We start from the raw sequence: 65,512 nt of genomic DNA, 5'->3' as shown, positions 1-65,512 counted from the left end.
TTTTTGTCCTATGTTTTCTTTTATAATGAACTTCAAGCAAAATATTTCTTATATTTCAAAAAGGACATTTAGGTTAGCCAGTGCTGTATTTTCCAGACAACAAAGGCAGTTTTAAAGTCAACATCTAAAAATGAAATTGTATTTTTAAATATATGAATTAGAATTCCTTTAAGTTAAACATGTCTCCTTAGCAACTGTATATACTCAGACAAAAAACAAACCCATTGCAGCTGCTTGTCTCTGTAGTTGTTTGTGTTTGGTGATTTGTTTATATTGCTTTTTCATGTTGCTCTAAGGGTATTAAGAGTCCACGTAAATCAGCAATGTTAGAAGTCAGAAGTAAATTTCTTTAGAAGTGATAGAATTTGTTTCATGGAAGAGGACCCAAAATAAGCATCAGCTAACCTTGTATTATGTACTATACTATTTAAATGTTTCAGCGTTGTGCTGGAAGTATTTGACATCTGTTCAACGGGACCACTTTCTAAACCTTTTTGTAATCCCCAGCATCTGTCCAGGTGTGTGAGACATTTCTAATTTGATGACAGATACCAGTTCATCTTTTTTGAAAAAAAAAGAATGAGTAATCAGCAAGCTGAGAAATAACTCAGAAAAAATAGTTTTGATCTCTGTTGTTGAACTTGCATTGAGGCTATCATTTTTATATTTTGGGGGGAAAAAAAAAGATTGCTATGGTTTTGAACACACTTGAAACTTTAAATGCAAAACTGAAAAAGTTAACACTGAAATGATCACATTTTGGAATTTTCTTGTACTTCTACTGAATCCAAGTTAGGCACTGCCATGAAAAGGATGCTTTTAGCTGGAAACCTGTGTTGACAGAGCAGGAAGCTTTTTTATAGGGACTCACTTGTGAGGTATTACGTGGTTGTTCCATCAGTGGTACAGCTTCTATTGCTGACTTCAAGGTTGCTCAAACAGAGCTGGTGTGTTTAAAGGAAAAAGGTTTTTATTGTAAGAGCCCTTGGATGTGCAGTGTAAATCTGTAACAATATTTAGTGCTACTGGATAGTAATGATCTAAATGACTATTTTCTGCTGTAAATTTCCCTCATGTGGCTCCAACTATATGTGTACATAGACTATTACCTTTGCACTGAACTGACTATATTTCATAAAATGAAGAGCAAAAACAAGTATTGTACTAAAGATGACCATACCTTGTGGCTCCTATTGTGGAAAAACTTTTGCAGAACAAAAGGTATAGCTTCAGTGTTATAAATTTGATTTTTATATTTTTTATTAACATGCATGGAAGACTATGGATAATATTTTTTAAAAATGAACTTGGTTTTTGTACATTTTTTCAATGTTTAAAACTATATGATTTAACATTACCTCTGAATGCCAGTGATCAGTAAATTTTTAAAGGAAATACCTCAATTCGAGCATTCTTCTCTTGTTACTTGTCTGATAGGTTAAAATGGACTATAGGGTGCGATGAAGTGAGCATATGATATAGGTGCTTAAACTGTGCTATAGAAGGTGTATGATGATTTACTGAAAGGGACCTAGATGATACACTACAAGTGTTGAGTGCAGTTACACAATCATGGCTCATTCTGCCCAACTGGACATTTTCCTCATGAATGGCTTGTAAATTAAATTTTCAGCGTGAAGCCGAATTAAAGAATAAAACAAAAAATACTTGGTTTCCTCTGAATTTTTTTCTTTTTTTTTTTTTTTTAACAACAGGGTTTACAATAAGGGAAAGGATACAAACGATAATTGTGAGTAAGACTGTGTCTGTATATGTTTAGGCATGCTTTGTTGATGTGTGTTCTCTGTATCAGGGTGTGTAGGAAAACAGTATTTGTTTACCTGACAGCTGGGAGGATGAAATGCAAGAGTTCAAAGTGGGAGGGAGGGGTGAAAAAAAAAAAGAGAAAAAACAATATCCATCTGTGACAGCAGTATTGTCTCCAGTCCTGTTTTGTGTGCTTAAAGAAAATTGATATATCAAAAAGCATTCAAAAAAGGCACTCCAGAATTCCAGAAGAGTAAGACTGTCTAAATTAGATTGAATTCACTCTGGCTACATTTTTTTTATCCAGAAAACAGACAAGAAGGGATCCAACACTCCAGACACCTGTATATATGAAAAATTTATAATGGAGGGTGGAAAAAAGGCATCCTCTCAGGTCCAGTGGGTGTAAGCTGAATCATTAATATGAACAGTATCAAGAATAAAAATGAAACACTGGGGAAGCTCACCAGGGAAATAACAGACATTCAGGATGATACGAAGATTTCAAGGGAAGACTTGTTAGTGTTTTACTTGTTATTCTCATATTTCAAGTGATGGAGTTGTGGTTAACCTCAGCTGGCAGCTAAGTACTATGTATCTGCTTGCTCACTGTTGCCCCACCCCTGGGGAAGAGGAGGAGAACTGGGGGGGGGGGAAAAAAGGAAAACCTTGAGATTGACATATGAACAGTTTAATAGTTGAAATAAAAATAATAATTAAAAAGGTAACAACAAAGAGAGGGATAAAACCCAAGAGAAACTAGTTGTGCACAACATAATGACTTACCACCCTCGGACCAATGCCCAGCCCCTCACTGAGCAGTGATCAGCTTCTCCCAGCAACTGCCCCCAGTTTATATACTGGGCATGATGTTTGTGGTGAAGAATATCCCTTTGGACAGTTCTGGTCAGCTACCCTGGACATGCTCCCATCCAGCTAATTGTGCATCTCCTCATTGGCAGGTGCACAATGAGGATGGGATGAGATAGAATTCATCCCACAAATGGGTTTGCCTTTGCCCAAGGCAGCAGTAACCCAGATTGCTTTCCCTAGTGTATTTTTTACATGCATTACAGGAACTTTATCCGCTTCCACATGGAAGTACATAGGCCAGCCAAATCGGCAGATCCCCTGGTCTTGATTAACCAGGTGGCCTTTGCTAGATGTGTATCCCAGTGTTGGAAGATCCCACCTTGTTCTGCCTCTTCCTCATGTTCTTGTGGTGACCTGACTTTGTTCTCCTTTACTAAACAAGGTGACTTTTGCATCCATGTCTCCTCGTGTCCAGGGGCAGCCGATATCAGCGTGGGTTGGTTCTCAGGGCCAGTGCCTGTCACTGGGGTCGGAGTACCTGCAGTGCTTGTTCTCTTGTCATCAGATCCAGAGACCTCCCCTTGAGGGTACTGAATAAAGTTGAAGAGGACCCAATAGGCCTGGCCCAGACCGCAGCATGTTGCAATCATCTGTGTCCCTCTGGAATAGCCAGGGCACCAGCATACTTTTTCCAGATGCTTTACCAGTTTTTCCACCATCTACACTTGTTCAAGGGTGAAGTTCCAATACATTGGAGGTGCCCACTGTCCTGGGCACCTGGATGGATTCCAGGCTCCCACCAAAGCCTTTCTATCACTCCCCTCCACAACTGGACAGTAACAAAGGGTTTGTGAATTGAGATAAGAACGGGAGAGATCACGCATGGAATACTGTCATGCGTCAATACAAAACAGGCCAGAATTACTGATATTAATTATCACTAACAAAGAGCAGTATAATAAGAGGTAAAATAAAACCTTAAAAACACCTTCCCCCTCCCCTCCCTCCCTCCCTTCCTCCCAGCTCTACCTTCTGCCCCAGTGGTGCAGGGAAACAGGGAATGAGCAGGATGGTCAGTTCAGCACTGACATTTCTCCCACTGTTCAGGAAGAGGAGCCCTTCCTTTGCTCTGCCATGAGGTCCCTCCCATGGGAGACAGTTCTCCATGAACTTCTCCAGCATGAGAAGTCCATCTCATGAGCAACAATCCTCCCAAAAGTGCTGCAACGCAGGGTGCAGTCCTTCCAGGACAGGCTGCTCCAGCATGGACTCCTCTCTCCATGGACCTCCCCTGGAGTCATATCCTCCTCTCAGGCATCCATCTGCTCCAGCATCGGACTTCTCCATGGGCTGCAGGTGGATCTCTGCCTCCTTGTGGATCTCCATGGGCTGCAAGGCACAGCTGGCTCACCATGGTCTGCACCATGGGCTGCAGAAGAATCTCAGCTCTGGTGCCTGGAGCACCTCCTCCCCTTCCTGCTCCACTGACCTTGGTGTCTGCAGAGTTGTTCCTCTCACATGTCCTCACCCCACTCTTCTCTGGTTGCAATTAAAACTACCCAAAACCTCTTTTTTTGATTGTTTTTCTTAAATATGTTATCACAGAGGCGCTACCATTTGTACTTGGCCCTGCCTTGATCAGCAGCATGTCCAGCTTTGGGACTACCAGGGAGTGGCTCTGCTGGACATGGAGGAAGCTTCTGACAGCTTCTCACAGAAGCCACCTCTGCACCCCCCTCCTGCTACCAAAGCTTGGCCATGCAAATCCAATACATCCCCACACCCTGCCACTGAGGAAGTATCCAGTCCCAGGGCAGGTCTCTGGCTAGGATTCTTAAATAGCTGTTTGACCTTAGACCAGACCTGGAACACATGCAGGAAACACAGTAGTAGCAACTGGTTTGAACAAGCAATTCAAAATTTTCAAAAGGTGTCTCCTCCATGGATCGGTTCTCCAAGGAGAAAAGGTAAAAAGCATAATTATTAAGCTGTCTGTAGATGCCTCCCAAAGTCCAGAGCTGACAGTGGTGCTGAGTACAAACACCAGGTTATTTCCATGGCCAGCCATTCCATCACATCATAAACTGGAGTTAAAAGTACAACAAAATTATAACCTTGGCTCTGCCCCCATGGTTGATAAACAGCACAATAGGGATTATTTGGAATGGGAATTCCTGCAAGTAAGGTAATACATAATGCAACTTTAGGAAAAAGCACACCAACTCTGAGAGCAAATAAACACTGTGACCAGCAACTATGAAACTAATATAATGAATACTTGTATTTGTTCTAATGCATTCTAGTCAGAGTTGTCATTATTGCTGGGCCCCATATCAGATGCCAAAAAGAAGTGCTGTAAATTAACCCTAGCCAGTAACTAAGTACCATGCAGCCCTTTCTTCTCCCCCGGTGGGATGGAGAGGAGAATCAGGAAAAGGGAAAACCTATGGATTAGGATAAGTAAAGTTGGTTTTTTATTATTATTATTATTAATATTATTATTGTAAAGAAAACTGATACAAGAGCAAGAGGAATAAAACCCAAGAAACACAACTGATACACGATACAGTTGCTCACCACATGCTGACTGATGCCAGACCCTGTTCCTAAGTAGTGACCAGCCCCCCTCAGTAACCCCCCCAGTTTATATACTGAGCATGACATCCTGTGCTATGGAATATCCCCTTGGACAGGTTGGGTCAGCTGCCCCTGCTATGCTACCTCCTCCCAGCACCTCCTCACTGGCAGACCACAGGATGCTGGAAGTGCTTGACTTGGGGTAAACACTGCTGAGCAACAACCAAGTCATCAGTGTGCTACCAACATTATTCTCATGCTAAACCCAAAACACAGCTCTGTACCAGCTGCTAGCAAGAAAATTAACTCTATCCCATCTGAAACCTAGAAAGGCTTGAATGCCCTTCACCTACCCAAGTGTCTGTTTTCTCTCATCTGTGTTGCCAGGAACTCCTGGTTGTGCCACTGTGCTGCAGTTAGCTCTAACTCGTGCTTCTGCCTCTTCTGCCTGACCGCCTGCTGCCCAAGCCTCTCAGCTGAGGCGTACCTGAGGTACGTACTCGCATCATCACTTCCTTCTGGTTGATCCACACACACATAGAGAAGCAAGGACCACAAGAAATGCTCCTCTTTCAGTCGAAGCACAGGGCCAGGAAGGGCCTTCCTGGCTCCCTTGAGAGACAATGTTTGGAAGCTCAGGCCTACGAGAGCAGAGTGTGACTGACGGTAATAATGATGAAAATGATAATAATGATGGTTATCACAGAGTCATTCAGCTGGAACAGGCCTCTGAGATCATTGAGTCCAACCTACGACATCAGCTAGACCATGGCACAGAGGGTTAGGTCCACTCTTTCCTTAAACACCTCATAGGAATCCATCATCAACTCCATCTCGCTGGGCAGCCCATTCCAGCATCGAATCACCCTTCCGGTGAGGAAACTCCTTCCGAAGTACAACCTAAGTTCCCACGCGCGGCTTAAGACCTCGTCTCATCTGCGAGGTGGGAGCAGAGGCGGGCCCCGCACCGACAGGCTCCCCAGGCCCATTTCTCCACATTAAACACCCGCGGCTCCCATGGCCGCCCCACACGGGCTGCCCGCCTTCACAGCGCCCCCTGCCGGCCGCTCCGTCCCCCCGGGCCGCGCGCGGCTCCCGGCGCCGGTGCCGGGCGGGGGCGGGGGGGCGGTGCCTCCGCGCCGCCGGAAGTGACGCGCGGGCCGGCGGGGCGGGCGGCGCGCGGGGGATGCGCGAGCGGCGGCGGCGGATCGCGAGCGGGGCTGCGGCGGCGGGCGGGGGCGGCCGCCGCCATCGGCACTGTCACCATGCTGAGCCGCAGCTCCTTCACCAGCCTGGTGGTGGGCGTGTTCGCCCTGTACGTGGCGCACACCTGCTGGGTCATGTACGGCATCGTCTACACGCGGCCCTGCCCGGCGGCGGCGGACGGCGCGGCCGGGGGATGCGTCTGGCCCTACTTGGCTCGGAGGCCCAAGCTTCAGGTGAGCGCGGCGGGCACGGCCCGCGGGCCCTCGGTACACCGAGTCCCCTCGGTACACCGAGTCCCCTCGGTACACCGAGTCCCCTCGGTACACCGAGTCACCTCGGTACACCGAGTCCCCTCGGTACACCGAGTCCCCTCGGTACACCGAGTCCCCTCGGTACACCGAGTCACCTCGGTACACCGAGTCACCTCGGCACCGCCCCTGACCCCGTCCCTGCCTCCTCCCGGTACTGCCGGCCTTGGGGAGAGCTCCCTTGGGTAGGGCTCGGGGTCGTGGTTTTTATTGATTTCGTATGTCTGCTGTCACACACGTACTGCTTAGAGCAGCGTTGCGGAAGAAATGCTGGGCCTGTCTAGTCTCTGTTTAGACGGAGAAGTCTTCATTAATTCATATGAATACCTGAGGATGCGTGCCAGGGGGATGGTGCCAGACTTCTAAGTGCTGCCTGGCGGCAGGATGAGGAGTAATGGCCATAAACTGAAACACAAGAACTCCCACTTCGCTGTGAGGAAGAACTTCATTATGTTGAGGGTTGCGGAGCACTGGAGCAGACTGCCCAGGGAGATGGTGGAATCTCCCCGTCCGGAGACGTTCCAAACCCCTCTAAACGCGTTCCTGTGTTACCTGCTCTAGGTCACCCTGCCTTGGCAGGGGCGTCGGACAAGGTGACCTCTAGAGGTCCTTTCCAGCCCTGACAGAGACCCTTTCCTTTACTGACAGTGTCTCTGGTTCTGTGAAATGGCTCCACTTCTTCAACTTCCAGAATAGGTCATCCCATTAAACTGTACAATACATTAAACTGTATTTAGTGGCTGTGTTTCTGCCAGCAAAAGGAGCTGACTTTTTTTTTTTCTTTCCTTGTTTATACAGCCTTTCTGTAACTGGGGGAATTAGTGAAACTGAAAGACAGACCTGGACTCTAAACATAGAAATGCATAAATTTATTTCCATACTCTTAATTTCTCTGTGCTGTGTTTTGGTTTCAGTTAAGTGTGTACACTACCACACGGTCAAGCATTGGTGCTGAGAGCAATATAGATCTCGTTTTGAATGTGGAGGATTTTGATATCGAGTCCAAATTTGAAAGGTAAGGATCTGGACTGGTAGTATCCAAGATATCAGAGTTCTTTGTTGAATTCTGAAGTGCTCATCCTTACTAGGAGTTACATGGATGGAAGTATGTATGAAGCCAAGGTAGATTTCACTATTGGTTAGCTTGGATCAGCGTGCTCTTCTCAGCCATATAGGCAAACGTTTTGTAGAACCGTGCCTTACTTATAACAGTAAAAATTACTTTTCATTGAGAAAATCTGAAGACAATTGTGTTTGGAAATGCTTCATACTTGCCTCTAATCACATAGGTAGGACACTGGCTGCATGCTTTGTTTTGTTCTTAATTGCTGTGGCATTAGACCTGGAACAGGCCTTAGATGTCAAATCATATTCTCCTTTCTTGTGTTTTAGCAACATGCTCTTCCATAACTATTTCTCTGCTAAAAATCACATAAGAAAACCTTATTTTAACCTTCTTTTCCAAGAGTCTAGGGTTTGGGGATCTTCTCAAGGGATATTGGTGCCAAGACTGTGCCCTTAGATAAATTTTTTAGTAGAAAAAATATGCACTCTGCATATGCCTCTGAACAATAAAAATTACTGGAACTACTTGTTTTGTTCTTCAGATTTGCTATGTAACTTTTTGTTTGTTTGTTTAAAATAATTGCCCCATTCTTGACTCTCTTATCACAGTCTCCAAGGTTATTTCACTCCCTTCATTTTCTGTGACTAAAGAACTTGTTGGTTACAGTTTCAGTCATATTGAACTTCATCTCTGACAGACCTTATAAGAATTGTTTTACTGACAGGGTCTGCTAAGCTATTGAAAGTATTCAGAGCAGAATAAGCTGAGGAAGACTACAGGAATAGAGGAGGCATTATGCAAGGGCACAAGTAGGATGATTTCTTGGCTAGTACAAGGGGAGTGACTTCATGGTTTGGGGCTTCAGTTTAGAGTTCTGTGCTTGGCATGACATAGCCGAGAAGATATTTTATTAATGTAAAGTGCATGGCAAAACTTTGTGATTTTCTTTTTTAAATTGTACCATGTATGTGATCTGTGATGCATCTTCAGTACATGAAGACTGGTTTTTTACAAGTGCTGTCATAATTTTGGCCCTGTGACCTATCAGTAGAGGAAAGCAACAAAAGAATTGATGATGCAGTCCTAGGGCAATAAAGTAGGGAGTGGACAGACGTTAAACTATCTTAATATAATAGTAAATCTTTGGAAATGCATATATTGTGATGCAAATAAAAATTACCCCATCCAGCTATGGAAAATGTTAGCCAGAAGTATTTGTGTCTAGTAATAGCTAAATATTTCAGCATGTGCTATGTCATCTCATAATATATTTATTTTGTATTTTAGGACAGTGAATGTCTCTGTACCAAAGAAAACCCGAAATAATGGCACATTATATGCATTTGTATTTCTTCACCATGCTGGCATTTTGCCTTGGCATGATGGCAAGCAGGTGCATATAGTAAGCCCTCTGACCACGTACATGGTCCCCAAACCAGAGGAGATTAATTTGCTCACTGGTGAATCAGCCACACAGGTAGGTGTGTGTTCCATCTATGGAAGAACATCTGCAAAATAAGTAATTTATTTTACAGACATTTCTGGTGTTAGTATCTGCTGTGCTTGCATTGTTAAACTAAGAATGATACAACAGAAAAAAAAAAAAAGTCAAAGTCCTCTTCTTAATTATCTTGCTAATAGCACACCACTTAGCAGAGCAGAGGTAGAGCTCTTTAAAATGCTGGCTAGTTATTTAAACAGTTCCCTAGCTAACAATAATTGCTTCAAGGATTCATTGCTTTTGGTAGAAATTACTCTGTAACAGCATGGCGCTGCTTTCTATAGTGAATTGAATTCATATGAAATAATATGCTTTGCTGTTGTAAGGTAGCAGAATAAGATATGAAGACAAACAGATAATGTTTGGTTGATCGTACTTTTTACTGTTTTGAAGTAATATCTGATTATCGTATAGTTCTGATTTCAAAGTGATTTCTTCTTACTAGTGTCCACAATCCCAAGGTATAAAGGTTAATTCATGAACAAAGCTGTGAATGGACACTGAAGTTTTTCAGTGTCAGATTGTGGTGGGCCTTTAAATTCCATTCTGTTATATTTGAGCAAAATACTCGATCTGGTCAAAATTAATGTAAATAGTTTCTTAGCGGGCTTCTGGTTTATGATATAGTTAATGACTCCCTGGATTCTTTGAGTTAGATTATTACCTTGTTCAAAAATGTGTGTTGATTAGCAGTATGTATTTTTATTCTTTTTTTTAAGCAAATTGAAGCAGAAAAACAGACCAATGCCCTGGATGAGCCGGTCTCTCACTGGAGGTCAAGACTAACCTTAAATGTCATGGTGGAAGATTTTGTGTTTGATGGGTCATCGCTCCCTGCTGATGTTCACCGTTACATGAAAATGTAAGTTGATGACTTAATTTTGTCAGATATGTTATTTATAAACTTATGTCACATTTCTTCAAAAGTCTTCCTTGACCTTCTTCAGTATTTTATGTTTAAATGGGCACCTAGAGACAAGAGCAGATGCTCTTAATGCTTGCATTTTGGTAGTGACAAATTGCTGCTAAGATACTATGTACTAGGAAGCCTCATTGGAGATACCTGGTTCCTGGGCAGCTCAGAGTTTACAATACTTTTTCTATGTGGAGTTGACATAGTAAGGCAAAGCAGAACTACAAATACACAGGTAAAATGCTATAACAGGCCTCAAACCTGTTTGTTCTCCAATTGTCCTCCTGGCCTTCAGAGCAATTCCCATCCTTTGACTCTTTCCAGTTTTCCTTCATCTGCAAGTTACCTGTCCAAACTGGAAGTGCTGAAGAGGTACAGCTGATCTCCTAGGATATCTTTTTTTCTCCCTTTATGATTCCCTTTATTTTATTTTGACAGTGTGACAATGTTATGTCATTTTCCTCAAGAAAACACTAACAAACAGGGATGGGTTTTTGGGCCTCTAGGTGCAGGCAGTAGCTTCTGCTCGCAGCTTGCTTCAATTGCTTCCAGTATCAAGTATATAAGTAATGCTGTATAGGCTTGTGCTGCTGTATGTTGATGCCTTTCTTCATAAGTACCCTCTTCAATCCAGAAGTAGTTGGTTAACCAGCAGACCTCAGGGTTCTGGGACAGCTTTCCAGCCAGAATAGATAGACCCATAACAAGAAGGAGTTGTTGGACTTGGGTTGGTGGATGAGGAAGTTTTTTCTGGTTGATTGGCATCAGTGCTGTTTTGTTACGGCATTAGACAGGAAAAGAGTTTGCACATGAAAAAACTGCTGCAATTTCACTAACAATAGTTTTAATCATAGTTATTACATAAAAATCTAAATCACTTCAGTTAAATAACCAAGCACTATTTCTGAACCTCAGTTTCTGTGACCTTTTGTGTGTTACTATTGCACATTGTGTGTTTAGTATGCAGTCTTTCTTAGCATGCAACAGCTTTAATCAACAACTAAAGTTCAGCTTTCAGGCTTTAAAAATATCCATGATGCAACTCCATAAATTTTTGCAAAGAGCATCACAGTGTAGATAACTGCCTTTCTAGTGAAGACTTTAGGAATTTGTCTCTGTTAGGGTAGTGGGCTAAATACTTTTCCAAGGTGCTGACAAAGCAACTGCATGTAGATCATAATTTGCTAAACAACTTTACAGTAACCAATTTGATAGAGGGCTTGAAGGCTAGGAAGTTTTTATTGGATTCGTGCAGGTTGGTGAAGTAGTATAGCAATCCAAATGAGAGATTCTATGGATGGCAGAGAAGATTTCTGCTCCTTGTACAGTCCCTGTAGTAGTATCCTTCTCATTTGTGCATCTGCCATCACATTCATGGTTCCATGTGGGTGAAAGCATGAGACTGATGTCCTGCCAGGCAGAGATGAATGTGGGAGATGGTGGAGGGGTGTCATGTCTCAGTAGAAGGGGGTATTTGAGACAAAGGATACAAATATATGGCAGTAAACTTCAGCATGTTTCTCTTCCACAGACTTTTACATTTCCCTTGGTCATGCAAAAGCTTCAGTATAATCACAACCAATTTCATTTGTATTTTTATTTCTTTATTCTGTCTTTCTGCAGAAGAATGAAAACAAATATGAATTTTTCAATACCTGTGTCTTTTAATGAAAGATTGATTCTAGACTAGTGGCTAATTTCTTGCTATGTGTTAAAAGAAAATGTGCCAGAAAAGATGGTGGGAAATTTCCACATGGGTAGATTTGAAAGTGATGAATGAGTGCATTTTTATACTTTGAATAAAAGTAGTTTTCTTTTTAGATCACTACAGTTATAAAATCCATGTTTAAACATCCTAGGGTTCAGCTGGGGAAGACAGTGCATTACCTTCCAATATTATTTATTGATCAGCTAAGCAACAGAGTGAAAGATTTGATGGTGAGTAATAGAATACCTTTAATTACATTTAACAGGTTTAACAATAATCTTAAATGTTGTTTAAATTAAGATTTTCTCATAGGTTGTTGTAATGAAGAAGTATAAATACACAAAAGGACTCAGTGACCATTTAACTTAATGTGACCTAATGTGGTAATTGCAAAAGCTGGGTATGGGTTTTGAGACTTCTCTCTGGCAGAAGTATCTGTCAGTCACTGTCTTCTATTCCATCAAAGATGTTTGAATTCCATTGCTTCTAGCTTTTAGGTGGATTTGGAGGACATCACTGTAGCAGCAGTAGTGGCTGGACCAGTCTCTTCAGTAGTTTGATTCCTTATTATGATGTGTTAGCATTCCAGAGTAGATTCTCATGCCTGTTAGGCATATTGACAATATCCACAGCTGATGGTGGAGGTACATTGAGATAAGTCAGTAGCTATTCTCTTATGTCCTCAAAATTCAAATGTGGGTAAGTTTCTTGATGCTGCTGTCTGTCACGTTAGACTAACTTGAGCACCTGAAAGTTTGGTGTCACCATACATCCAATGATTTTGTGCATTCAAATAAATCAGTACTTTGAAACTTCAGTGATGGAATTACAGGAGGATGAAGCTGGATGAGATTTCTGGAGATTGCTAGTCCATTGTCTCTTCTCAGAGTAGGATCTTGTGGAGTGAGTTTTTCAAGACCTTTTCCGGTTCAGATTTAGTTATATCCAAGGATGGAGAGGCCCCAGCCTATATGGGCAACCTGCTTTAGTATTTAGTTACTCTAGCAGTTAAAAAAATAAATAAATAAAAAATATAATTTTCTGTATTCAGTTTTTGCCCAACTCTTCTCTTCTAGGAAATCATGCAGTTTCTTTGCTACAGGTTGCACATGGCAGTCCCATTATCTAAATCATATTGCTCTTACCAGCTCTTAGTTAAGCCTTGCAGTTCTTTTCAGTTGCACTGGCTTGAATTTGGGAGTGTCTCAAAACTGTTAAATGAGCATGTCTGAATTATGCATCTTCTAGTTGGAAGCCTTTGTAGATTCAGACTTCCCATAAACCTTCAAAATGGTCTCTCCAATTCATTACTTTAGCTCAGACAAAGGGTTTTATTTCTTGGTGTTCAGGAGAATCTTTACAAATTTGTGTCCCACCCCAGATTTGTACAGCAAAGTAAACTCCTGAGCATTTGTTACAAGTCTTGACAGCAGATTGTTTTTTCCTGTATTTTTTTAGATACATATTTGTAATGTTTGTATTAGTGGTCATTGTCTTTTGTTTTAAATTTTATCACAGCTCATCCAGTCCAATTCATTCATGTGAAATTACTTTTAACTGGTCAAGTCATATACCCTGTTTGCAAATAAATTCCCATGTTACTAATGACCTTCCTGCAGTTGTCATGCATGCCACAGTTAATGTTTAACTCACTGCCTTAGAAAGTCATTAAAGATGTTGGGAAGTGCTACGAAGACTATTCCACTAAAACCTGCGACCTTCCCCTTCACACTGGCTTATGTGATGTCTCAGTAGTGATTGGCCAAACTGCTCTCAAGCCCTGCAGAAAGAGTGGTCTTGAAGTAAGCATTCTGTGAGAGACTAAGTGGTAAGTGAAGAGCAGGAAAGAATAAGGAGAGAAGGTGGTACAGCTTTTGTGGAGCCAGGTTAATATTTTACTGTAAACAGGGGCACAGACAGTATCCATTTTCTATGCCTGACCTAAAAGCATGGAGCTGAAGATGCATTTTTCCAGCTTGTGCTGGGCTGTATAGATTGTCAGCTGACTCATTTTCTTCAAGATGTAGGTCTTCTGTGGTGAGTACTGCAGTCTAGAGATTGTGTTCCTCATGTTCTTACATGTGCTTAAATGCTGAGGTTTTGGGATTGCACAGAATTTAATAAGGAGATAATTTTAAAATTCATACTACTGAACTTATATGCCGTGTTTGCACACTGTTTTGTAGTATTGATTAAGTAGAGTGCTAGAAGTAATGATGCTATACTGCAGGAGTTGGTTGTATTGCAGGGATTTGGTCATTTCTAGCTTTCAAAGACCTAGCAACCATCACACTCACATTGCAATTGTGAGGCATCCACCTGCGGGTTTTAAGCTGTTTGTTAAGAAAGAATTCATTCTTCTAATTTTACCTTTATTTTAGTTTGCTTTTGGTGTTGGAGAATTCCCATCTCTGTCTTCTATTGCAATCCAATTTCCTCCCTACAGTACCTCTAATTCCTCCATAGTAATTCTTTGTCTGTGAAGAGTGCATTTGCCACATGCTGCTTACCCAGGCATTTGCAAAATTTTTGTTTTTTGTCCATCCTTCACAGATAAAATTTCTTTTCTCTTTCTGCCGTAAATGTTAACACTGTCTTTGGTAGACTGAGAAACTGAAATGAGACTGATTGAATTACAGGAATCCTTTGAAAAGGAGAAGCAGTCTGGAAGCTGTTTATATAGTTTTTGGTAAATGGCTGTAGAATCTTACCAGTGTTCTGTACAGTCAGCTGTAACCACACTTGATTTTTGTTCTATTCAGTTCAGAGATCCCTGACACTGTTCTAGTTTCTCAAGCTTTTCTTTCTGCTGTATTCATAAAACTTTCTCAGCTTCTGTTCTCCCTCATGTACCTACATGTTCTGCCCCTGTCTGAAAAGCTTACAGGGTCTTGGGAATGCGGTGAAATTGAGATTTGTTTGTACTCAGTGTGGGAAAGAGTGAATGGGAGAATGAACATAGCCCTCAGTTCACATCTGAGTGGTAGGTGGGGAGCCTAAAACCATGTTCAGTGTTACAAGAATCAGAAGAAGCCCATTCACCTCAGTTACGTGTCAGCTAACTGATTACTGTAGAAACAGATGCAGTGTAGAGTAGCAGGTCTGAGATGGGAATTATGATTGGGAGTAATTAGGAGCCTGGAGCAACAGATACTGAACATGAGTACTTGAGATTGGCAAGCACTCATTGTGCTGTCATCCTGAGCTATCCTTGGAAATGTAAAACAGACTGCCTGAACTTGTTCTGAGGTATCTGCTGAGTATTCTACCATCTTAGAGGACAAGGGGGGTTTTGTGGTTTCTTTTAAACCTATTTGAGAGATGTCATGCAGAAGGAGCTGAGGCAATTTAAGACTTTTTTTCCCAGCTTAAGTAACATGTAGATGATAAAATAGCAGAGATTTATTTTGTAGGATGCACAAAGAAAGTTTTTGTGAAACCCCAGATCCTAAAGTTATCTCACTTAGCTTTAGCTGTGGTGTTTTCATGAGTGTTAGCTAGTGGCATCATCTTGCTTCCTCACTCCTTCAATATCTCTGAAAATCAGCCTCAATGAAGTAAATTTCTGACTGTGACCTTTGGGATACAATTTGTTTGTTGGTTGGGTTTTTTGGGGTTTTTGTATAATATTCTAGTTTAGGTAATCTTAGCATATACATTCAGAGAAGAACTGTCAAAAGAGTTATCTTAAGCACACGTTTCCCACTTCATGCTGCTATCTCAGAGCCATTTGTATACAGGAACAGTGAGGTTGCTGTAGAAACTTGAACAGAATAAACTGCTAATTTAACATTTCCTGGAAAAAAATGAAAAGACTTCTAGCATGATATAGAAGTCTAAGATCTTACTCCTTTTAAAAAACAAACTGAGTTCAAAAAATTGTGTGATTACATTATAGTGTGATGCAATCACTTTCTTTATTTAAAAAAAAAATGAATGGAAATACTTATTGCCATTTTTCTGCTATTAAAAAATGAAACATCTTTTTGAAATGCAGGTTATAAATCGTTCAACAACAGAGCTACCTCTTACAGTGTCGTATGACAAAATATCTCTTGGAAAACTCCGATTTTGGATCCACATGCAGGATGCTGTGTACTCCCTCCAGCAATTTGGTATGCTTACCTTTAATGACTGCAGGCCAAGAAACCACAACCAACCCCTTAATTTGTTTCTTTTATGCACATAGATGACACTTTTTTTTTTCTTGATAGCTGGTGAAGTGATTTAATGCTACAAATCTTGTGTTGATTCACGTTAAGCTAAAGATAAAAATATATGTTGACATGTGGTAGGGAACAAGAGTACAGAGGTGAATTAACCATTTTAAAAATTTATTTTATGTGCATAGTATTCTGTAAAAGCATTGGAGGACATAATCAAGAAGAGCATTTTCGCCACGGGTTTCCCTTATCATCCATGGAATAGAAAGTTGGATCAGTGGTACATAGGCTTTGATATAAGGTATACACAGCTGCTCACTGTAGCCATAGATCTGCAGTGAAAGATAAGCAGGCCATACTGAGTAAAATCCAACTGCTTCTCCTTAGCTCAGGCTAATCTATATTAAAGCTAGAAGTATGTCTGCTGAACATAACTGTCATGAAAGAGTCAAGTAATTGTTTGTTCAGTTTGTGTGGAGCATTTGTCCACCATCACCTCTCCACAATTTTTTGTGAGCCTCCTCAGAATTGAAATTTTCATATTCCATGCCTCAGTTGTCGTGTGGTAGACACAGATATCAAGACCTCTCATCCTGAGAGTACCTTCTCTGCCTGGTAAAAAAGCCTATGTAAGATGCTACTTGTTCCCCCCAAGTATGTAGATAGTGAAACATAAGGGTTGAAATTTTCCTATTGGAGTAATTCCTGGAGAAGTCAGATTAGTAGCAAAACTCCAAAATCACTTGAGAATGGCCAGGTTCTTGCTGTGATGGCAAAGTAAGTTGGTGCTGAACTCAAGCACTATTGCCATAAATGCAGCATTTGTATTTTCTAAGAACTGTGGACTTCAGTCATAGTGTTGCATCTATGGCCATGTTTCTCACTGACTTTTGTTGTCCTTTACTGTGTAGTCCTTTCCTTAATTTTCAGCTTTTGATATGAAGCTTACTCTTTCTGTGTATCAAGCTACACAGTTGTAAGTTCAGAGATCAGTTTGTAAAACCTTTTTTAAAGGTTTTACAGTTCAGAGGGCAGTTTGCAAAACCTTATTTTGACTTCCTGCTCAGGCCAAAATGATTTAAGGTGTCTTCCCATTTGTCAGGTAGTCAGCTTAGATTGTAATTACAGAATATGTTAAAGGCATGTTACAAACCACATTGTAATTATAAAAGTTAAGGGCTTGTAACTGATGGGTTTTGGTTTTGGGGCAAGCTAAATAACTTGCCAGAATATAGGTGGATTAGGATTTTACCAGAAAAGCTTTCATCGTATTTTGGATTTATGATTCTTTAACAAAACTTGTGCAGGTGACATAAGAGTCCGTTCATACTAGACTTGAGCATAACAGCAATGCTACTTCTTGCACAGTGACTTGTTGTTTTTCGTAGGGTTTTCAGAAAAGGATGCAGATGAAGTAAAAGGAATTTTTGTTGATACGAACTTGTACTTTCTGGCTTTGACATTCTTTGTGGCAGCATTCCATGTAAGTGTTTTTAGTTTTTAGGAAATACATAATATGAAAAAAAAGGTGGGGAGGTGTGTCTGACTTTCTGGTGTTTCATTTATTAAGAATTATTCTTGAAAATAGTAATTTCAGTAGAGCAGCAGAGGCATTATCTGGTACAAAAGTCAGCTATATTTCCAATCCAGAGGTAATAGAAGAACCTCAAATAAGGCAGAAATTTGAGCTAATGATACAGAAATTACCAGTCTTGACTGAAATATAAAGCATTACCTTCATTATCACTTTTTTACATTGTAGTTGAACCAAAGCCCCTAGAATTCATATGCCTGTCAACATTGGTTTAAATTTTGTTGACTTCTCACAAGATTGATCACTCCATTGGCATAGCTGGGGCATCTGTAGTGGGGTTTCAGTCTCTGACTTCTAATCCCTGGAGAAATTTAGATCAGCTGATACAGATTGCTTCTAAAAGTGTTCTGTAGTGTGGAGCACTCACGGTTATTTTTTTTTGTTGTTTGTCCCTTTCTTAGCATTGGCTTAAATCTGAATCTTGATTTTAATGAACAACTTTTTTTAGACACTGGGAGCATTTTTGTAATCTACAGTTACAGTCAACACAGTTCCCATGCTCTGGGAGAGATAAGAGCTTGCCTGGAATGTTATGTTTCTTTATACTTGCATACAGTTAACTTGTTTGGAAAGCCTTAGACTTTATATTAATAAATATAATACATTACATATTAATAATGACATTATATAATAATGACATACATATTAATTTAATTTTTCCACTCTGTTTATCAGGTTGCAAGGTATCTGTAGACTGGGAGAAGCTTTTCTGATACATTTTTCTTTTGTGTGTCATTTCCCCAAATAATTAAAAAAAAAAAGCCTCCCATAAAGAAACAAACAAACCTCACAAAAACACCTGAAAATTTCCTCATTAAAATCCACTGACCCAAAATTTTTTGATTTTTTTAAGACACTGAAGGCTTAAAGGAAATACCAAAACTATATTGAATGACAATATTGAAGAAAATAAAAAAGCTTCCTACAAGTAAATTAAATTCTAAAATGTCTTGAAAGTTTAGGTCAGCTCAGTGACAAAATACAGAGGAAACCTGGCTTTCTGTATTGTAGGATTTTTTTTCTAAAGTTTTGATATTATCCAAATGTAAAATGACTGTCAATCCAATACAGAGGATTTTTAGTTTAATTTACTATGCTTTTCCCTGGTTGCTTAAGGTGTGTGGTTCCTCACGGTCCTCATTCTTCACCCTCTATGATGAATTACCCTGTATTGGGTCTCTGATTTTCTTTACAGGAGACTTGTTTGGTAGTGTTTGAAATTCATCCTGTCATTTTGCACTGCTTTTAGAGCCTGGGCTTCTACAAAAACTTTTCTTTTTAGTTTTTTATTTGTGAGTCTTAATTTTCATTTCTGAATCTTCTAAAATGGTTTTTTTTTAATACCATTGTTAACATTTTCAGTCTCTAATGAGTGTATGTTTCAAGCAAATGAGTATGTTTCTTCCTGTTTGCAGCTTCTCTTTGATTTCCTTGCATTTAAAAATGACATCAGTTTCTGGAAGAAAAAGAGGAGCATGATTGGGATGTCTACAAAAGCAGGTATGGATAGAATGCAAAGTGTTGCCTATGTGCTGTCTATTTTATGGTGTGTGTTTTCAGTCTTGCTCTAAGTTGACACTCTGTAGGTCTCAGAGATAGCAAAATGGTTTGCGTACAAAGAAGAGATGGCTAACAGTCTACAAAGATGGTTCTAACTTTGTTGGTTCTGTGCTCATCACTTGAGTCTAAGCACTTGTGTCACCACTGAGGTTTGACTGGCTTGGAATTGGGAAATAGATTAATATTGAGTCAGTTACCATGTTTTCCTTGCCGAAGGAACAGAGAACTACTCTGAGAAAAGAAGACCAGAAAAACTTCTGTGGGTGGAGAGAATGTGCTTTCATGAGTAATGCTGTTCTGCAAGTCCCTTGTATTCCTTGTAGATAGCTACAGGTTCCAAGATACTTGTGGGTGGAAAGTGCTGTATTGTAATGCTCTTGCTTGATTTGGGCTTTGATGTAAACAGAAGCAATAGCGGTTCCTGGGGTGGGGGGAGGGGGAGAGCATGGGAGGATTGACTTGATTTGTGTATAGGAAAGATGAGAGAAACATAGTGATCTGACATCCTGCCAGGCCTTCCTAGAAACAGATGAAGGTTTTTCCAATTGCTTTTTCCCAATTTTGATTATGAAACAAAATTGTAAACCTGGAGTCACTTGACCTCTGAGACGATCCCTAATTCTATCATATTTACAGAAGGATTAAAACACGTAAGGAATATCAATACCATGGGAGGGAAAAAAGGCATTCTAGTTTATGATGAACAACATATTTTTATCACGTGGAGAATCCATTTATCATTTTTATGAGTACATTTGTTTTTTTTAAAGCAGTTGTACTGCTGTTAGCATGTGAATGCCAGAAAGTTTGTAAAAATTCAAAACGGTACATGGAATTTCAGAAAGAGTCAATTGCCAGTTTCAAATTTCAGTAAAGTCAAATTTAAAAGACTTAACATTTACAAACAATAAATGAGTTTCAAGTACTGACATTATATTATCTCACAGCCTTTCAGCTTCCTGGAGACAAGAATCATGAATGTAGTTCCTAATTGTATTCACATATTGCTGAATTGCTTCAGTACAGAAGTCTTCATTAAATGTTCCAATTTTCTTTCATCTCCTGTGATAAGGATTGCATAAAATGTTCTTGTTCCCTATTTGGCCAGAGATTACTGGCTGTTTCTAGGACTACTAGATATATCAAGATGTACATAAAAGAAATTCATAGTTAAATTGTGTAAGACAGAATTGCACCAAACAGACCATCACTCTTCTGTCATCTCAGCTGTTCATTTAAATATTAATAAGCCTTCCATTTTCATCTTTTCTGTCTAGTGCTTTGGCGGTGCTTTAGTACTGTGGTAATATTTCTTTTCCTTTGGGATGAACAAACAAGTTTATTGGTACTGATCCCAGCAGGCGTTGGTGCGGTGATTGAGGTGAGTTCTTAAAGCTGCAGCACCAGATACCAGTATTTGCAGCAACACCCATAGTTCATAGTAGAAAAATAAATGCTAAACTAGTTACTGGAAAACTACTGGAGCTTGCATGTCCTTGGCTTTCAGTGACAGAGGAGATGGTGTCCCTTGATCAAATAACTAAACTGGAAGTATCAGTTTGTTCTGGGGTGATCCAGCTGATACTGTAGTAACCAAACACAGGGTGATGCTGAGGTTCCAGCTATCACATCATCCAATAGTCCTCACTCCTGGCCAAGCCAATATAACCATGTCAACAAGCCTGCATGGAAGCATTGTCAAAAAGCAGGCTGTGTGCCCACAGACAGTGCCATGACTGAGGTGACTTGGGAAGGAGGAAAAGGAGGAGACTGCTGCCTGTGTGCATGATTCCAAAAGTTCGCATCTAGTCAGTGGGTTGCAGGTAACACAACTGTCTCAAAGTGACAGCAATCATACGGACAGTACATCTCAGAGGAATTTTTCTGCTAGGAAGAACTTTTTCACAGCTTAGACTTAACTCACGTTTCTCATGCAGTACTAATAGTGCCATTGATTCTGTAAGAAATAATTTTTTCACTCCTATCAAAGATAACAGTAAAGGATCATCTTTACGATATTCCCCTTTTTTTGTCTGGAATATATGGTGAGTGAGGAGAGAATATTGGTGTATCTAAAGTTAAATGAACATTGTCCACAAAAAAAAATCTTCAGGGAGTGCAGCTCTCCTGGGCAGTTGCATTGCCTAAGTTGTCAAATCTGTGTAGCAATGTGGATACATGAGTAAATTTTAAAGTGAACTTAAACTTTTGGTTTACATTAGGGTCAGACTGGTACAGCTGTACAGTAAGTAATCAAAAATAATTCAGCAGATTCACTGATTTTTGCTTGTAATCCACTACTGAAAAGTAATGACCATGTAAGTGCCAATTTAATCACTGTTAGGAGTTCTGAGGCACCTTCATCGAAGGCACATAAAAACTTGTTTGGCAGGTGACTACTGGAATTTTCTAAATGCCTGAACGGGGGTGCATGTTGGTGCTAACCCCACCTAGGTACTGCCATTCAGATATCCTGGAATGACTACATTACTTCACTTAAATTACATCATCTGGTAAAGAGACTTAATACATTGTACTTGTTTGATGACATGGCATTTGGTTTGTGTAGACACAGGCAGTGTGTGCTGCAATCAGGCTGCTACTGCTTTATGCAGTGGATGGTTAAAACAGGTATTCTGGAATCTTGATTTTAATTATATGAATCCTTTGTAAGATGCTCCTTTGTGTAATAATCTTTTATGTGCATTTTTTGGTTTTGCTAATCACAGCTCTGGAAAGTGAAGAAGGCCTTGAAAATGACAATCAGGTGGCAAGGTTTGAGACCCAAATTTCAGGTATAGTAGACATTGCCCTGTTAATGATTACACTCTTAAGTCATCCATCTGTTTCCAGGTTACTGTACATCTTGACTTGTAGTGAAATGAAGAAATTTTTTTAAATTATAAAACTTACCTGTCTACATCTCTCTATGAATAGCTTCATCCAATAGCAGGATGAGCATTTTCAAACCTGTCTCTTTCTCTGAGTTCTTTAGAAGCAGCAACTATTTGTATGTATTTATGGTGCAAGAAACTTCAGAACTTCTCTGTCAGCCCTGCTAAATCTTTATAGGTGGGGTGGGACTGTGCTGAGGCCAGGCACTCTTAAGTGCCATCATGTTTTGAAATAAGAAGCTGGCTTTTTCATGAACCTGTAGGTGTAACTTCTCAGTTGTGGAACTAACAGAAGATGTGGCATGTTCTGGGGACAGTAGACTCTTAGATGATTCTTCTGGGTGAAATGAAGTGCTGAGATTGCAAAGTGCAGTCTGCACTGAAAGTTTTTCTTGCTGGTAGAAGAAACAGTTGTCTAAGATTCAGTGTTTCTTCACAAGAAGTGCTGGGGTTTTGTGCTGCTTAAAGTCTATGTGTCTAGAGTGACTGGTGGCTCACCTGGTGGCTCTGCTTGTTCCTGTGTCAAGGAACTGTGTTGAAGCAGGCAGAATTTGTAGACCTACAGAGATAATCCATGACGTCTTCATGGTTATGGCTTTTCATAAATGCTTTCTTTATCTGACAAATTTCTAGCTACTTGACTTGGTTTTTGCATTGTGAATTCTGCTGTCTTAACAGCTTTTCTCTAAGCAAAGAAGTCTTGGAAGTTTGGTATAAAATATGAGGTTAAAGGATAATCTTTTTGCCTACCCTATATTTAGTAGGCTGCACAGGACAAATATATGACTCTGCTATAAAGAAGCTTTTAAAAGCTTTGATACCTGCTTAATGTGGGGAGTTGGACAGGAAAAGGCTTTCCCCTTGTGTTCTGATGTGATTATGGTTTTCATGTGTGTTGCAGTTTGGTGCATACAACGACTCTGAAAAGAAAACCGAGGAATATGATGCCCAGGTAAGAGGGAATCCTGTGACTTGCAGTCTACAAAGTCTGTATATGTCACGTGTTAATTGACTTGTTTTGCTATTTTTGTCTACAGTGTATTTTCCACATCCTCACAGTTGTCAAGTGGGTCATCATTGTGTAGATGATCAGATAGTGAAGATTCATTCTGATAATTTATGAATGGAAACAATGAAATAGTTCTTTTGTTTGTTGAATCTGGTTAAGGCATTGCTCTGAGAAGCATTACCACTCACAAATTTGAAAGCTGATATTTGTACTTATTATTTTTACAGAAGGAAAGTTCACATGGTTCCTGATTTTTGAAAGAAGTTGAGCATAGGTGACAACATTGGTGTTAAGTAGGGAGTTACTTTTAGAGACTGATCTTTGCGCTGTCTCTTGGTGCAATGCTCTGAGGTGATTGCTTGTCTGTACTGGACTTTGGAATTTTCACCACCACCACTAGGAAGTGGAAGCATAGTAGAAATAGCAGACATTTGGGAATAGGAAAAGATTTTCAGGAAAAAATTTATGTTGCTATCTTCTTCTTTTCATGGCTATTTAATGCCATGAAAAATCTGTTCATATAGAATCTAGTGAACTAACAAACTATTTTCCTTGTCCATTAGGCTATGAAATACTTGTCGTACTTGCTCTATCCACTGTGTATTGGAGGGGCAGGTTACTCCTTGCTGAATGTCAAATACAAAAGGTACTGTAACTCTATAAATTAATCTTATATGGAATTGAAACTTTCCCCATTTTTTCTACATGGTTATGGAAATTGGTTGTTAGCTTGATGCATAGGCCAGGAACTGGAAATTTCCTTGTCCTTTCTATCTAAAGCTGAAGAGTATAGATGTTTTTTTAACATCCTGTAACAATAGGCTGTTGTATTTCACAAGTTACCTGATAGTTACTTTAGCATAGAATTCAGTAGCTTGCATACAAGTCAATCAGAAGAGAAGGAAGAAAGCTGCCCTTGATGTTCAGAGGGCCAGTTGGTGATAGGAGAGATGAATGGAATTCAGTGGCTGAACTTGTCCAATAGCAAAAAGAAGCAAAAACATTCACAAAATTATTTACTTTGAACAACAGTCTTCTCTCTTTCTAGATATGATAGCTATGATGGCAAGCAAGCAAAAGCATTTTTTAGAAAGGGCTCTTTATTCCTTTAGGGCCATGAACTTCCTGCAACATAGTAATACTTCAGCAAGAGCTGAACATTCAATATTTCATGAGCAAATGAAACCTTTGTCACCTTTCACTCAAAATAGCTGGTTCATTTTATGTTGGAGAGATGCAAGAAGTGCAAACTTTGTTGTAGGAAAATCCTGCAAACATAAGCATGGTAAGGCCATGTAGGCATTTTTTAATAGTCGTTAGGCCCAGATGGGATGGGAGAAAACAAGCAGTAGTAGCTTTTCCTAGTCTTATTTTAAGCTGTTGTTGCATAATGAAATGTAACACTCATACTAGAAACTGGGGCAATTTCTGCGCTATTAGGAAAGCATTTTTTTCAGAAAGTTCTTGTCTTAGTAAGCAGCTAACAAATATGCAGCATTTTAAAATTCTGCTTTTCTGACAAAATTCTTGAATTAGTTTAGTATTTCAAAGTACTATATTTTAGATATTTTATGAGCTGCAGCTTAAGGAAGTGAAAGCAATTCATACAATAGAATTATTGCCATTGTTAAATCAGTAAGGAAATGTGTCAGAACAAATAATCTTAGCAGTGGATTATCCTGTAATCTTGGAGGCGTTTTCTGATTCATTCTTTATATGCCTGTGGATTACTGAAATGCTGCTATAACTGTAATGTTACTCTTCATGTATCAGTAACACAGCAATGCAAGTTTAATTTTAAATGATGTAACCAGACCATGACAGTTATTAGCTGTTCTCAGGATTGCAAGCACAACTGTGGGATTCTGTCATTGTCTGTAGCCCTACCATTATTTTGTCAGGATTGTGCTCCATTGAACATCTGGGAAGGTTATTAGATGTAAGGAGGGAAAAATCTAGATTCTTTGTATTTACTTTTTTTTTTACATACTTACTGTTGTGGTTTGCACTGAATGGTACTTGTTTGAAATTTGGTGACTCCTTACTGTGCCATATGAAGTGACTCTTTAATATTTAGAATACAGTGTTATCTTTGTAGGCTTTAATACAGTCAGGGTTCAGTGCACAGTATTACATGCACAGTGCACGTATCTCATGTCAGTTATCTGATTATTAACACAGATGTCTTAAAATGGTCTGTAAAAATATAAAAACAGGTGATAAGCCTCTCAAAACTTTTTGCATGGACTGATAAGTATCATTTGCTTAAACTACCTTCTCTGGAGCCCCTCCTAATCCAAGGAAGATGTGAGGTATTTAGTTCTTGCATGGAGTAATTTATAACACAGCTATTTCTTGGAGTAGTCATGTGGTGTACAGTGGTGTATAGATGTGGTATAATTTTGGCTGAAGAGAAATATAACTGTACTCTCTTTGTTTGTAGCTGGTACTCCTGGTTGATTAACAGCTTTGTCAATGGTGAGTCCCTTCTGTTCCCTTTTCTATACATGTTTATTCAGATGAAGGCCAGGACTCAAAAGTAGAATATTAACTGCTGTCATTTGGATCAGTGTAATACAAATCAATAACTTAGTACTAAATTATCACAGTGATTGAAAAAGGGAGAAGAATCAACCCAAAGTGAACAAAAGAATTAGATGCATCTTCACTCTTAGAAAAAAATTGGTGAAAATTACTAATTATGGAAGTACAGTTGTATGATTAACATCTGTGCATTTGTTTGTTTTCCAAATTTCATCTTCAGGAGTGTATGCTTTTGGATTCCTGTTTATGCTGCCCCAACTATTTGTAAACTACAAGGTAAGATTCAAAAGTGATGAAAGTCTACTTTTCTAGTCTCCCAGACTTTATTACAATTTGATATTTCTTATTTCTAGATGAAATCTGTTGCACACTTACCATGGAAGGCTTTCACATACAAAGTAAGTAAAGCTCTAATTTAAAGTTGGGTGCATTTTCATTTTGAAAATTATTTTCTGTAACAAAGAGCCTAATAAAAAACAGCTTAAGGATGGCAGTACTTTTTTGTTTTAACAACTAAACTTGTTTGCAACTGTTCTTAAAATAAAGAAACACACTGATTTTTATTTTTCATAATGACTTCCATGTGATGAGAATACTTGCATCCTAGTTTTTATGATAATACTGCTTTTTGTACTGTCAGCTCTCTTGCATAAGTACAGGTGTTGGTCCTGCAGAGAAATTTATCAGTCTTAGTTAAATGTGTTACTTTAAGAAGGTGTCAATGCATCACTGGCGAGGGATAGTTCTCAAGAAATATTTAGGAATGCTAAAAGACCTTTTACTGGCAGGTTCCAGGAGCTACTAGAGGCTGAAGTAGTGTATACACTGTTCTGTGCCAGGGTGGTAATTGTGAGCTTCTGGGCAAATGTGAGGGGTGTTGTTCCATGGGGGAAGGAGGGGCTGCACTGTGGTGTCCCCACTGCCTAGACTGCCCTGGTAAGGCAGTGCAGTGCTGCAGCCAAGCTCAATAGCAGACCTTGGAGGGGGAGGTGAGTTTATTTAAAACCAAATCAGCTCACTAACCCTTTGATAGCTGTTTATCCACAAGCACTCACTCATGTGTCCCAAGTGGTTTGTATAGTATTCAAACACCAAGATGATAGACCCAAGTATCACAGTCAGCTATCATATGTGCTGATGTGGATAACAAGGGACACCCGCTGTTCAGTAACCACATCTCCTATGTTCTCCCTCAGTTAGAAACTATACTAGTTTTGTTCTTGTACCCCTAAAGACCTGATAGTGTTTTGACTATCATTTCCCACCAATACTGTGTACTGTATTTGTACTGTGCTTTGCTTTCCTGACCTTTGTGTCCTGAGAAACCGTGGGTGGATGTGTTGGGATCATCAAGGCCCTGATGTCATCACCATGTACCCTTTTTACTTGTGCTTCCACTCATAAATGCTTTCATTTTTCCTTTGTGCTGATATTTTAAAATTCCCCAGAACATCTGTACTTTAAAATAACAGTGTTAAAAATTGCTCAAGAAATGATGTCCAGTTCGGAACAGAAGATGTGGGACAAAAGGACTAAAACATACACATCTAAAGAGATTACAAAGGCTTTTCCATTTCTATGAGCCTATAGCAATTGTCCAACTTTCTGCTGCCTTCCTGTTTTTAAGGAAACAGGGCGCATGTAGGAAAACTGATTTAAATGTAGCTGCTAGCAGAATAGCAACTGAGCAGTTGCTGTGGAAATAGAGACAAAAGTAACAGTTGCAGTTTGATGTGAAATAGAGACAAAAATAACAATAAACACAGTATTTCAGGCATATACTAGGCAAATCAGCATGTTTCTTAAGAGGGAGCAAAAGGTATATTAATTAAGTATTTCACAATTTTACTTCACCAAAGAAAACTGAGCAGAGACATCAGCAGTTAAATAAACAACAGCGGGAGGTTATTTAAGCAAGTAACTTTTAAATCAGTACAGCCTTGCTCTTGGATGCCTTTTCTTACAGAGCATTTATGGTTCCTGTTTAGATGCCATAGGCTACCCACAACAAAGGCGCGTGTGTGTGGAGAAAGAAGTCTATTTTTGTTTTCAATTATGTTTAATTTAGAGAGCTTTGGAGGGAGTATTTTACTTTTTTAATGAATATTTAGAGTTTCTTGCTCTCATGTTCACTTGAAGCGGAAAGAAATGTCTGAGGGCTCACTTGTGACCATTGTTCTAGAGAGCTTTGTTGGGTTTTTTCCTTAATTTGAGCTCTGACTTTCTAGATTCTGTGGGTTTTATGTTTTATTGTTAATAAAGAGTACCTTCAAGTGCGGTAATCTCAAAAGAAAATTATCCAGTCTAAACACTATTGAATGGGCTGCCTTGGTGCATTCACTTGCAGTACCTTATAGAGACTCTGTGCCTGAAAGATGGAGCATTTAGCTTTTTCTTTCCATTGTCATTGTAGGATCACTCACTTGGGTGTTGACTTGGAAAGGCTCTTTTCCAGCTTGCCAAGGTTTTTATGTTTGCTCCATGACAAACCCTTGCACAGGCTTGAGAATTGCCAGCTGTATTCCTCACTCACTTCAGACTGATGCATTTGTTTTGACCTGACAGAAAGAGCTCTCCTGTTGTAACTAATCAGAACTCTCTCCTGTCCAACACCCCCGTTTTCTGCTGATATTCTCTTCCATTATATAAGCATTGGTTCATTGCGTAGAGTGAGTTTTGTGCTTACATCTCTTGCCCCCTTCTTATGGTGTGGATTAGCATTCAGCCTGCTAAACTGAAAGGAGCCATGCTACTGACTCAGTTTGTTAACCTAACAGTGACTATTCTTTGCTGGGTTTGTTTCCTGATGTTTTCAGTGAGTTGAAACAGTTTCTTGCAACCCGAGTATTAGAGCTGGTGCACTGTAGCCAAGAGCCAGATCCAGAGGAGCTGCCTTTTGGTTAAATTACTTTTCATTATTGCTGCAGAAATAGAGCAAATATATCTAGTTGATTGGAAATGATGTAGAAAATTAGCCATCCCTTATTCAAGACATAGTTACTTCCAGGAAAACACTGAAAATATTTTAAAGTCTTTCCAAGGCTATTAAGTTAATCTTCTTAAAAGCAATAAATTAACAAATTTTTACACAAATTTCTACAGAAAACGAAAGTGAAGTGACATTTTGTACATCTTGTCATTTGAGTAATGAACAAACAAAAGTCTGGGGGTTTTTCCAGTTCCTTTGAAGTTTTCTCTGAAATTGAGTCTCTGTTTTTCCCCTCCTATGACAATACTCTTACAGTCCTACTTCCTTTTTACTTGTAACTTCTGGGCTGTAGTAGACAGTATGGTCTTCATTAAAAGAAGGCATTTTAAAGTTTGCCTTAATTAGTTTTGCAGCATAACCTTTAAGTGTTGTTAGAAATATGGAGGAAGTCAGTGTTCTTATGAACAATTTAGGAAGCTTCTAACTTTGCATGACTGATGACTTCCTTTCTTCACAGCCAACTGAAGTATTCTTTTTTTTAATTTGTAGGCATTCAACACCTTTATTGATGATATATTTGCTTTTATCATCACTATGCCAACATCTCATAGGCTGGCATGCTTTAGAGATGATGTTGTGTTCCTGGTCTATCTCTACCAAAGATGGTATGACTTCCTTTAATATTTGTTACAGTTTTTACAATGCTATAGATGGTTGCAGTCTTGTTGTTATAAAGAGCTATAGGTTGGGATAGACTTGGAGCAGAAGTTTTATACTATAGTAATGTATAGTATAGTATGGTCTGGATAATGTTAGTTATGTATATGCCTAGTGAAGGGAATGGTGAGCAGGGCACCATAAAGGATCACTATAAAGGAGATCTCAATACAAATAAGAGGAACAAAAATATGTTCCTGTAACTGACAGTAATTCTGGACATGATACAGAGTAGTAAAAAAATTTCTCTTCTCACAGTACTCGGAATTTGTGTCAGTTACCCCTTTTCTCTCCCCACAACATCCTTCTTTTTACCAGATTTCGAAGTCACAAGTCCTCCCACTCCCCCCAAAAAAAAAAAACAAAAGAAAAACCAAACAAAAACTACAAAAATACATTTAAAAGAAAAAAACAACAACAACAACAACAACAACAAAAAAACCAAAAAAAAACAACAAAAAAAAAATCAAATGTAAGACATAAATACCTGAAGTTAGGGAAATGAGAGAAATTCCTAAGCTTGTATTCACCTTAGCAGTTCTGGGCTTCTAACCCTTGCGGAGGGCCACATCTCCATATGCTCCGTGTCTGAGGCATGTTCTACAAGGTGCTCTGCAAGGCAGTAGTGAAGGATGTTGTCTGATAGGGGACTGCCCTGCTTGGCCTTTTTATTTAGCTGGTTTGCAAAAACAAGTTATCGGGTTCTCTTGTAAGTTGAGTTCCTGTTGAGTTTCAGATTCTTTGAGTAACTAAAAACAGGGAAGAAAGCTATATGCACTACTTATGAAATACTGTTCATAGTAAAGTTACAGAAAGCATATTTTTGATCCCAAGAATAAGCATTTTTGTTTATTGTTATTTTTGTAGAAATTAAGTGGTCAGCAGCTTCAGATAGGGGCTGGGCAGTGGTTTCAAGATTGAGAGGTGTCCTGCATTGCTTGAGAAAAGACTCCAGTGAAGCTTTAAGGGAGCTAATATATCTCTTCAGAGGTTATGAGACATTTGGTTGAGTCATATTGTGAAAAAGCTGATACATCTGTACAAATGTTTAAAGATGTTGGGTTTTGCCACAAATGGGAATAGAGAATACGATGACAAAGAAAATAACTTTTAAAATTAAGCATCACAGAACTACTTAATTCCTTCAGATAGAGGCTGTAATGTAACTAAAGATTTGTTTCTTTCTGTCAGGCTTTATCCTGTGGATAAGAGCAGAGTAAATGAGTATGGAGAATCTTATGAAGAAAAGTTAAAAAAAAAAGCTCATAGTGAATAAGAACTGAAGAAGATTCTGACCCCTGGACTCTTCCTCACTTTGTGTATTACCTTGTCTTAAGGAAGGAAAAACTTATTTAATAAGAGTATTTTTAAAGCTTATGACAGAACTACATGGACAATGCATCTTCTATATTGCCAAAATCTAGTTTTGATACCCTCCTCTTTCAAGACCGCTTCCATCCCCACAAAGTCTACAGTCTGCCAGATGACATTACATAAACTTCCTGCATTTCAGCTTCTCTTCAGTGAAAACCTAAGCATCCTGACCATTGTAATTAAGATCCAAATATGTGTTTTTAAGACAACTCACAAACTGAAACTGTGGTGCCTGTGCCACTAGGCTATGAAAACTGAGAAAACAAGACACTGTGTTACAGCAGAATCATGGATTATTGCCAAACTGGGGGCTGTCAAAAATAAAAGGTATAATACTGGATTATATTCTTCTTAAAAATCATTCTCATTTGATAATGGAGATAATGGAAATTGTAGAAATTGTGAATTCCTCACTACAAAAATATATTGTTGGAAATATAGGATAAGGTACATGGAGTTGTTAAACTTCAAATTCTGCCACGTTCTTGGACTACAATATGGCAGTGTTTCAGTTTTCTTAGAGTGAAGCTGTGAAAAAACTGTAACATTATTTATTTCAATATTTATGCAAGTTTATAGAAATCCTTCTGCATTGTTGACAAACCTGATTTCTTGGATTAGCAGGTATTGATGTAATGCAAATCATTGTTACTTGCCAGGAAATTCTCCTAATGTTTCTTAAATTCTTCATCATTTGGTACCACGGTGACCTACTAGGCCAATTCTGTCATGTTTCAAAGAGAATAATTCCTTAGTCTTTTCTGCTCTCCCTCCCTGCCCCATCCTGTTTTTTAATGAAACACACATCATTCAAATGGAATTGTTTTGCTCAAGTACAGGTTCAACAAACTACACTGATACAGAGAAAAAAAAAAAAAAGCCTGGTAAAGAACAAGTCATACCTTTCAATTTATAATCTGTATTCCATGAGAATTAAATTCATTAGGGGAGGTATTTTGATCTGCTTCTTTCAAATTTGTAAAAAAGAATCAGGTTGAATTATTATACCAAAATCCAAATTCCACAGATATATCTAGAAACCACTTACAAAAATGGTTAGGAAAATTTTAAATTTAAAATCTTTGAAGATTTTTAAAAGCAAGTTTCTTATTAACAGTAAGGGAAATACAGAGTGCATTCCGTTCAGCAGCAAATAAACTAAAATTTAAAAAATCCAAAAGGCAGAATTCGAGTTTCCAATTCTAGTTTTGCTTTGGTCAGTAAATTTACAAATAAACCATAATGATTCTTAAGTGTATTAAATTGCATGCTGTTTGTGGAAGGCTGTTTAACCTCAATTTGTGGTGAATTGGAAATATTCATACAGGTCAGCTCCTATGGTCTGTAACTACTTTGTGAAGTGGATTTTATCCAGTTCTGGTACTGCAAAGTCTGAATGTATAAATATCTGGGTCCTAAATAGATAATGAAGTTTGCCTGCCTGTGTTTTGCTACAGACTGCAGTCTTTCTTGTACTGAAGTCCTCCTTACACACTGCTGGCAATGGAAAGGAGTCTTGAAGTGAATATTTATCTCCTGTTAGTGTTAAAGTCTCTTTATGCTGTTAATTGTAACTACAGATTGTTGACTTTAGCATTAAACACACCTAAATAAGTCTATGCAAAACTGGGGCTGCATTTGCTGTATCTTGTACCTGTTTTGAATTTGTTTGGAATGAGCTCTTTACTGTTAAGCAAATTAATATTTCACATTAAGTAAATCGTGTGTGAAAAATTTTCCTGATATAAAGAATGCATATAGCACGTTCCCTTTTTGTGCCATTTTAAAGCAACCAAGTCATTGATTCTTCTAGAGTGGCTTCTCAAAGTCCAGAATACCATATTTGGTATTCAGAATACCATATTTCTGATGTTTCATTGCTCGTTTTTGTACACAGTTGTTGGAAAATTTCTCTTGCACCTTTACATACTGTGAGTTTCCTGGTCTTCTGTCTTGCATTTCTTGACACTGACCTTATGATAACCTATACAATAGTCATAAAGCTTATAAAATTAGAACATTAAGTCTTTAAAATGATCAAGACTTTCCTGTTCAAGTCATTTTTTTTATGCATTCCATTTCCAAATAAAAGACTTGTCATACAGGGTAAAGAGTTACATTTTGTTACTGGAAAGAAAGGTGGTAAAAAAAACTGTAGGGTGTAACTTTGGAGATACTGAATTATCTATTTTAACTTTCTAGTTGTGGTAATGACATCAGCTAAAAATGTGGTTCAGTATGTGAACCAGCTCATGCTGGATAATCAATATCTTAGAATCTGTTTAAGTGTCCAAGAGTAACTTAAAAACTTCCTCACTTCTAATGGGATCTACTGTTGTAAGCAACTAGGTGACCATCTCACATTCTCACCTTCATTAGGCTTGTAAAGGCTTTGGAAATGATAAGATTACTATGATTTGGGGTTGGGGCTGGTTTAGAATTAATTGAGAAAACCATCCTATACTTCTGGAAGCTGCTCTTGCCCAGGATTTAGCATGGCAGTCCTGTTTCTCTAAGGACATAAGTGACAAATGGCAGCTGGCTAGACTCTGGCTGTAGGTGGCCTGTGGCACAGTGCCTCCGAGCTGTGACAGAGACTGTGCTCCATTCCTGCACAGCTCTTCACTTCCATACCCTGCTACTTCCTGCTCATCATTTCCTGCTGCTGTTCTCCAGGATGTGACCTTCCACCCTTTGGACTTTTTCCCCAGGAGCCACAGGATAAATGGATTTACAAAACAGCAGCAGCACAGGCAGTTTTTTCTCACCTGCAAAGCTCAAGAAATCTGCTCTGCTGTGCTTCTGTCCCTCTGGAGCAGGGACTATGGATGGTGCTAAGCAAGCTGTAGCCTCAGCACCAGTACATGTTGCCTTTTAATATGACACTCCAGTAACTTAGCTACAGCACCTAGCAACAGAAGCATTAATACACAAAATTCTGTAGTTTGTCTGCAAACACCACGTTTTCCAGTTTTTTTTCCGTAAGAAGATAAATCTCATCTTGAAGAAGAAAAATGTAGCAGTTTATTGGTAATACACTTTACTTTAGCTTCTCCTTATAGTATGATCTAAAAGAGGTGAGAAGGGACTTCAGGAGGCTGCCCACTACTAGCACAGCCTCTTAGCCCTCTTATAACACTCATTATGCTTTCCTGATAGTCCCATATAAAGCCCTCTGAGTGAATAAATCTAACAATGGGGATTGAGAAATGAAGCCAGAGAGAGCCCAGCCTTCCCAGATGCCCAGTGAGTCTCTGACTGTTCCCCATCTCCCACTAAGAGAAGTTTGGCCCTATGTGATTATTGATGCACTTTTCCAGTGGTTACAGAAATATAGAAAAAAGACATTAAGCTGTTAGCATCAAAGGAGAGCAAAGAGGATGGTGAAGGGACTCTAAGAAAAGCTTTATGAGGAGCAGCTTGAGGTCACTTGGTCTGTTCAGTCTGGAGAAAAGGAGACTGAGGGAGACTTTATTGCAGTCCAAAACTTCCTTGTGAAGGGGAAGCAAAGGGGAAGGTTCTGATAATTTCACTCTCATGACCACTGACAAGACTCGAGTAAACAGCATTAAGCTGAGTCAGGAGGTTTAGATTGGTATTTTATTAGGAAAAATATGTCGGAACTTAAAATGTCCCTCAGACATTTTTGGATGTTCTGGGCCCAGGTCAGAAGCATTTCAGACCCTGGCAGGCAGCTAGAAACAGCTGTGATTTTAGATTCGAACCATGGAACGATTTACCAACCTTGCAGGAAGAACAAGAAGTCACAAAATTTAGATATTATAGTAGAAGTAGTCACAAAGTAGAAGGAAGAATTTTTGAGTGCTGTACAGGGGGGTTTTAGGTCTTGTACGTGGGGGTCAGAAGTTTTAAGATGGAGGGATTTGGGCCTGCCCTGTCCTCCCTCTTTCTTCTTCCTTATCTCCATGTTCTTGGTGATGCTGGCACTCACAGATTAGTTTAGAGTAGAAAGGCATCATTTAATATAGGTAATAGACAGTGGAGGAAAACTGTAAACATTTAACACGTAATGTATCATATAAAAGCACCAGCCCTGGGCAGGAGGAGAGAAGAAGACAGGAGTCAGAAAAAATGTCAGGGTTTCTGTATGCCTTTGCCTGAGCAGCTGAGCAGACCGCAGCAGCTCAAGAAGAAAATCTTTTAGATAACATGCAATAAACTGCCTTGAGACCAGACAACAGAAGACTACTGAGTCTTTCTTTGAAAGCACGGGTTGGAGGAGAGACTTTTCCACCACATGGAGCCACCCCTGACCTAGGGGTGAGCTCTGGCATCATAGCGTGGCTGGGCAAGGGAACAGGCTCCCCAGGGAAGTGGTGACAGCACCAGCCTAACAGAGTTCAGTAAGTGTTTGGACAACGCCCTCAGGCACATGGTGTCAGTCTTAGGAATGGTGCTGGGTAGGGCCAGGAGTTGGATTTGATCATCCAGATGGGTCCCTTCCAACTCAACATATTCCATTTAAGAATTTTCTCTTATTATAAAGAGAGAATTGTGATGTCTCTTTTTTAAGGATATCTGGAGCTAATCAGTTTGCTTCAGCTATTTCTTTAAGCTATTCTATTTCTTAATGCTCCTTTTAATGGGTCCCTAAAAATCCTGGTTTGATTTGGTTTTTTTAATTATTCTTTTTAGAACTGCCTTCTCCTTCATGAGAAGGAACAAAATAGATTCAAAAGGCACTTTTAACACTGGGGCATTTTGGCTCATGTCTGCCTACATTTGGTTAAAAGAGTAGGATAGCTTCTCCCCTGGTGCCTTCAGCTTTCTGTTTGATGATACTCTGTCCTTTTAGTCCTTGCCATATTGTACCTATAAAACATCTTGCAAGCTGTTTTGAGTCTATGTATGTATTTGGGTATAGTTGCCTCTCAGTTTCTGTCCCCTGAGGTTCTCTTTTTTCATTTCCAGCTCTACAATCTGTATTAAGAGAGAGCTCTGATGGTAGCTTTTATGATGATTTGTCCTCCTTCTATTTCTTGCACACCTGCAAAGACTTGTGAACTATCTTTCTCTTATTTTGGACTTTGAAAAGTTGACTCTGAACACATTTACCAGGCTTTATTTGCTTGTAGCAGTCTCTAGCCCAAGGTTAGTCTGTGTCAAGCAGCCTAAAGCCAGGTAGGTGTTTCATTGCTGTGGTTCATCTGTGTGGTCTGGTCCTGTTAATCACAAGCCTAATGTGACCAGGGAGCAACTGGGAATGAAAAATGCCAGTTTCCCCACTTATGAGATATTAGAGAAGAGGAGGTTAGAACTGGTTGCAGTAAATAAAATAAAATTTAAAAAAAAAATTTAAATTGAGGAAAATAAAACCCAAAAAAGAAAAATTTGCAAATTTAAGCAATTACACCAACAACCAACTGATGCCCAGCCTCTCCCTGAGCACCTTCTCTCTCTGTCCCCCAGTCTCCCCTCAGCTTTTTATGCTGAGTGTGACACCATATGGTATGGGACACCCCTTGGGTCAGTTTGGGTCAGCTTTCCCAGCTGTGTTATCTCCCTGATTCCTGTGTACCTCCAGCCTCCTCACTGGTGGAGTGTTGAAGGGAGCAGAAAAGGCTCTGACATTCTGTAAACATTGCTCAGCAGTAATAAAAACATCTCTGTGTTACCAAGATTCTTTCTAGCACAAGTTCAAAACATAGCCCTGAAATAACTCATATGAAGATATTTAACTCTACCCCAGCTAAAACTAGCACATGGAAAATTAATTTCCCCTCAGACTTACTAATACTGAAAGGCAGCATGAAACCTGAGGAAGAATATATCTGAGGAAGAGCAAAGTGTGATGAACTTGGGTGTGGCTGGCTACCAGCCAAGAGTCTGAGATAAGGGTCAAAGAGCTTGAGGAGGAAATACTGGGATTGATGTATGAAAAGCGGCACTTGGCATTTATTAAACAGAATAGAAAAGTTCAGTGTTTGATGGGCACAAAGTATGTGTGATGCAATTAAGACCTGACTTCAAGGAGGCAAATGTGGGAGGAAAGGAATGGCTGAATATCTGTTTTAAGAAGTAATAGGCAAGTAGAGAGAAGCTGAATCAAACAGTAAGTCTGGGGCTAGTGTTAGAAGAGTGATGCCATTCAGGGACCATCACACAGTGTGAGACACACACAGTGGCCTGGAAAAAAGCATTTAAGAGGTTAATTAAGTGGTCCCATTTAAGGGACCACTATGGCTCTGAGAGAGAGTCCCAGTCCAGAGGATTGTGGTAGACAGACATGGGGAGAGCCAGACCCATTAAGTCTGATAACTGTGATAACAGTGCTAGAAAGGGCTTGTTTCCCCACACCACATGCCCTATGCACAGGGCAAGACAGAGAACCAAATCACATCTCCATTTACCAAGACCACTGCAAAGAAAACACAGACTGCAGATGCAAGCCAACAGAGAAGAGAGCAAGTCACTATCACAGACAGGCTTCATTCCACGGCAGATAAAAACCATGACACATGAGGGATGCTCTAAAGAGGGATTACACTGAGCAGCTGGTTAGGCTGAAGGGATGTCCTTGATTAAAGGCACATTAGTGTATGATCTGTCTCAAGCAATAGCCTCAGGTGAGACTGGCACCAAGGTCAGCCACATTGTCTGAAGATCTGTGATGACTCTGATGGATGTGATGGGCCAAAAAGGGGTCTTACTCTGACAAATTGTACTGGGTCTGGCAAGGACAGAGTTACCTTTCTTCAAAGCAGTCTGTGTTCTTCTTTGGGTCTGTGACTAATAGACAACACACCCACACCCTGATATTGCTAAGCAGCACTTGGAACAGCATCAGGATTTCTTTTTTCCCTCTCTGCCTCCAACATGAGCAGACTGAGGTGGGCAAGAAGCTGAGAGTGGACACAGCTGGGACAGCTGACCTTAACTGACCAAAGGAATGTCCCCTTGTATCATATAATGTCATCCTCAGCAAAAGTAATGCTGACTCCTCCAATTCTCCACTACATTCTCCTGCCATTCTCTACTACAGAGTTAGTCAACTTCCACAGCTGAGTCATCAGATTCACTTCTAGGTAGTCCCTATGATATCTTTTTGGATTCTTGATGTCAGGTTACATATTTTCATAGCCTGTGATACAGAAACTTTCTGTCTTGACATGGGTAATCCCTGAGTTCCTTTAAACTCACTGGTAATTACCATCTAATTTTAGAGACTCACTGGCTTTTGTATTTTTTTTTCCTCTTTCTTGAACAACATAATTCACAATAATCAACCTTGAGACTGTTCATGGTGTGTGCAAAGATTTCACACAGGACCCTCCCTCAAGTTTCTTAGTATTGCCATGATTGTCCTAAGTGTTCCTTCTCTATTTTTGCATTATAGACTTCCTGACAAGCTGTTCCATTTCTGAAGTTTCATGTTTCTTCCAACTTTGAGAAGTTATTAATCAAACTAATCTGATATTGTTTGATTTGTTTTTTCACTTTTCTATTTGAACACACATTTTGAAAGACACCTGACTTCTTCATCTTGTGACTTTTCTTCTAAGAGTTCCCTTTAGCCTTCTCAAATGGAGCTTTGAAAATAGAGGCACATTTGCAGAAAGCTTGCCTCTTTAAATGGCCATTACTGAAGCTGGACACAAACATAACATCACATTTCCTTTCACTTTGTTGCTTGACCATAAAAACAGCATTTTATTTTTATCATACCACTATCCATTCCCAGGGTAACCCCCTTTCACAGAAACTGGTTGTAAAGCAGAATGTGGATAAGGTTAAGTATGCCTTGAAGCATAAATTTTGTTGAGACCTGACCCCATTATTTTTCCAGATCTGGGTTCCCAGTAAAAGAGTGATATTGTAGTGAGCACAGAGAACTGTCCACTTGTCCTAGGGTGACTTTATGGTGTTTGTATTCCCAATCATGTGTTCTGTTTATGTTTGATATTATCTTCTGTGCTTTCAGAACTGACTCTGAAAGTGAAGGTTTGTTTTGTCTTGTTATCAGCCGGCTCACCTCCCCCCCACCCCCGGTCTGTTGTCTAGGTGAGGCTAATGCTTGCTGGCTGGCCTGGCCTGCTTGCTTGCTCTTGCTCCTCCTTTTGCTTTTGCCTTTGCTTTTGCTTATTAGTTAGTTTAATTAAGGAGTCCAATCTTTTTTATTCTGAACTGGTTTTTTTCTTTCCCTTTCCTGAGTATCATTCCAACCTGCTCTGGACTGGAACCTGGGAAACACCGAGGAACACCGAGAGCCTGCGTTTGGGGATCTGCAGCAGCCATCCCCAGTGCCGGAGACCAAGAACTGGGCAACCACTCCCAGGAGAGACTTTCTGAATTTGAATTTGTCATCTCTTCAGAGCAGTGAAAGAGTTTTTGTCATCTGGTGTTTTGGGGTTTTTTTTTGTTTGTTTTTTTGTTTTTTTTGGTGCTGGGAAGTGTTTTGCTTGTTAAATAAACAGCTTTTTTCCCTCTTCTCTCTGAGGAAATTCTTCCCGAACCGGGGGGGGGGGGGGGGGGGAGGGTCTGTGGGTGGGTTTGCTTTCTGGGGGCTCCTTCTGGAGTTTTTCTCCCAAATTTGCCCTAAACCAGGACACCACTAAAGGACACTAAAGTGATTAGAGAGTGGGACAATCTGACCTATGAGGAGATGGTGAGGCAGCTGGAGGAAAGGCTTGGTGGGGATGATATCAAAGGAATTGTTTAGCCCAAGGAGGAAAGGCTCAAAGTGGGGATCATATCAAAGTGAATAAATACAAGATGGGTCCAAATTCTTCTCAATGGATCCAATATCAGGATAAGAGGCAGCAGGCACAAATTAAAATGAAGAAATCCTATTTAAACATTATTTTTTTTTTTTTTAAGTGTGATAAGGCACTGGAGCATGTTGTGCAGTGAGGTTGTAGAGTCTCCATCCTTGAGGACATTAAAGCCTGATTTGACATGGTACTTGGCAATCTACTCTAAGTGACCCTGCTTTGAGCAGCAGAGTGGACTAGATACCTCTACAAAGTTCATTCAACCTCAGCTATTCTATGTCTCTGAGATTCTATTTTCCTTATTCATCCTGTCACCCCTCCAAAAAAAAAAAAAAAAAAAAAAAACAAAAGCCAAAAAGTCAAAAAGTCAACCTTAATCTTTTTCCATGTTACTTCAGTCTCCCTCTCCCTCCTGAATTTTCTCCCCAGTCCAATAGTAGACACACAGAAAAGCACACAGTACCTGTGAAAAGAAAGAGGAGAGAGCCCCCCCTTAGCTTGGCTGCAGCAGCCCTCTCCCCCACCATCACTGCTGTGGTTATTGCCACCAAGGAGGCATCAGGAAGGGGCACAGGCTGGGACCTGCCAGCAACTGGTGGAGATTAATTAATCCCTTTTTCTTCCTTTTCCTCTTACTTTCTTCCTGAACATGCTTGTCACAGGAAATGGTGAACCTTATGTTTGTCACAGGCAACATTCTACCATAATGGTGCTGTCACCTTTGGAGCAACAGAGATATGGGGGGAAATACAAGTCAAATAGATCCTTCAGAGGTCAGACTAAGGGCATCAGCTATATCACTACCCTAGATGCAGATGCAGATGGATTCAGACTGTCTACAAATCCCCTGCCCCTCAGTATGCAGTGGTAGTGCAGTATTTTAATTACAGCCCTGCTGAGATCCCATGAAGCCTGGTGTTATTGCTCTGCCTCCCTTGGGAATGCCAGCTGGTGCCTATCTCTGTTAAGAGCTAAAAGAGTCTGGCAAGCAGGCAGTGCTGAACTGGAAATTATGTAGGAATGCCTCAACTTGTAGGTGACAAGTTGCCAGGGAGTTGAATCCTCAGTCATGCTGATGTTAGGAGATGAGCTGCTTTGCTCCCAGGAATAAATTAATTGTTTTAGTAGGAAAGGAGGCCAGTCCTCCATGAGCAGTGGGATGGTGACCTCACTCCCTAGTCTGTAAAGGCTTCATTTGAGGAAGGTACACATGGCTCTGTTTCAGCAGACTCACAACTTCTACACATCTGTCCCTGCTACTGGTGAGAATTATTCACTGCATGGCACCACCACTACCAGGGACAAGACCATGGGGACACTAACATCTCCCTTCATCTAGTGACACCCCTGAAAAAGTAATCTCCACGATGGGATCTGTTGGATGATTCCTCTCAAAGATGAGGTACTCTCTAATCTTTGGGAAGGAGAGAAGTCTGTTATATTTCTGCAGGATACTTACAGCAACCTAATTATGAAGCCTGGGTAGAAGAGAGTCAGTCACCTCACCCTCCATGGTAGTGTGCTAACTCCATGTTGCCAAAACATTTACACAAAAGTCCTGGGTTTGTTGAATGTATGCAATGCATCATGGTACATTTTCTTGCAAAGGCTTTTGGAAATTCAGGTAGCATATATCAACCAGATGACCAGATAATTTTTCATGTCTTTTCAACACTTGACAGAACTCAAGGGCAGGACTCCTTATGGGAGCAATGTTGGCTGAACAATTTGTATTTCTCTCAGCATCCCCTAATTCCGTTATTGCACAGATATTTCACGTATATTGCTCTTACCCATGGCAAGGGAGTTGGAACTAGATGACCTTTGAAGTCCCTTCCAACCCAAACCATGCTATATAATTCTAGGATTTCTACTAATTCACCTGGAACACATATAGAGCCTAGAGACCTGCACTTCCCCAGGACTCTACTGCAATCCCTTTCACAGACTGGCATCAGGTTTTCTATCATGAAATCTTCAGATACCAAGCCAAATTTGGAGTAGGAGGTTGTACAGTACCGCAAGTGATGTGGCTTCTTCATTCATTAATTTGATGAGAAAAAAACCAAAAACCAACAGGGTGAGCCACTTCGGTATTTGTAGGGTTTAGTACGTTCATCTCCACCACAATCTCTCCTACAGGTGCTCTTAGTGCAGACAGATCCTCAATGGAATGCTTTTCCAGAGGGGAAAAGCGCTCCCCGGCGGGGAATGCTGCCGCTGTGTCCCCGCGGCGGAGCTGGACAGCGGCCTCCGGCCCCGCCCGGCCCCGCCCCGCCGGCCCCGCCCCGCCGGCCCGCGGCCACGCGGGGGGCAGCGGCGTGCAGCCGCGCCGCGGCTTTGAAAGGATGCTTTGGCTGCTTCCTTTTTCCTCCGCCTCAGCAGTTAATGCGTTTACCTCCTCACGCATCCATCACTAAGCCGCTGCTCCGCGATGCCCGGCGGGCGAGCGGCGTGGTCGCAGGGGCGCCGCGGCTGCGCCAGGTGGCCCCGCGCCCTCTTTGGCCGCAACATGGCGGGCAAGGAGCCCTTCGCGGCCGTGCTGTCCGCCCTGCGCCGCTGCTACGCCGAGGCCGTCCCGCTGGAGACCTTCGTCCGGCGGCTGGGGGACGGCGGCGCCGGGGACGCCGAGGTGCTGCGGGCCGACGACGCCCCCGGCTACCGCAACTTCGTGGGGCAGTGCCTCGTGTGCGTCCCCCGCGGCGCCCGCGCCATCCCGCGGCCCTTCTCCTTCCAGCAGGTAGGAAGGGGCCGGGGGCGAGGCCCGGCCGGGCTCCCGGGGACTGCGGGGCGGCGCGGCGGCCTTTGCCCCTGTTGGCGGCTGCCGGGCGGGCCCGGCCGGTCCCGCAGCCTCCTTCTCCGCTCCATCCCGGCCGGAGCCGGCGGGGAGCGGTGGGAGCCAGCCCCCGCCTCTTGGCTGGGAGAGCAGGGCCCGGGTGCCGGCGTGGGGCGGCGGTCGCGCTGCGGGTCTGCGCGCGGCCCCTGGCGCCCGCCTGCCCCTGTGGGTACGGGGAACAAGGCGAAAGTGGCCGGGGAGCGACGGGGGATGGAGAGTGCCCTAGTCTTGAGAGAATGAAGAAGAGGCGGGTAGAACGCGCTGCAGGTCGTTGTTTAAGCGGAGGAAAAGCTTTTCAGAGAGGGAAGACCGCTTTTTTTCTAGCGCCATATGAGCAAAACTGTGCTGTGGTAGGAAGCAGATGTTGCCAACCCAGGGCAACTTGTTAAATGGGTTTTGGAAGTGTGTGCCGAGTCGTTTAGTTGAATTTTCCTTTACATGAAAGGAAGTGGAGGCCTCAAGAAAATTAGCGTTAGTTCCCTGGAGGTTGGAGCCTGCGCGAGCACGTATGCGTGCCTGCGAACATGGATCTGCGAACACGGATTCATTGGAGGCCGTGGAGTCTGAGCTGCTGTGGGTCTTAGGGGGAATAGTGCAGGGCGTTTCCTGGGCATAAAAGCCAGGATCAAAAGGGCAGGTGTTAAAAAGGCTACCTTCAAGTCATCGGCTTACGTTGCTGCATATGAACATCTTGCATTACGCTTGGAAAATCTTAATTTTTGAGTGTGATGCATGTGAATAATTAATACTGCTTTGAAAGCTGATGTCTGGGGCTGTGTAACTTTGCATGTGTTTATATTTAAAGGGTATATTGTGGTTTATGGAGGAGTAAGTGGAAAAAGCTAATTATCTTTTTTCTTTCTTTCTTCAGTTATCTAGTCAGAGTGAGGTCACCGCAAGAGTTGTTCAGAGACTGTGTGAAAAAAAGAAGAAGAATATCCTCGCGTATGGATACTCCTTACCAGATGAAAACAGTTCTCAATTCCCAGTCATGCCACTTTCAAAGATACACAGCTACCTACCCAATACTGCCACAGAAACTCTTTGTATCAGCGGCTTCTGGGAGACACTGTTGAGCCGGATAGGGGATGATGTGATGATGTATTTATTGGAACACTGTGCAATCTTTATGTTGGTTCCCCCTAATAATTGCTACCAGGTTTGTGGACAACCAGTTTATGAACTTATTTCACATAGTGTAGACTCATCCCTGGTATTTGTTAGACAAAGGTTCTCAAAATATAAACGTACTAGCTTGCTGAAATATATGCAAAAAAGGCTTATCTTTCATAGAAATTATCTTTTAAAGTCAAACAGACAAAGATATGAAGATAATGTCTCCAGGATGAGAAATGAAAGAAAGAACAAGAGACGAAGCTTAGGGCCCACTGACCAGAGTTCTGCAAAAACCGTTTCTAAAGGAAGCAAACAGATCAGAATGGTTACTGAAGCTCAGGAAAAACAGAGTAGCTCCAGTTCATGTGTTTCAGCCACAGCTCCGTCTCTAAAAAGGAAGATTCATAGAGAACAATTTGAAATTCCAGCCAAGAGGGCAAAAATAGGAGAGAAAGTGAGAGAGGAAAAGGCTTGTAGTCTTGTTCCTGATGTAAACCAAAGTAGTTCCGAGAGATCTGAAACTGGGTATGTAGCAGCACATTCTGCAAGTGTCATTAAAACCCCCTGTATTTCTGAAAGAAGTAACAGTGCTGTGTCTGGTCCTTCTTTAGTTCACACATCTTGTGGCAGGAGGAAATTTGTGGCAGTCTCTCTTCTGCAGAGATTTCAGAGTAACAAACCTCTAGAGTCCAACACTGAAATGCAAGCAGAATCCCATAGGAAAAGAGTAGAGATGCGTACATATGAATCTCAGTTGGCTTCAGGACAAACCAAACCAGTGGAGGGTTCAAAATGCAGAGAGCAGGAAAGTCCCCAACCTCATTTATCAAAGAAGTTACCAAAGAGACTCCTGAGTTCTGCAACATACATTGAGAGGAAGTCTCTTCTGTACTCTTGCAGGAGTTTCCAAGAATGTTTTCCTAAATCATTTGTATTGAATCGCTTGCAAGGTTCTCAGGCAGGTGGAAGACAGCTTGTAGAAGCTATATTCTTAAGCCAGAATCAGGTGCAGCAAAGGCATAACCAAAGTCTGCCAAAACACAAGCGGAGAAAGAAGACATTGCCCAAACGTTACTGGCAAATGAGACATATATTTCAGAAACTGCTATTGAACCATGGGAAATGTGCTTACTCAGCTCTCTTGAAAAAAAATTGCCCTGTTTGGATATCTGAAATCAGTATGACAAAAACCAAGCTGTCTTGTCAGGTGGCCTTGTCTGAGGAAGCAGAGGTTCAGAAGCAAGAGGAACAGTCTGGGAAAGAGCCTGCTAAGTGTGCGACAAGCAGCAGATGTGAATCTGGTCACAGTGATGTGCCAGACAACTTAGGTGCTCCCTTGGCAGAATCTGCGCGTGGGGAGTTGCTGCCGAGTGAGGAACAAAACCCACGAGAGGCATGTGATTCAGCCCTCGCAGAGCTCCTCAAGCAGCACAGCAGCCACTGGCAGGTGTACATGTTTGTGAGGGATTGCCTGGAGAAGGTCATTCCTGCTGAGCTTTGGGGTTCAAACCACAACAAGTGCCGGTTCCTAAAAAATGTCAAAGTGTTCATTTCCAGGGGGAGGTTTGCTAAGGTTTCGTTGAAGGAGTTGATGTGGAGGATGAGAGTGAATGACTGCATGTGGCTTCGTCTAGGCAAAGGTATTTCTTATATTGAAGAACTACGTGGTGGGGCTGTCAGATAAGTGGTGATCTTGTTTAAGGTGGGAAGGGGAGGATATTGAATCTGGACTCAGAATTGCTGAGTTCATTGGTAATAACCATAGCTTAAGCTTGTCTTCCTTGAAAAAGTCATTTGCATACATGCTATCTGTGTTTAATAGAATGATGCTTTCATAAACATGAATTCAGGACCTGGGCTAAACAAAAATCAGAACTCTTTCCCATCCACTCCTACTATCCAAATTGCAGTAACTCTGAAAATCCATTGAAGTGTGACCTAAGCATGTAAGGAATAAACACTGTCTGCCTTTTTGTTACTGTAGGAGTTCAGAAAGAACTAAAAGCAAGTCAAGACTCTTGCAGTAGCATGAGTTCCTCTGCTATGGGAGTGAAAAAAACCAAGTTTTTTACTCCCTCACAGCAACCCTGTGAGAAAGATCTGAGTATGAGACCCATTAATACAGGGATTGCCTACTGTAGAGTTGCAGAATGGTTTGAAGTCAAAGTGACTTTAAAGATGTAGTTCCAACCTCCGTGCTATGCACAGGAGCGCCTTCCAGTAGACCAGGTTGCTCAGAACCCCATTCAGCCTGTCCTCAAATCTTTGGGACATGCACAACCACTCTGGGCAATCTGTTCCAGTGCCTTACCACCCTCACAGTAAAGAATTTCTTCCTAACATGTAACCTCAACCTACTTTTTTTCAGTTTAAAACTTCCTACCCCTTCTCCTAACATTACCTGCCTTTATAAAAAGGGCTGTCATCATCTATCACCTTTTCTAGAGCCCTTCTCTAATATCAAGAGAGCCTTACTGAGCACTGCCTCAGCCTGGCTAATTGATGGTGCAGAAGTCCCCAGGCTAAGTGGTCCCTGTCTAAAAAACTCTCATGAGGGCAATAGCTGATTGCTCCACATTGTGTATGAATCCATTTCTGTCTTCTTTTCAAATGACAGGTGTATCTTCCTTTCCTTGAGTTTGTTCTTCAGACTATCCCAGGAGTTAAATGTAGACTGAAGTAATTGGTTTGGGGTTGATTGCTGTAGGATCTAGTGCATATTTTCATTTTTCTGTTCTTCTGTTCTTCTATACTATATGAATTGTACTCCCTTAACTGGTATGCTTACAGAGTTTATTCTTGTCTGGTATTGTACTTGGATCCTACAGTAGTGTGAGCTGAAAATGGTGTTCTTTTGTTAAAAGTTGCAATAAGTTCTGTTACAGGTTCTTTCAAGTGTAGAAGGCAAATCAAAAGTCTGATGTTTGAGAACTGATGTCAAAAGTGAGGGAGGTTACACTTTCATAAGAAACTCTTAATTCTAGGAAGCAGTATTTTTTTATTCAGAAACTGTAGTTCAAAACCACACTTTCCAAATGCTGAGGAGTTGAAATATTTAAAAAGGCTTTATTGAAAAATATGTGTTTGATTCATAGTAATTTGGAACATCTGGTCTTTGAAAAATGTAATGCCTTCTTCTCCGGCCACATTCCAGGCAAAGTAATATATAGGCTTATTTTAATTTTTATGGAAGTAGTCACATGTGCTTGATGTTTAAACATGCTTTGAATTGCTTTGCTGCACTGTAAGTGGAGTTATTTCTTCTCCAAAAGTATTAGTGATTTCTGGACAATTTCCTGAATTGTAGTCATTGTTTACATCTGTTGTCAAGAACTTAGAAAAGAAATAATCTATTTCCAGGGCAGCTACCTCTCAGCATCCTGATTCAGTTTGCATATTACAACTGCATATTACAACTCTTCAGTTAGAGATTTTTCCAGCAGTGAAATTTTTCCCTGATGTTAACTGGCTTCTGTTGAAATGGTACTAGTGTTTTTTTAAGTGCTGTAAATACATGAAAATGTCTCTGTCCTGGAGCATGCAAAAATTAAATAGAGTAGAAAACTGAAAATTTATTTCCATTTTGTAAATTTTACTGTCAGGTGTGTTGCATCAAAATTAAGCTTTTTTTGACACATTCATGCCATAACTATGATTTGTGCTAAGTAGCTAAACTAGTATTTCTGTGTAGTTTATTTAATAATCTTGTTGGATTTGGGCTAAATTCTACTCTTTAAATGTAATTAGAAAAATTATTATTGGAAGTTGGCCAAAACATCCATATTGTAGCCCAGGGTCTTATTCCCTGTTCACCTGTATTTAGACATAATTACAGATGTAATTACAGATGTAAATTCAGTGGTAGTTAGGAATGCTCTGGGTTCATAATTGTTGTCCCATCTAAATGTTGGAAGTACTGATAGACTTTGGATTATTTGAATTTTTTCTTTGTTTTTTCTTTGACTGCAACAATAAATTTTATATAGGATGTCTGAAATAAAGCTTAATCCTTCATTTTCGTGTAATTGGGAAATCTGAATATCATTCTTATCCCCAAATCATCCCAGTTTACTTTTGTTAATTTTTACAGTATACCTATGTTATTTTCAGTCTTTTGCTTCCTTTTTTTTTTTTAAGTTTTATATTTTAGTAGACTTGTTTCTTTTAATTTACCTCTCCTTTCACAATTATCGTGACTTTGTGCATTAAAGATCTTGCACAGTTGATGCTGGGGTAAGAAAGTCTTTGGGCTACTGTGGTATGTATTTATGCTTTAAGCTTGGGTCAGTTGCATTATTTAATGCTCTGAAAATTTGGATTGTCATCTGTGTAATTGTTTGTACTTACCTTTTTTCTTTCTTATGACCTCAACCTAGGGCAAGAATGTTATCCAAGTTTTTTGTTTGTGTGTTCTGTTTCTTTACTTGTGCTAAGAGTTGATAGTTACTATAACTACCTTTGAATTATTTATTGAAGGTGATCACTTTGTTCCTGCCGATGAACATTGTTTCCGTGAAGAACTTTTGGCCAAATTCCTATACTGGCTGATGGGTACCTATGTTGTTGAGTTGCTCAGATCATTTTTCTATATCACCGAGACCATGTTCCAGAAAAACATGCTCTTCTACTACCGAAAGTTTATTTGGGGCAAGTTACAGAACATTGGAATTAGGTAACACTAGAAAACTAATTAAACTTTAATGGATATGTAGAAATCATGTGTTTTGTAGTGTAAAGTTATATTTCTGCTTTAATTTATTGCCCATTTATCTTCGTTTTATTTGCTTCATTTCCCTGAGGAAAATTCAACCTGTGATTGTAGCATGCACAGTTTGTAATTTTGGAAATATTTTGTGGGAGGAAACGAATTCAGATTTAGACTTCTTTACTAGAAGAGAAATCTTTGCAATAATAAAAACCAGTATGAAGAGGATTTTGTTATAAGTGCAGTTTTTATACCTTTTAACAATGAGTAAAGCATAGTGATAGAATCCCAAAGTAACCTTGTGAAAGTTCATTTTAAAAATACTCCATTTCCTTCAGCTATTTTAATTTAGAAAAAGAAAAAACAAGGCTCTTCTGAAATGCTGTAATACTCTTCATAAAAATCAGACAGTAGCCTAATGGTTTTAGGGGTTTTGTTTTTAAGATTAAGGGTTTTAGAAGCCACAGCTCTTTTTTATTATGGATGTAATTCCATGCTGGATTTTTTGGTCTTAAAATTGCATGCTTGTATTTGAGTTAGAGCAGTATTTAAGATAAAATTTTAAACAGTTAAGTGAGAAAATAGGAAAGGCAATTTTAATGAACAGTGTTGTGCACCTATCTCCTTAGTTCACATCTTTCAGGTTTTCATTATAAATTACTGGTGTCTGAGAGAGCTTTGGAACTGTGAAAAATTAGCATACTTAATGTCTTGTGTTTTAGTTGCTGTTTTGTAATGGTGAACCTTTTGCTTTTGCTCTGATCTTTTGGTCCAAAATGTTACATATTTTTCCCCTCCTGTCACATCACTCCCTGATTTCAGCAAAGATATCTCCAGTGCCACTCTGCATTTGTCTTTGCACTTAATGGGGTCTCGATCTTGTTTGCAGTTGTAGCACAGAAAATGCACTTTGAATAGTAGTAGAATGTAATTTGCAGTCCCACATATTCTATTTGTCTTGTCTTCGAGACTAACAGCTGCAGTGTTGCAATTAGTATTTTATGCAGTTTCAGAGTACTTAAAGACTTTTTTTTGGCACAAAATACAATCAAGTACTGATTTTCACATAGTAGAGATACAATAAAAATAATGGAAGTAGTAAATAATAGATTTTTTGCGGGGTTTGTGATTAAAAGAAAACAAATAACTTAGGATTTAGCTCGTTTGTGTTCCCAGTTTCCCAGAAAAACTCAATGTATAAGGTGCTTTGAACTCAAAAGACTTTAATCTAGGGTCTTGTTTTTTCTGATTTCCTCCCCACATATTTCCTTACCATGCAGGAAGCCCCTTCTCACCTTTTGCTTGGAAGGTCTCTAAATTGCAGATTGTTGGAAGCTGGAGAAACGTCCCAAAGAAATGCTGCTGCATGCTTGCCAAAGGCGTGTCCTGAGAACAGGATGTTTGCTTTTAGCTACAGGAATCATAATTTATAAGGACTCATTCCAACAGCTGCAGTTGAGCTTCACTGACAGGGCTTTCAGCGCTGCTCTCTCAAGTGTGATGTATTACATGAGGTCTGCCACGAGTCCAGCTTCCTGCATTCACACAGGTGGCCAGCTGCCAACTTCACATAGGGGGAAAGAAATTGGGATACAGGTCTTTAGAGATACGCGGGTACAGGTGTTTAGGACAGTCTTGGCCATTTTGAGGCTGTTCAAACACTTAAAACACCTTTCTGCTCTTAGCCAGCCAGGCACTGCTGGTGAAGTAGTGCCAAAGGCTGTTGAGCTGCTTCCATCTTCTCTGGAGGAAGAGTGTCTGGTGACCTCAGTTGTTGTCCTAATAGATGTTCTGTGGTTGTTCTGGTTCTCCTCAGCTGGAGCTGCTCAAGGCAGTTGCTCTGAACTCGTTTGTAGGAAGGCATTGGTAGCCACTGATTCCTGCTGAGTTCTTCTGCATCCTCCTTTGGAGGAAGGAAATGGATGGAACAGGCTGGACTGAGTGGACCTGGATCTTACTTGTGAGCTTACCTTTGCATTGACTGCACTGTCATTAGGGAGTAAATCCTCATGTTGAAGGACTGTCCTTTTGAGTAGATCATCCTGGGCAGAATCCCACTCAAGGGTTATGGGGCAAGGTTCTGAGAGGGGCTCTGGATCTGTATATTAGCCTTGCTGTACTGAGAGAGATCAGGCTCTGCTGTCATTGTACACAGATAATTTTGTATTAATTTTTGAAGCTATATCAAACTTAGGTCCCCAGATTAAAAGCAGAATTTGCTAAGAAAAAGTCAGTATTTTGTGATACAGTTGCTTCAAGTTAAATAACCTGTAGAAAGTAAAGTTGTGTGTTAAAAATAATGAACAGTGTTGTGATGAGAACACCTGTTTTCCTAAAGCTCATGCCATCCCTGCTCTTGCCACACACAGTGGCTCCTGAGGATTAAAGCACTGCAGAAATTCTGAATCTTTTCTGTCAGATTGAAGTGAGATGTCAAAAGACAGCAGGACCATCTAGTCAAGTTCCTTCAAGTTTCAGTGCTTAACAGCATTGTGAGTGCCAGTGAGAGCAGCATGCTTCAGTGGCTGCTAGATTAGTGCATATTCAAAATCACTAGCACTGCTGTAAATGCCATTAAATAAGCAGTGAATGTTACTGCCGGCAAATGGCATCCAGTTCTCCAGCTGGCCAGAGGGAGTAGCAAAGATCTGACAATAACTGGCCTTTGTCTTCACTTTCAAAGGAAGCCGTATGTTTTAGTACAGTGATAGAGGTTCATTGGGGTTTTTTCCCTTCTTGAATGTGAGCTGTAAAGGGATGGAAATTTGATCATTAAGTTTTTTCTGTTGAACTGGTGTTACTTGTTTTATCCTGGTTCTCTATCTAATAGTATAGTAGATGTCTTCAGCAAAGAATGTAATTCTATAAAGAGTAGTGATCCCTCACTCTGGAAAAACAACCATTTCTCCTTTTCTTTGGACAGCATCTGTACCAGGAATTTAATTTTAAAATTTGAATATTAATCCTCAAAACTCTCTTCAGTAGGTCAACTTGCTGGCCCTGAATGCTGCTATACCTTCTAGGTGTCATGCACTGTATCTCTCAGATACCAAGAGTCTCAAGCAGCTGGATCATGAGCTTGTATCTGAGTTGCAGAGGCATACAAAAGAAGTATTTGTGTGCCTCTCTTACCTGCATTCGTGGCTTCTCAGGTATCTCCTAGAGCATCTTTACCAGGTTTCCATCATTCACCCACTGCCTTTTGTAATAGCCTGGCCTCCTTTTGCTAAACCAGCCTGTTGGATTGTGTGGAATGTAAAAAAGTCTTCATGCAGATTTAGATTGATGTCCAGTCTTTTGTGAGGACTTGAATTGCCTCCCTTACTTACCAGGGTAATATCATAACCATTAGTCTGTAGGGCACATTCTGCCTATCTGAACAATATAAGCAGTGCAGGAAATTTATCCAGGTCTTTTATGTTGCAGGTAGGGTACTTCAAATCTGCATCTTAAGTGGAAACAAGGGCTTTTGCTTCACCATCATCTTCCTGATTCATTGTATGGAAAAGTACTGATTTTGATTTTTTTATGGAACTGTAAATCCTGAGGGGGGGCTCTGAGAGGAAAACACATTTCCCATTAAGATGAACTTGGGAAGCCCAGAATCTGTGACTTAGATGCCTTTGGTTCTTCATTATTTTCTGCTATTTGCTTCAACTGACATCTGCTTGTCAGAGTCCTGGATACCTAAAGCCCCTATGTTGTCTGTGTATCCCAGTACCTAATAAGTGGTAGATCCCCTAACTCTTGGGAGTAGAACAGCCATTACAGTTTGTATGTTCTTCCCAGGAGCTCTCTTAGAGTAGTTTTCAGAAGGTTTTTTTCAACTTTTTTAATGCCTTTCAAACTTCTGAAACCATGAGCAATATCCAGCTTCTTGTTTCGTACATAAAACATATTTCATAATGTTCATATGTATTCCACTAATCTGTACTTTAATTTTAATTTGTGTCAAAAGGGGTTTTTATTTGCATCAAGCAGAAATATATTGTCTCTTATCATACTACATTTCATTAAGATACTGTGATACTGTTCTGAAATTCAGAATTTCATGTCACTTTCTGTAGATGTTAATATTTGTATGATCTTAGAAAAATATTTGGCTTTAGTTATCATAAATACACTAAATGTTTTAGTTTTATCTCTTTCCTATTGCTTACACTAAGTGTATATTTGTATTTTAGAAACCATTTTGTCAAAGTACAGCTACGGCCTCTGTCTTCAGAGGAGATTGAAACGATCCGTCAAAAAAAATTTGTTCCCATGGCATCAAAGCTCCGGTTTATTCCAAAACGAAATGGGTTGAGACCCATAGTAAAAGTGAGCGGTGTTGTTGAACCACAAGCACTCAGCAAGGAAAGCAGAGAAAAGAAGGTTTTTATTTACTTCATTGTTTTATGTGCATTTGATGTAGGTAACTAAAAATGGAGTAAGGATTTTTGTTACATAAAACTAGTTTTAACATGGTGAACTGTAACTTTCTGATCAAAGTGGCTGAATGAGTCTGTTGCAGTTTAGCTTCTCTTTCCAGTGCTTAATTACCGCTAGTCTCTGGTTCCAGGATTACAAATTTCTGTTGGCAAACGTACCTTAAGCAAATTAAATGAGCCAAATAGAATAACATGGTTTGTAAAGTCATCCCATTTTTTTTGATATGGGTGAGTCTGGCCTGTTGGGATTTGCCTCTGAATGCTGATGGTGTGTGTTGATCTGTGAAGCTGCCTGTGGAGCCAGTGAGCAGTGGTGACCTGGGTTCGTTACAGTAGAGGGTCTAAGGAAGGGCAAGGAAGCTGGAGCAAGCACAGCAGAAAGGAAGCTGAGAGTGATTGCAGTGTGGGAACAGACTCAGTGCATGGAATAATCTGTTTGACAGGGCAGTTAGCCAGAAGGAATAGTGGCAGCCCAGTTGCACTATCTTGCAGGGCTGGATTCATTGCTTTTCCTTAAGGCTGAGTCTCATTCACAAGATAAAATGTTCCCCAAATGGGTGGGGTGTCAACAGCTTCATAGCACTAACTATCCAGACCATGTGATCCCAGATCAGGTGAAAAGAGCATCAGCTAAAAGCTGTTCTGAGCTGTGGAGTGTTATTTCTATAATATTCCACATTATGGTGCTTATAGAGCTAATCAACCTGCCTGACTTCAGTGCTGCTCTGATGTACTTGACTATCACTACAACTGAGTTAAATCTTTTCTCAGCTGCTTGAATAAAGTACCTTGAGAGACCCAGCTGATGGTGCAGCTGGAGTTAGCTAAAATCTCAGAGCACACCTTCTCTTTGCTGTTCTTGTTGCTGTAATTATCTCCAGCAAAAGGAATTAATGGTTATTTAAGGTTATTTTCAGATCAGTGGTGGTTTTATTTGCTGGCATTCATCTATTTATCACTGTAACTATTGCACCTTGATTTCCAAGAGTCAAGTATAGGAAAAAAAAACATTTTCCATAGGATTTAACTGTACCAAAAAGAAAAAATCTACTTTGAAAAAAACTACTTTGAAGTAGTTACTACGGTGATACTCAGGCTTTCTGAAACCTTCAGTGGAACAAAATAATATAGTAAATACATAATTTTAATCTCAAACTTCATTTAAATTTGTAATCTTTGTATTGCAAAGAATTTAATGTGTTTCAGCATAATTTAAGGTGATTCTCTTTGGTCTCTTTAGATGAATCATTACAACACTCAACTAAAAAATCTGTTTAGTGTGTTAAATTATGAGCGGACCATAAACACGAGTTTTATAGGCTCTTCTGTGTTTGGGAAAGATGATATCTACAAGACATGGAAGCAGTTTGTTATAAAGATTCTTGAATCTGGTGGTGAAATTCCTCGTTTCTACTGTGTAAAGGTATGTATTTTTAATTACATATTCAAACTAGCTTTTCAAAATCAGCTTGTGCAGATACTTTTATAGCTGTATTAGCTGTAATCTGACTGCATAATGATTTTTTTCTAAATAAAATTTTGTGTGTACCTTAAGACTGGTTAGTTTTTTGATGGGAGTGGTCGATTGCTTTTTGTGGATGGGTGTCCCTGCAGTAGAGCTTCCTTTACTTGGGTGGTTTTCTGTCTATCTTTCTGATGTGCAGGAGGTCCTGCTTCTGCACATGCACTGAATTTTTTGCAGTTGCATGTAGCTGGGTATAAAAGTGGGAGAAAGAAGTTCAGATAGCCTTTTGAGCCATATGAAAACCAGAAAAAATGTTTTATGTGAATTTGAATAAATTCAGTGTCTCTTAAAAAAATTGTCTCTTCTATCTCAGTATCATTAGTTTTTGTTGAAAATGAACACATTCTGGTTGGTGTCTTTCCAAGAAGTTTCTTCTCCCACTTGGAAAAAAATCAGTGCTTGTTGTAGACCATTATTTAAAGGATTTTGTGCTTCCTCTTCACACTTTTGACAGTTCTGTCTAGCAGGCAACATTTTGTGTTAGATTTCAGTTCATAGCTTTGAATTGGGGCAATATATACAAAAATACATAAATTACACAGATTTATGTGTATTGTAGCAGAGCTATGTTCTCATCTCTCAAATGTTGCTTGTCATCCTGCTCTGAAATAACTTTAATATTTTTGTCTTATCTTTCTAGCCAAAAGGTTGTGTCATTGACATAATTTGTTTTATAATCCCTAAGATTGTTGCTTCTATATGAAGTTTTCTGTTTTTACTAGAACAAGTAAAAGCAGAGGTAGGTTTCCAATATGAAAAGAAAAGGAAGGGAAGGGTAAAATATGTAGGTTTGCAACTTTCCCAAAGTCTAAGATGTCATCTCCATGGCATTATGGTGAAGCAAGTTTCTTAAAATACTTAAACATAAAAATACCAGTTATTAACTTAAACGATTGGGGGTTTAGTGTTAGTTTTAAGGTTGCATGTGGTATAATCTTCTCTTAATAATAAGAATTGTGTTAAAACTGATGATTTGGATATTCTTTTCTAAGGGAATACTCGTTAAGTGGGTAAAGGTCTTTCAGATAAGCAGTGAGTTCTTACTTTGTCAGAAATTTGGCCTGACTGATGCAGTAATTTTACTCCCATGTGATCTATCCTTCAGTCTTGCTGACATACTACAGCAAATACTTCTATACTACCACAATGTTTACAGCAATATTGCTGAATATGTAGTGGAAGATATTTCTTCTGTTTCAGGCTGATGTGTCCAGGGCTTATGATACCATTCCTCACAATAAACTTGTGGAAGTGATTTCACGGGTCCTGAAGCCAGAGAAGAGAACTGTGTACTGCATACGGCGCTACGCTGTGATTATGATTACCCCAAGTGGAAGAGCCAAGAGGCTCTATAGGAGACATGTAAGATTTCCTGATTTCTTCTCTCTGATTTCTTCTCTCTGTAAGCATACTTTGGTCCAAGGAAAGTTTTCTTTTATAGCTTTCTTTAGCCACCATTTGAAGTGGTCAGGTATTTAATAAACATCTTTTTAATGCTGTTATATATTTTCCAAGGGTAGAAAAGCTTGTTTTCAGTCCATACCCTTTAAAGTTTTTACTGACTTGTAGTAAAAATAAAGATAAATGTGTTGTGGAAATAAGAGATTTGTTTGTGAGACATTTTATTTTAATGGTAGAAGAATTGTTGTATTAAAATAATGCAATAAGGCTTGTTCCCTCCACTAAGCAACAAAGTCAGTTATTGAATTTTTTATTGCTTTTGTCATTTGTTTCTTTGCAATTTAAACAATTACACAGGTTTCTACTTTCAAGGACTTTATGCCAGACATGAAACAGTTTGTGTCCCAGCTTCAGGAGAATGCCTCATTGCAAAATGCAATAGTAGTTGAACAGGTGAGTATTGTGAGGCTTCTTTTCAACTGAAAAAAGAAAGCTGCAGAAGAATTAGAGAAAGATGGGGATTTTTACTTATATGTACATATTATGTGGTACCATTACTTCTCATCTAGTTAACCAGCACCTTCTTTCTTCTGTAGAAAGACTTTTGTCATCTTTTCTTTGATGTTTGCAACAGGCTCTGAGTGTTCAGTGGAGGAATGCACCAGGCAAGAAATCTGACTAAAAGTCCTTCTAGACTTTTCCCAGATTTTCTCATTATTAAACTTTTATTTTAACCAGTGTTTTCTTTTTCCTTTCTTAATTTCATTGTTTCTTGCAACAGTCCTCAAATGAAAAATTAATTACCTAGTAAAAGCAGATGTCAACACTTCCTATCTCCAAAACATAACAGAAGTAGGAATGAGTAAAATGTATTGTATGCCGAGTAGCTAAGGATGGATGTGGCATCTTCACTTGCAAACTGCACAGCTTTTTTTTGTTTTTTAAGATCTTATTTTTTGCCTAATTTACAGGTTAAAAAGCTGATTTTAAAGATTGCCTGTCAAGGGTGATGAGAATGAACTCTTCTTTTAAGTACAAAGCAAACAAGATCAACTCTTAAGTTTTTTTTTTTAAAAGAGATTTCATGCTTTCAGTGAATTAAAGTATGGCTAAAAATTACATGTATTTTAACTTCAACTGATGCTTTGTTGCAAGAAGCAGGCGTCCTTCTGTTTTCATTCTTGTGATGCAAGTGCTTGTTCTCAAGAATTCCTTCTGTGCAAGTAGCATGACAAAGGCATAGCAGTAGGTGATAGGCTCAGACAGGTTCTTCATGCATTTCCTTGCTTGGAGTCATGGTGTTCCATAACAACTTATAAGATTCCCTGAGCATCCAATAAGCAGACAGGTATATTCTTTCAGGCTAGTAATTCCTCTTCAAATTTTTCTTCTCTAAACCTGGCAGTGGAAAATGACAAAGTTGGCAAAAGGTGATTTCTAATATGCAGGTGAAATGATCTTGTATATCTGTGGACATAGGAGTAGAATGTATGGTGTGGATAATGTACAATTCCAGGATTCTACAAAAATGGAAAGTTTAATGAGTACCTGGATGAAATTGGAAACTAGTTGCATCTCTGATGTCTAAGTACATTTTGTTATCTTTTCCAAACTGATTTAGAGAACTGTGCTATATAATACATGAGCAGCAGCATTCTATTTAAAAATATTTTATGTTTGAGAACAATTGTCATTATCTTAAAAGAACAAAGTACTTCGAGAAAAGTGGCATCTCAGGCTGCGTGTCTGTACCACTGGTACATCACCTTATCTTTTCAATGCAAGTAATTGTGATCTTGCATGACTCTGTCAAAAGCAGGGTGTGTTTGCCTGCTGTCTAATCTATGCAAATAGTAAGTAATTTTATTTTAATTTGAATTAAGTAATTGTTAAGGGTATTTAAATTGTTGTAAATGGATTTTTTATCTTATAGTTTTTAACAAAATGTTCCATAAATATTGGGTGGAAAGCAATGCATGGAAGTGTTTGTAATACTTGAAGAAGTGTGTGTTTTGCAGCAGAATGAGCAGAATGAGTGTGTCAAGACTTTGGGAATCATAATGATTGGGACGCACAGAAATTGTTCTACAGGATAGAAAGTGGCCAAAAGAGCAGGGTCTTATATCTTGTAATAATCGAGTATATTGCGCCATCACTTAAAGTGGGTTTAGATGTTATATTGGATTTTTCCTAACACAAAACAAAACAAAAACTCAACAAAAATTAACTTGTTGGATGTGAGCAGCTTTTTAGTATGTATGTTCAGATCTTGGGTTTAGGGCTTATATTTTCAATTACATAGGGATTTAAGCTGCTACAGTCTACTATTTAAAAATTTTCTGTGTACCTTCAAAGTTAGTGTATTTTTCATTTCAAATCGTGTTTTGTTTTGTCACATTTCTAGAGCTTAACTTTCTATGAGACAAGTTCCAGCCTGTTTAATTTTTTCCTTCAAATGATACATAACATCATTCTGGAGATTAGGAACAGGTAAAAAGCAATCAGTTATTCTTGTATAGTATGCTTTGTTTGTTTGTTTCTTATTAAGAGAATACCTTTAATTGGCTCTGGGGACTTTTGAAAAGCTGTCTTTAAAGATTTTTTGATTTTGTATTAGTGAGAAATTTGTGTATCAGTTTAAGCTCCAAAAAATCATGAAGAGTTTGGAGTCAACTTTGTTCTTAATAAAATTTCTCTTCCCTACCTGGATGATGTTAACTATTCATACTGCATTATTCCATAGAATATGGAATAACCTTTATAATGTGTATTATTCCATAGCACGTGGAATAACCTTCATTTAAAACTGCAAGTGTAATTCAAAAGGAATATACTTTAAAATGGTGATATCCATGGTGGTGAGCAAAAGCAGGAGTAACATCCAAGCAATCTGCAAAAACCTTGTTAGTCATTTCCCTGAAGTGCAATGGTTTTGGTCTTTGGCAAGTTGCAATAAAAATAAAAGGCAGTAGCAATAGGAATTTAAATTACTGGCAACTCCAAAATTAAAAATCGGATGTTACAGAAAGTAGTCATGCAGATTTCTTCTTGTGTTGGTAGAGATGCTGTCTTGGTACTTAGATTTTGCCTCTAGGTGGCAAATGTGTACCATGTCTAAAAAATGAAGTACTTACATTATCGTTATTTGTAAATTGAGTGATTTATGTTAGAGTGATAACTTCTTACTTTGGAAAAAATACCTTTGTTTTAGAATACTTATTTTAAAGTCTCACAGGATTGAGAGAGAGTGGCAAATGCTCTCAAGGAGTCACATAGAGCCATGTTTATACTTTTTTCTATCATTGATGCTTACGCTCCCTTTGGCAGGATCATAAGAATGCTCTTGTGGCATACTTTAATAATGACTAACCAATATGAGTATGTTTCATGGAATTTTAATGGCTTCAGAGAAAGTACACCTGACAAAATGAGCTCCACACTTTCAAATTCAGTAACAACTTGACTGAAAAAATACTGTTTGTCCTGAAATGAACTTAGCCCTTTTAAGTAGCTTGTTCTTGTTTGTCAAAAAAACTCCCCATATGTTTAGTAAATAAATGGACTCTCTTTCTCATAAAAAAATTACAATTAGTCAACTTTAACTTGATGTTTTGATAAAAATGCTAATTATTGAGCTGAGGACCTCTAAGCAATCTTCTAATACCATTTGATACATGTAACAAAAGTCTGTAAGTAAGTAAAATTACTGCCAGGAGCGTTTTCAGATGACTGAAAATACAGGTAGGATCAGTGCTCAAAAGTAGCACATGGTCTGAATTTATTATCTTCAGCTTTACCAAGTCATTCATGTCATAGTGGTGAAGTGGACATTATAGTATCTCACTGTTTCAAAGAAGTATTGTGAGAATATTTGTCTTGGGTTTTGTGAGCCATACCTATTTGGTTGATGCCGGCATAGAAAATTCTTCCAGTGCACATGGTTTTGTGTGTAAAAACACTACTCTTGAAATTGTCACAGTAAGCTGTAACAAAGAATTAAACTTCAATGAAGGCTGTATCTGCAGCAGAAGGAGGTGTTACGGTTTGAAATCAGTTATACAATTTCTTTCATTTAATGGCAGTTGTCTCCTGGAGTTTGTTAATATGAAAGGAGTATGTCTGTTAGTGGGTTTTTTTCCCACTGTTAAAACTTCTAGATCTCTATGTATGTTCTTAGAAGAAGAACGACAACCAAAAAAAAGATTAAGGCTCACTGGCAAACATATAGCATATTTCTTATGTTATACTTGGAAAAAATATTTAACAGCTATTGTGCTCTTGTTACATGTTTTGATTTTTTGGTTTTCTTTTATTCTTTGATAGGTACTACGTGCAGTGCTGTGGAATTCCACAGGGCTCCATTTTGTCAACCTTACTTTGCAGCTTATTCTATGGAGATATGGAAAACAAATGGCTCTCTGGAATAAATCAGGATGGGTAGGGATGTTTTGTTCTGTGCTCTTTTACAGTAATTCATAATACGTAGTGTGTATGTGTTAGTTATTTTCTCTGACATTTAGTTTTGAATTTCAAGGATTTCCAACTTCACTAGGAGTGTGGTGCACACAAACATCTCTGCAGCTTCAGTGATTGTTTTTTGGGACAATTTCTCCATTGCAAGATTGAGAAGAAAATGCAGAGAAGGCTTTCCTGTATATTTGGTAGGAGATTTATTCTTAGAAAGGGCACCATATTTAGGGATGCTGTAAGGAGTCTTACAAGCTGCTCTTGTACTTCTGAGAAGTTTATGCTTCACTCATTCCCACATCATCTGTGGTCTTTTCACATCAGGCAAGATGAGATGTTTGTTAAATACTTTCTGATACTGATACTCCAGGCTTCTGCCTGAGGGCTTTCTGATCCACTGTTGGTAAATCTTAATATTTTATCAAGGTCAGAGCTTTATCACCAATTTCTATGGGCTTGTTTGAAGCCCTGTGTGATTTTTGGTAAATCTTCTGAGTCTTTGTGCCCTGTACATGCTCAGTCCTTAGGAGATTGACAGAAAGCTAGCCTGATAAAAACTTTACCTCCTTAGTAGCTGTTTACCTCCTTTTAACTTTGTATGAACAGATCCCAAACTGAATCCTGGATTAGGGTATTTAGTCATGAGCTGGACCCTGAAACTTGACATCTCCCTTCATTGCTGTGAATTCTTTGCCCAAAGAAAAGAAAAAGAACTGTGGGAATGCTCCAGATAAGTGCATCTGCCTGGTGTCTCTTCTTGGGAAGCTTGCTGGGTGTCAGAATTTTAAACATTTCCCTACAAAAGTAGTACTTACAGGCTTGAGGATGCTCTGATGTGAGTTTGAAAAACTGTCTTGCTTTCAAAGGATGTTTAGAAAATGGAAATTATGAAACTGATTCAGAAGAATGCACTCAAATGTAGCAGCTGTTGTTATGTAGAGAAGAGTTTAGAATGTTAAGTGTCTGTTGAATGATCTTGATAATTTAATTTGTTAATTAAGTCAGAAGAATAAGGTGGTTATTGACTTGGCTGGGCCAACATGTAGTGACCTGTTCATAGTGATGGCAGTACTCTTGCTTTGAAGGTGAGACTATACATCATCATATCCAGAGCTGCTTCTCTGTGATCTGCTAGGCAGGATTTACCAGAAAAATATGGGCATGCTTCGGGTCTGAATTCTGTTAGAAAATTTCAACCTTTGCAGCGGTAGATGGTATTCTGGTTTACATACAAACTATAGCTTCATAAACAAGTTATTATGTGGTAGATGAAGAGAGAGTTGGAGCCCATCAAGAACTCTTCTTGTGTACCTTGTCCCTTGTCTTGTCAAGAAAAATACTGCAGATTCTCCCTTGGAAAAGTGTAATGTCCTGTATCGAGGGAAGTCATTGTGGAGTAGTTTGTGTGTTGTAAATTCCTTCATGTTTCATCTAGCCAGTCTCATTGCCTTTTTTATTTTGTTTATTTTTTTCATTTATGTTTAGGAAAGAAGCAAAGCTGAGAATTTCTTCATGAGTCTCAATTTGGAGTTCATATTAGCCTCTACCATCTTGTGAATTAAAATAGGCAGATATATTGTTGCTCTGAAGTGTATGAAAAAAACTTTGAAAGGATTATGTATTAAGAAAATCTAACATTGGTTTCTTCTTGATTACAGAGTCCTAATACGTCTTATTGATGATTTTTTACTGTTTACACCACATTTAATGAAGGCAAGAACATTTCTAAGGTATGCTGTTAGAGACATAGTCTGCAAAGTAGTAGGCATTATTACCTTTTATATAATTCTTTTACATCTTCATGCACAGAGGTGTATTTGTTTTACGAGTTAACAATCAAGGACTATTTTGGAGTCCTTGGTAGCAGCCTGGGCTTGGGAAGAATCCTCAAACTGCATTCTTGATAGCCAGTTAACAATCTGTTGCAGTTCACATAGTGGGCAGTTCCTGCTTAAGTTTGAATTAGGTACCTACCTACTAACCTTGGTGGAGTTTCAAGCAAAAATTAGTATTGCAGCCTAACCAAAGCAGCTGACAGTTGACTTTGAAAACTATTTTCCCTCAAATTTGTAAAGATGTCTTATTTACATTCTCAAAATACTTTTATTGGGAACTCGTGCTGCTGCTTTCTGTTCCCCAGGAAAGACTGCAGCTCTGGTCTCATCCAATATTGCTAAGAATTTTCTGGTCATTAACATTTCATGATGAGTATCTGAAAATACCGATAGCATGGGTAGTATGCAGTTCACACTGACATTTTAAAACAGTAATTCTTCATTGTGCTTCAGAACTACCTTTTCTTTAAAATTTGAATCCCAGAAGCTCCTGGTTACCGTGGATAGGAGTGTACAGTCAGTTCTAGGGGGGTTTTGCTGGTGCCAAAATCAATTTAAAGGACCCAAAGGACAAATCTTGAAGAAATGCCTGGCATCTGCAGTGTAGTCACTTGTGTCAAACATGCAGCTCTGTTGTGAGCTTGAAAGGTGATGGAGCAATCATTAAGTACAGTTTGAAGTATAAATTGTATGAAATAGTGGTAGTGTATTTTGAAGACTTCATTTGTCCTCATTTCCTTATCAGAACAAAAGGAAATTTCATTTTCTGTGGGATCTGTGGGTTTACAGATAGGCTAACAGTGAGGGCTTCAAGCTGTTAATATCTTATAACATCTTTTCAGCACAAGGTCACTTGAGTAGCAGTACAGATATTGTCCTTCTTGCCCTTTGAAGTTGTCTGCATCTTTGTTCTATATCCACTTCTGTATCAGCTGTGTTGATTTTCTGTAGAGAATTAGCCTTTTCTGTGAGAGATTTCCAGAACTGTTTACAGATCAGATCCTATGAGCTCTCTGTCACAAATGGAGTAGAACCAGTTTTTCCTAATGTAGCATTAGAACTGGGAGACTCAATAAATTAGTTTTGAGGAGACAGCATTAAGACTATGACTCCCCAAGAAGAAAAGCCTAGCTCTTCCTCTCTTCAAAAGGATGAAGCCTGCACATAAGTACATTGCCAGGTAAGATGAACTGCTTCTTGTCCATGGCACTGCTGGTCCAGTATGTAGCAGGCATTCTGGCAGTGAAAACATTCTTAGGGAAAATGTTCCCCTTCAAAACTTTTCATCAGATAAGTGAGGTTCCTGTTATGTGGATTCTCCTTGGTTTTGTTAACTTTCAAAAACAGTAACTTGTCATCTTTTTCCAGTGATTTTTATTTCAGAAGTTTCTCTTCATACAGCTTGTCTCAAGTGTTGCATGGCTGATGTGCTTAATTTGCATTAATCTGTAAATTTTTTTTCCATTATCCTCAAGTTGATTTATTTTATGTATTTATTTACACCTAATGTCTTCTTTCTTTATTTCTAGCTGTGTTCCTTAACCTAAAGAGTTGGCTGTGGTTCCCTGCATTCTTTAATTTCTGCCCTTTTGTTCAAGATCTTCTGTCTTGCAGCATGGTGCCAGTTTTTGTCTGCTTTGCTGGGGGGGCTTAGCCTAACTGTTTATATCTGTTTTAGGACTCTAACAACAGGTATTCCTGAGTACGGCCTTTTAATAAACCCAAATAAGACAGTGGTGAATTTTCCTGTTGATGATATCCCAGGATGTTCCAAATTTAAACAGCTGCCAGATTGTCGTTTGATCCCATGGTGTGGTTTGTTATTAGATATAAAAACACTTGAGGTTTACTGCGATTACTCCAGGTAAATAGAGCTGTGCACTCCAGTGTCAGCTTTACAATATCTCATACATAGTGGGAGAAGCACAAGGGTGTGTTGGGAAGGGTGTAGTTGAATTAATTGCAAAATAGATTGGGATTAATTTGGTATAGGCTAGAGGGACTAACAACCCTTTCAACATCAGAGGTGTCCCCTCTGGTACACTTCACGTGGGAAGGAATGTGTGGGGAAGGGAACTTCCCTTTAAACTAGCAGCCTTGACCATTTACACAAAACAGTCTGAAGTGGCATAGAACCCCAGACAGGATAATGTAATCCTACTGAAAAGTTCTGTAGACTCTCTACCTGAACTACGAGAGGTGGCATTAGATATTTGCTAAAGATCAAAAAGAAAGGATTGTTTAAACTCAAGGATAATATTGCTTCATTATTGACCATTTTTAGTATAAACAGCCCTTAAGCATTTAAGTGGAAAATTAGAAGGAGGTTTTCCACCAATAGGGTGTTGAAGTTCCTCAGTAGTCTTCCTAAACAGAAAAGCTGGGTCACTTTAGGAAAGCACCAAACTCAACAGCCAAAGAGTTTTGTTCACTAGCTGAGTTCTTGAAAGAAACAGTTTATGTTGAAAAGGGTTTTGATGCTACTGGTCTGGGAGACACCTAGTCAGAATCATAAAATCATAGAATTGTTTATGTTGGAAAAAGACCTTTAAGATCAAGTCTAAACATTAACCTAGGACTGCCAAGCCCACCACAGTGTTTTGATAAGCTTAAGTAGCTCAAAGATCAGGGTGGTTCCAGAAGCTAGGGTGGCTTCAAGCCTAAGCTCCTGCATTGCATGGATCACATCAATAAGATGATTGTCACTGGAGTAATTAATACTGTTCTAGCTAGACAATGTATTTAAGAAATACATTTAGTTTGTTTTTAAGGTTATTGATTTAGCTTTTTTGTGCAGGCTGAATTTTTCAGCCCTGAGGTATTGAAGTCAGCATTTAGCTAATACCCTTAATGCCACAGGGACTAGTCTCAACATTGAATTTAATTATGGTCACCTTTTAGCTACTGGCTCATTGATTAGCAGGAAATCTCTGTAACATGGGAAGTTAAATGAGGCTTACTTTACAGAATTTAATTTAGTCTGTTGGCCTATGGAGTTTAACTGCTTTTTTTGCTTTTTTTTCTAGTTACACCTGTACTTCTATCAGATCAAGTCTTTCCTTCAATTCAAGTGTAACAGCTGGGAAAAACATGAAATACAAACTGAGTGCAGTCCTCAAACTGAAATGTCATAGTTTATTTCTTGATTTACAGGTAGAAATATGAAAATGGATGTTTGGCAGTGTTGTGATTAGTGATGAAGAGCATTAAAACTGCTTTGAGTTCTAACATAAAAATTTATTTTGAAAGGAAATCCACATAATCTAGAAATGTTGACATCAAATAAGATGTAGGGTTCCAAAAGTGATCCTTCACAACACTGTTAACTTAGTTGCATAAAATAAGTCTTTTAAGTTTAGCATAAAATGTTTTTTGCCTAGATCTTCAAGAAGACTTATTATGACACTAAATTATTCTTAAAGCTCTGTTTCTGTTCTGTTCTAGATCAACAGCCTCAGAACAGTTCTCATTAACATCTACAAGATATTTTTACTCCAGGCTTACAGGTGGGTCACTGTCTTCTGAAGTAAGTGTCAGTATTTTGTTACTCTTTCTTGACACATGGAGGAGCTATGAATCAGGAAGAAAGTGTTCTGTGTAGGTATGCAGTGTGTGTATGTATATGTATGTATGATGTGTGCAGTAGTAGGTCAAGTTACTCTTGTTTCAACACTGTTCTTAAGTAATACTGTTAGGTTTAGAATATAAGAATATATTTGATGTGTGTGTTTAAGTGATACTTCACCAAATGGATTTTCAGTGTCTTGGTTTTGACAGCTGACCTCAAGATAACCAGTCTGTTTTGATTCGGGAGTATGATAA

At 39.4% G+C, this 65,512-nt stretch overlaps 2 protein-coding genes across 6 annotated transcripts in view; both read left to right on the top strand.

Moving 5' to 3' along the window:
* The first annotated feature begins 6,334 nt into the window (after nucleotides 1-6,334).
* On the top strand, nucleotides 6,335-32,747 carry CLPTM1L (CLPTM1 like). Of its 2 annotated transcripts, XM_021528731.4 has the most exons (17): nucleotides 6,335-6,596; nucleotides 7,586-7,686; nucleotides 9,025-9,214; nucleotides 9,958-10,100; nucleotides 12,011-12,089; nucleotides 15,857-15,974; nucleotides 17,411-17,505; nucleotides 19,032-19,116; nucleotides 20,454-20,557; nucleotides 21,906-21,971; nucleotides 22,972-23,022; nucleotides 23,643-23,725; nucleotides 25,523-25,557; nucleotides 25,844-25,899; nucleotides 25,977-26,021; nucleotides 29,102-29,217; nucleotides 30,461-32,747. In XM_021528731.4, exons 1-17 carry the CDS (start codon nucleotides 6,423-6,425, stop codon nucleotides 30,543-30,545), a joined length of 1,626 nt encoding a protein of 541 aa, XP_021384406.2. In that variant the 5' UTR covers nucleotides 6,335-6,422; the 3' UTR covers nucleotides 30,546-32,747. The 2 variants fall into 2 exon arrangements, with proteins under 2 accessions (XP_021384406.2, XP_085427912.1); XM_085571786.1 differs by lacking the exon at nucleotides 29,102-29,217.
* Nucleotides 32,748-41,642: 8,895 nt separating this feature from the next.
* TERT (telomerase reverse transcriptase) overlaps nucleotides 41,643-65,512 on the top strand; it is a 29,737-nt gene continuing 5,867 nt past the window's right edge. Inside the window, exons 1-13 of one of the 4 annotated variants that reach the window (XM_021528733.3) lie at nucleotides 41,643-42,115; nucleotides 43,083-44,967; nucleotides 47,804-47,999; nucleotides 52,217-52,406; nucleotides 53,703-53,885; nucleotides 55,188-55,349; nucleotides 55,746-55,841; nucleotides 57,793-57,878; nucleotides 59,712-59,825; nucleotides 61,514-61,585; nucleotides 63,369-63,554; nucleotides 64,717-64,843; nucleotides 65,135-65,196. In XM_021528733.3, coding sequence (XP_021384408.3) covers nucleotides 41,810-42,115; nucleotides 43,083-44,967; nucleotides 47,804-47,999; nucleotides 52,217-52,406; nucleotides 53,703-53,885; nucleotides 55,188-55,349; nucleotides 55,746-55,841; nucleotides 57,793-57,878; nucleotides 59,712-59,825; nucleotides 61,514-61,585; nucleotides 63,369-63,554; nucleotides 64,717-64,843; nucleotides 65,135-65,196 — 3,665 coding nt within the window. In that variant the 5' untranslated portion in view covers nucleotides 41,643-41,809. Of the gene's footprint in view, nucleotides 42,116-43,082; nucleotides 44,968-47,803; nucleotides 48,000-52,216; nucleotides 52,443-53,702; nucleotides 53,886-55,187; nucleotides 55,350-55,745; nucleotides 55,842-57,792; nucleotides 57,879-59,711; nucleotides 59,826-61,513; nucleotides 61,586-63,368; nucleotides 63,555-64,716; nucleotides 64,844-65,134; nucleotides 65,197-65,512 lie in introns of all 4 variants that reach the window. The other 3 variants (XM_085573672.1, XR_014953389.1, XR_014953388.1) reach the window with 3 other exon arrangements.

This window comes from Lonchura striata, chromosome 2 (assembly GCF_050655825.1).
Source record: "Lonchura striata isolate lonStrDom1 chromosome 2, ASM5065582v1, whole genome shotgun sequence".
NCBI classification, from domain to species: Eukaryota; Metazoa; Chordata; class Aves; order Passeriformes; family Estrildidae; genus Lonchura; species Lonchura striata.
This window is presented reverse-complemented; position numbering and strand designations above follow the sequence as displayed.

Bases quoted from the DNA above. Each gene is read 5' to 3' on its own strand.
- CLPTM1L (XM_021528731.4), top strand. From the start codon at position 6,423: ATGCTGAGCCGCAGCTCCTTCACCAGCCTGGTGGTGGGCGTGTTCGCC. The intron at 9,215-9,957 runs GTAGGTGTGTGT...CTTTTTTTTAAG, and splicing joins CTGGTGAATCAGCCACACAG to CAAATTGAAGCAGAAAAACA. The intron at 12,090-15,856 runs GTGAGTAATAGA...TTTGAAATGCAG, and splicing joins ACAGAGTGAAAGATTTGATG to GTTATAAATCGTTCAACAAC.